The sequence below is a fragment of the Lytechinus variegatus genome, chromosome 6 (genome assembly GCF_018143015.1).
Source record: "Lytechinus variegatus isolate NC3 chromosome 6, Lvar_3.0, whole genome shotgun sequence".
NCBI lineage: Eukaryota > Metazoa > Echinodermata > Echinoidea > Temnopleuroida > Toxopneustidae > Lytechinus > Lytechinus variegatus.
Genome location: NC_054745.1, coordinates 16636036 through 16708124, shown reverse-complemented (window position 1 = coordinate 16708124; position 72089 = coordinate 16636036). Strand labels below are relative to the sequence as shown.

The following is a 72089-nucleotide window of genomic DNA, read 5'->3' as shown; positions in this document are numbered from 1 at the left end:
CAAACTCAGGAAAGAAATATTTTCCCAACATGACAGAGGTTAAACAATGTTTTAAACATTATTTTTTACATGTGGAATAGAATGTAGAATCTTCCATTCAGTATATTGACCTGCGAGTAAATAGTTATATCATTTTCAAATAAATAAATAAATAATAATTTTTGCTCAATGTGTAAAGTTCGTGAGTTAGCATGAATATAATAACAAGAATTTTTTTTATCAGCACAAGATCAAGGACAAAGTTTACTCTTATTTTTAAAGCCTTGATTAGACTGGATTTGAAGTCCCACCAGGTCATCTCCAACCAACCTATAGAGAAGACAGAATATGGATCGTAAATGAATAGAGGCTTAGAGGGGAAGTTCACCCTGAGGAACAGTTTGCGTTAAAATAGCAGAAAAGATTGTAAAACATTGGTGAATGCTTGAGGATAATACATTAATTATTGAAATACATTTAAAGATTTAAAAAGTTAATAGAATTTCAAGTTTGAGATTTGTGACGTCTTAAACGGGCAGCCGCTCCATATGTTATGTATTATAAAATGCATGAAATCTCGGGGTTTTTTTAGGTTTGTGATGACTTTTTTTTTTATTTGCGTTTAGGAGCGGGTGTGATTAATGTTTTGTGTATTGATATACTCAAGGTACAAGAAAAAACTTTCTATTTTTGAGAAAATGACATTTCATTGACTTTTTAGCATGTTCCAAAGCTGCTCGCATATGACGTCACAAATCAAATACTTTTTTTTATTCTTTGATGGATTTTTTCAAACCTTAAGCAATATTTTTCATCTTTCTGCTATTTTACAATTAACTTTTTGTCAAGGTTAACTTGACCATTGAGCCCGTGTTCAAAAGCTGCTTCAATAAGTATCCGAAAGTCTCCCAGGACAAAATTCTATGAAACCCATTGAACATCCCCTAAATTTTCAATTGCTTTCAAATTGGATTCAATTGGTATCAACGGGTCTCAATAGGTCCAATGAGTCCGTAATTAGATACCAGTTGAGTTCCTGTTGTAGGGTCAATTGGTCTCAATTGGGCAAACTGGCCACATTAGAATTCAATGATGGTCCAATTGATGTCTAATTGGACCAATTGGTCCAATAGGTCTTCAATTGGTCCCCAATAGAATTATAATGGGACCCCTGCAAATGGCCAATTGGTTTCAGACTCATTTTAATTGGACCCACTGGCCACTTGGTCCCCGAATTAGTTTTATTTGGGACCAAGAGTCGATTTGGTCCAACTGGGACAAACAGTCAATTGGTTTCAAAATTAAGGGGACAACGTAACCAATTGGTTTGAATGGGGATCATGACTTTATGATCAGTTTATTTCCATAATACATGCATAAATACAATTTATTTTATTGTTTTGCAATTTACTTTTTTATCATTTACCATTTTCCAGTTAAAACATTAGTTTGAGAAACATGTAAAGAATCAGTAACAAACAATGAAATACCCATAAATGTTGAATGGCTCAATTGCCATAGATTAAAAGTTTATTAGTAGAACACTAACCATAACCAAACCACACTAAATAAGGTACATGTGTACACATGCTTTAAACAAATGCTCAAAAAACTCATATAAATTTACATAATGACATACCTGTAATCTTGGCAGTAGTAAGTCAAAAGTCAACATCGATGCAATCGATGGGTTAGGTTCACCATGGGTTCACATAGTTACAGCTAACGACAGAGTTCTGGCTTCTGGGGATAGGCCTGCTGGTAAGAGTACTACCCCGGGGTACTGCCATCATTCAGTCACATCATGAAAACAATACATTGAATCAAGACCGAGTAATGATGATTTTGATGTAAGAAAATCTCTAGCCTCTTATCGTGACACGAGTATCGTGACAAGAATAGCATTGAAGTTTGAGGAAAGTCCTTGACACAGCTCGGCCCTTTCTGCTCTGGGATTCGCGTTTCTTGTGCTTTTGCGTATGGTTATGGGCGTGTACATAAGGGGTATTCCCCGTTACGTGTAAAATGCAGTCGCCGTACGTGAATTCTAAGTTACGATCTCCAAGTTCTTGGCGTTCTAAAGTTGTCTCGTTTGACTACTCGCTCTCTATAAAATCATTAAAATTAAGTTGTTATTGTGGTGGGTGGCGTCAGAATTGGCTGCTTTGGGGACTCAACTTCGCGGGTGTAATTCTACGAAAGTAAAAATATACTCTAAAGTTTGTATAGATTAGAACTGCACCAAACTATAGCCCTGAGTCTGACGCCATTCGGGCCGCACGCAGTAAGCACCAACCAAAATAACATGAAACTTTTTATTTGTCCCTAATTTACATAACACACATTAATAAAATGATATCATCAGTGACCAATCAGCGACGAATGTATCATCATAGACACTGACTGTGTATCCTCATTACTTATGATTCATACACATCCATGTACTAGGCTACGTGTAAATGTATGTATATCAGTGCATGACTACACTTTGAGTGCAACGAGTGGGGCAAATGTTGAACTATTACGTCCAACTTGAATGCTGATCGTCTGACTCTGGGAAATGAATGGCATTAGAAAATTGCCGGGAAAATGCATTTGTTGTTGATCAGCGTGCGTATAACAGATAATACAAAGTTCTGTGACCTGAAGTTGTATGCACTCTAAGAATAACAATGCAAAGGGAATTTCAACATTTACACAAATCGTTGCAATTTTTGAACAAATAAAACATTAAAAAACAATGCAATGTCACTGCTATCAAGAATTTCTTTCGTTTCCTTCCATATATACACATCTGTGAATGGTTTTATAACGATAAAAAAAAAAAAATGAGCGAATTTATATCAAGATCTCATATTATATATCAAGGGTATCGGCTGGTTTGAGAATGGGGAGGTGCACATCCTAAGGAGAGGATCTATATAGAAATGGTATTTGGGTGCACATCTTAGAGAGGTGGAATAAAGATTTGGAATATAAGATGTTTCTGTTTCTGGTAACTCCCTCAAGAACTCGGCAGGACAACGTATTTGCTGGTAAACGCCAAGCTGGTATTTAACCAATTACCTGGGAACAATCTTACGTCTAGCTTAATCAGTCATAGGCACTGGCCTTATCGACGACAGATATTGCTCTCGGGCTTTTTGTGTGGGTTCGAACTCACAACCTTGCGATTATGAGTCCAATGCTCTAACCACTGGCCCACATGACCTCTCTAGAAAGCAGAAGTGCTACAAATTTCTTTGTTGCTTGCCAGGGTCGGAACTCCTCTGCCTCAATGGGAGGGTGCACATGCACCCCTGCCTACGCACCGTTGATAACATGCAATGAAACATCTATGTAATTTTACAGCATACACACATCGTAGACCTTAACATTTCCCTTCAAACCACACCCAATACAAACGTACCCCCTGACACACACACAAACACCTTTCACCTTTAAGTATTGGGTTTGACTGTGATGGTTTCTTGTCAATTTGAGTGAGCTGATTCCGAATCTGAATGATGCCACTCGTGTAACCTTGGGAATTTTCTGCAGATTGGCAAAATCCAATATGGCCGCCAAAATATTAAAATTGCCCATGAACATCATGAACTTGCCCACACATTTGCTTTAAAGTACATGCAATTGAGCTGCCGGAGTGAAATACAAAGAAATGATTTTTGACAAAATATTTATTTTCTCGATATTTAAAATGGCCGCCATAATGAGTTTATACAACATTTTGCACTTACTTTACTCTTAAACTTATGCAATTTTAAGAGTCAAATGTAAATTTCTTTCAAAATTATCTGTCCCCAGTAACAATGTATCTAATACATTGGGGCCTTGTCGGCCATTTTGAAAGGCATTTATCACCTTCTCGACCAATATGATATGTATTTAGTTAAAATCACATTCAAGACAATATTTTACTTATACATAACAGTTACGTGCATTTTGGGTTCTCATTCTTGTGAAAATTAGTTTACCTATCCGCTTAATAGTACATAATTTAGTTAGGGCTTGTAGCGGCCATTTTGAAAGTCAACGTCGGAGAGAAAATTATATATTTCATAAAAATCACGTTTTCAAACAATATTGGCATACAGCAGCTTCTTTTTGCCAATATTGGCATACAACAGAATTATTTGGATTCCATAGTCAGGCAAAACCGAATTTTTATGAAATTGTTTGTCCCCATTTACATTGCAGACTGTGTATGGATTCCAAGCCTCACAGCCATACTCTAGTTGGGGGCGCACTAAGGATGGGCGGGCCCTTGTCTTCACATCTGTTGTACAAGAGGACAGGAGCCGATTACACGAAAGGGTCTTTCCAAGGACTGTCTTTCGTGTCGCCCATCTTTTATGAAACGCTATAAGCGGGGTGTTTCTGAAATTTATGATAAAGAATAAGATTCGTTATCTTGCTTTTAAATCAAATTTTATACAATTTCATGATATATCACATCATTTTATAAACAAATATTTTGTTTATTTTATTGGACGAATGAAATATGTTTGCAAATGATTTATTTAAAATGCGTTTCACATGGCGCATCATAAAAGATGCGAGACACGAAAGACGGTCCTTGCAAAGACCCTTTCGTGCAATCGGCCCCAGAGTCCTACGCAGGAGACCAAAAGTACGACTTGCTTTCTGCCGGACGAGTTGGCAATGTTTGTTCCATCGCAGATCAGAAGAAACGGTATCACCCAAGTACTTGTAGTTGCTAACCATGCTAACACTCGGGATTACACTATTTGTCAGATGATACTCCTGGAAGTTGGGAGTGCATGTGAGTGTAATAGTTGACACTGCACACTTTTTGATGTTGAAGTCCATCATCCATTTTGTAACGCGCAAAGTTCATAAAGAGTAGCGAGCGCAAAAAAATAGCATGTTAATTAAAACGATTTTAATTTTGTGAAAGATTTTGACTTGATATACAGAAGATGTCATTCCCAATAAACTTCCTGAAATTTCTCACTGCACTTTCTGAAGCAATCCTGGGAAAGAGCAAACTTCCAGGAAATTCATTAAGAGTAGAATGGAAGTACTGCATTGATGTAACACTTAAAGCAGAAGTAAGGTTTCTCCTCCTACAAAAACATGCATATTTTACTAACCGCATCGTTTCAGGAAACTTTTTTTTATCATATTTTATTATTTTAAAATATTCAAAACGGTATAAATAATTTTTTCCTTTTAATTGTAACAAGGAAGTTTAATTTTTTCATTCGAACATTTTTTTTTGTTTGAAAAAAGTATCAAAACATTGCATTTTTTATATAATCAAATGGAGTTAAAAGATTGACAGGCAAAATATTCACCAAGAAAAATTAAGATATTTATAATCGATTACAATGCGATCAGAAATAGCTACAACGGGTGTGATAAATGTTATGTGTATTGATATACTCAAGGTACAATGATAAAAAAAAAATTCTGTTTTCTCAGAAAGTGACATTTCATTTATTTTTTTTAGCACGAACCAAAGCCGCTCGCAAAGGACGTCACAAATCAAATACTTTTTTTATTCTTTGATGGAATTTTTTCAAACCTTAAGCATACTTTTTTTTACTCTTTTCTGCTGTTTTTACAGTGAACTTATTGTCAGGTTGAACTTTCCCTTTAAGCCTGCGTTCAGAATCAGCTTCAGTAATGATATGTAAGTCTGCTACAATACAATACAAATAGATCTACTAAAGTATGGCTTTACAAAAGTAAAGTTATAAGCTCAGTCTCCCTCTCACGTCCTTGGTGGGTGTTTCATAAAGCTGTTCGTAAAGTTACGAACGACTTTATGCACGACTGGAACATGTTCTTAGGTCATAATTCAGTGCATACAGTCATTCATATCTTACGAACAGCATCATGAAACACCCACCAGGGGGGTGCTTCACAAGGATTTAAGTATGACTTAAGTCACACTTAATGCCGACGCGTACATGATATGCAACGCGCGATCTTATTGAGAGATACGCAGTAGTGCGCGTCCTCATGGCACGATCTGACCAATGTGGTCAAGCCTTTCATACCGTACGCAACTCGGCATTTAAGTGCGACTCTAAGTCATACTTAAATCTTTGTGAAACACCCCCAGGTTTCATTCATATTTACTGCATGGGCATGGCAAAATGTATACCTTTAAGAGTCTACACATCTATTAAATCTAGTAGAAAGGGCTATTATTAAAACTACGACGCACAAAACTCATACACAATTACATAATGGCGTACCTGTAATCTTGGCAATAGTAAGTCAAAACTCAGCATCGATGCAGTCGCGGTTCACTTACAGCTAACGACAGAGTTCTGGCTTCTGGGGGATACTGAGGCTAGCTGTTGAAGTACTATCCAAAAAAATGATGTAACATGACATGGTAATCCATTCTCAGTCATATCATGAAAACAATACATTGGATCAAGATCCAGTAACGATGAATAAGATGCAAGAAAATCTCTAGCCTCTTATTGTAGCAAGAATAGCATTAAAGATTTAGGAAAGTCCTTGACCCAGGTCCTATGCTGCGAGATTCGCGATCGTTTTTGCGTATGATTATGAAATGCAGCCGCCGTGCTTGAATTCCACCGATCTCCAAGTTCTTGGCGTTAAACTGAGTTGTCTCGCTTGACTACTAGCTTGATTTTTATAAAATCATTAAAATTGAGTTGTTATCTTGGTGGATGGCGTCAGAATTGGCTGCTTTGCTTGCTCAACTACGCGAATGTAATCCTACGAAAGCAAAAATATACTCTAATTGAAATTAGATTTAATTGCACTAACTTAGCCCCGAGTCTGACGCCCATAGGCGGCGGACGCTGGGGTGACAAAGGGGGGGGGGGGGGGGACGGTCCCCCCCCCTAAATTTTTTTTGATTTTTTTTTTGCTTGTCAACTTTTTCTCCTGCGTCCCCCCCCCCCCTAAGTTCACGTGGACCCCCCTAAAAACTTGTGTTTCCCGCTGTCAGAAAACTACCCTTCTTTGTAACCAAATACTTTTTCTTCATTTCAGATATACAGGAGCTGCAATTCGCTTTTCTTTGTAATGCAAATAAGTTGCTAGAGCAGGAGTGTGAGTGGTAGTGAGAGTGACTCTAGGATGGTTGAGCGGATTTGAATGAGTGTGTACAAGTGAATGGGTTGTATGTGAGGGGTTTCTCAGTTTGTCTCACTGCTAATTGAGGAAGCCATTTAGGTGGTCATAGAGGAAAGACTTCTAGCATGTCCATTCCTTATCAGCCATGTTACTGAATTTATTTTGAAGCCAAGCACTACCAAAGCTGAATTGTAAGTTATAAATTGTCTTGTTTTCACACTTATAAAGTGATGTGTTATTCTCTGATGAATTTGATATTGAATTTTAAGGATGTTTTAGTATAAAGACTGGAGTTGTATCAGGCATAATGTGTGAAGATAGATCGATGATTGATTAATAATTGCCGCTCAGGATTAATCCTGATTTATAGTGGTCTCGTTACTGCATGTAAATTAGTTAACATTTCATTCAGTAAAACAAGTATTTACCTTAATCTTTAACTTCACTTAGATATTTCTAAATGATGATTTGCTTGTGATTTTATTGTTATTTGATCTAAAGTAATTGTGGGTGTCAAACAGAAATAAACTGTTACAATTGTATTATATAGAGGTAAGGTATTATTTGCATATCGCTATCTATGGAAGTTTGGATTGTAATTACAGGTGGCTCCTCCCTTTGGGGACTAGGACAGAGTATAAAGCCAACTGAAGGGTTGGACAGCGTGTGACAGAACTTCCCCCTCCTGTGTGATGAATTTATAACTTCGTGAATCTCGCAATACTGAGTGAGAGATGATGGCGTCAAGCCTCTGTGTGGTGGGGAACTGTTATGGAATCTTCGTGCTGTACCCATTTGCAACTCGCTAATCTTCAAAAGGAAAGTAAGAACAGTACCATCTGGCTATTACATGTCCGCACTACTTGCTTTGCCTAAAGCAAGGAACATTTACTTCAAAATCTCCGGACCTTGAACTCTAGCCAGCTTCCATAGAAGTCACACACAATTTTATTTAAACGATTTGATTTATGCAAGACTGGTTACTGAACATAATTTCCTGGTTATATATTTGTAGTATTTAATTATATTCTGATTGACATCCAATTTTAAGTAACTGTGATTTCATTAATTGCATCATAAGTACTCTGGTAATAAACGGAGTCTAAACTTAACCTCCTCGACTCTGTACTCTGTTTGTGTCCAAGCATTTTCCTGACATTTTGGTGCCTAGACCCGGGAAATTTAACTCAACAGGAAGTTTTGCTTGGACTAGATATTTGTATTTGTGAATGATCTTTTAATTCATTATCAGTCAATTATGCTATATTTTTATGTAACCTATAATTATTATCATATGAATGTTATCCATGTTTCTTTGACTGTTACGTAAGCTTTGGATCATAGCCACCTCACCTTAATTGAAGGTATTTGATGTAAATAGCTAAAACTAAATGAAATGGAAAAGTGGGCAGAGATTGGAAAAGCAGAAGGCTTAGAAGGTGAGAGCTTATTGCAGTTTGTTAGAGAAAGAGAGTCTGCAGCTAGAGAAGAGCGAGTGCAGTTACTTGAATTGAAAAGAAATGAAATAGCTATTTTGGAACTCAAAACAAAACTCTCTGAATCGAGAATTGAAAATGAGGAAACACTCTCTAAACCAAAAGTAAAAGTGCCTAAACTCCCCATTTTTAATGAGGAAAAGGATGATCTTGATAGCTATCTTCTCAGGTTTGAAAAATATGCCGTGGTGCACGGGTGGCCTAGGGACACCTGGGCATTGAATCTTAGTGCCCTGCTCTCTGGCAAGGCCTTGCAGGTATATGCTAGGTTGCCTGCAAGGAGTTCCCAAGACTATGATCAATTGAGAGAAGCCCTCTTTAAACGTTTTAACTTGACAGAGGAAGGCTTCCGTAAAAAATTCCGCAATGCTAGACCAGAAAAAGATGAAAATTCACACGAATTCATTCTCAGATTAGATAATTTGTTTGATAGATGGTTACAACTTGCAAATATTGGTAATAACTTCTACGAACTGAAAAAGCTAATGGTACGGGAACAATTTTTAAGTAAATGTTCTCCAGATTTGTTGATTTTCTTAAAGGAACACGGCGTTTCAACTCTTGAAGAACTTGGACAGTTAGCTGAGGATTTTGTAGAAGCCAGAAGATCCACGTTCTCCCAATTCTGTCAACCTGATAGGAAGCCCAGCTCGGCAACTTCTAATCGTCCTTCGACTAGTCAACCTCAGAAGATGAACCAGTCAACCCGCCCTATGGGACCACCGAATCGTCTGCGTCCTCCTAGGACCTGTTACATCTGTAAGAGACCAGGTCATCTTGCTAATGACTGCCGTTTCCGTTCAACACCAGTTCATGCGTCCTTTCTTCAAGAAACTGGAAACGATGTTGAAGAGTTAGCTGATGATGAAACAGGTAACTATCTTAATGATATTTCCCCAGATGCACAATTGGAAGATAATGATCACTCTAACCATGATCCTAATGATAACCTGACACATCCTGAACAGGATGTTGTTGCCTTTTGTGCCTTTCCTGAACAGCTAGAAGAATGCTGTGTTGACTCAGACCGGGTAACACTGAAATGCGGTCACCAAATCCCTATACTATCTGCTGCCTGTGGAGAGAGGAACTCCGAGGACATGCCAGTAGTTGCAGGATTCGTTGGTAAACATCAAGTTAAAGTCCTTAGGGATAGTGGATGTAGCGGAGTTATCATCCGAAGGGGCCTAGTCCACGAGGATCAATTGACCGGTGAGATCAGGGTTTGTGTGTTGATTGATCACACAGTCAGAAAGATGCCAGTAGCACGTGTTCACATTGATACCCCATTTTATAAGGGTGATGTTACTGCTCTATGTGTTAAAAACCCAATTTATGATCTTGTTTTAGGAAACATATCAGGTGTCCGCTGTCCATCAGACCCAGACCCAGAGTGGAAGCCAGACTACTCACCATCAGAGAAAGAGCAACCAAGCACTGATGGAATACTCGACCAGGCTCAAGCTGTTCAGACCCGAGCACAGAAAGCAAGAACTGACAAACCAGCTCAACCTTTGAGAGTACCTCCTCCCATCACCGATGTTGTGACAGCAAAGTCCCTACTAAAGGAGCAACAGTCTGATTCATCCCTTAGTCGTTGCTTCCAGCTAGCACAAGACAGTGATCCAAAGGTTAGTAAAGATGGATCTGTATCACGGTTTCTTGTGGAAAAGGGGATCCTTTATAGGGAAAACAAAGACCCTAAGACCGATGTAACTGATTTGCAGGTAGTTCTTCCAACATCACTTCGCCAGCAAGTAATGAAGATTGCCCATGAATCACTCCTTGGTGGTCACCAAGGAATCAAGAAGACCTCTGACCGGATATTGAGAAACTTCTATTGGCCGGGTATAATTGGAGATATATCCCGTTTTGTCCAATCTTGTGACATTTGCCAAAGAACCTTCCCGAAAGGAAGAGTTCAGAAAGTTCCCTTGGGTGACATGCCCATCATCGACACGCCATTCAAACGTGTGGCTGTTGACATTGTGGGTCCTATAGAACCAAGGACATCTCGGGGTAATAAGTACATACTTACCTTAGTAGATTTTGCCACCCGGTACCCCGAAGCTATTGCTATGAAAAATATTGAAGCAGTAACCATTGTTGATGCTCTTGTCGATATTTTTTCTCGTATTGGTGTGCCACAGGAAATTCTTAGTGACAGAGGATCTCAGTTTACTTCGGGTTTGTTCGCAGAAGTGACTAAACTGCTGTCGTTGCGCCAACTGTTCACCACTCCTTATCATCCTGCTGGGAACGGTTTGGTGGAAAGATTCAACGGAACCCTGAAGTTGATGCTCCGCCGAATGTGTGCAGAGAAACCAACTGATTGGGATAGATATCTTGGAGCACTGCTGTTCGCCTATCGTGAAGCCCCTCAGGCAAGCTTAGGCTTCTCTCCATTTGAGTTGATTTATGGCAGGCGGGTCCGTGGGCCTCTAACCCTGCTTAAGGAGCTGTGGACAGGTGAATCCCCACATGATGAGACCCGCAGTACCTACGAATACGTCTTTGATTTGCAGAACAAACTACAAGACACATGTAAGTTAGCCCACGAACACCTGAAGAAGGCAAAAGAGTCACAACAAGCCTACTACAACAAGAAAAGCCGCAATCGCTCCTTTGCTATTGGGGATAAGGTGTTGCTGTTACTCCCTACTGCAAACAACAAGTTACTTCTCCACTGGAAGGGACCATTCCCCGTAGTTGGTCGTCAAGGTCAATGTGATTATAAGATAGACCTCAACGGTCAAATCAAGACCTTTCATGCGAACTTACTTAAAGCCTATCATGAACGAAATGAGGCCGCTGCCATGATAACACAAGACTTTGACATCCCGTTGCCAAACAAGTCGGTCTGTTGTCAAACTCCTGCACTGACTGCAAAAGAGGGGCCTTCCCAAGTACATGTCAATGAGGAGTTGTCAGAAACTCAAAAGACCCAACTTCGTGAAGTCCTTGGAGAATATGCTGACGTTCTCACTGACTTGCCAGGGAAAACCGATGTTATGACACATGACATCCAGCTTACATCGAGCGAGCCTTTTCGGAAGAAGCAGTATCCAATTCCCCATGCCTTACAGACGACAGTGAGGAAAGAAGTGGAAGACATGCTTACCATGGAGATTATTGAGCCGTCCCAGTCACCTTACGCTTCTCCCATTGTGCTAATTGACAAAAAGGATGGTAGTAAACGATTCTGCATCGACTTTCGGACCTTGAATCGGATGACGGTGTTTGATGCAGAGCCACTCCCTGATCCAGAACACATCTTTGCGTCAATATCTCAAGATTGTTATTTCAGCAAGTTGGACCTCACCAAAGGTTATTGGCAGGTACCAGTTGCTGAAAGTGCCAAGCCCTACACTGCATTCCTTACACCAGCTGGCTTGTTCCAATTCAGAATGATGCCCTTTGGCCTCGTCAACGCGCCAGCCACGTTCACCAGGATGATGCGACAGGTACTACAAGGCTTGGAGAAGACCGATAATTTCATTGACGACATATTGATCCATACCAAGACATGGGAGGATCACATCGAGGTTCTCACAGCACTCCTTGAGAGGTTGCGATCGGTTCACCTGACTGCTAAACCGAGCAAGTGCGAAGTTGGTTGTCAATCACTAGAGTTTCTTGGCCATGTAGTGGGTAAAGGGACCTTACGACCTCAGAGTGACAAGCTCCTCAAGATCCAGGATGCCAAGCCTCCTCGCACCAAGAAAGAGCTGCGTTCTTTCCTGGGCTTCGTGGGTTATTACCGCCGATTTATTCCCAACTTTGCGGCAGTGGCATCTCCACTAACTGATCTCACGAAGGCTAAGCTGCCCAATCGCATCGAATGGGGGGATAGCCAGGAAGGCGCTTTCAATGCATTGAAAGCGCATCTCGCCTCTTCGCCAATCCTTCAGTTGCCTAACAGTGATAAGCCATACTTTCTTCGCACGGATGCGTCGAATAACGGTATAGGTGCCGTCCTACTTCAGGAGAATGAAGAGACAAAGGAGAAGTTTCCTGTGAGCTATTCAAGTAAGAAGTTACTGCCTCGTGAGAAATCATACGCCACAGTTGACAAAAAGGCCATTGTATGGGGAATACAGAAGTATGAACCATACCTGTATGGTAGAGAGTTCGTACTTCAGACTGACCATCAAGCCCTGACGTATCTTCATCGCGCAAAACAGACAAACGCGCGGATCATGCGCTGGGCACTCACTCTTCAGCCCTATCGCTTCAGAGTTGAGAGTCTTAAAAGTTCTCAGAATGTGGGCGCTGACTTCCTAAGTCGAGCTGAGTTCAACGAATAAACCCCTGCATCGCTTGAGTCCATATTTGAAATTGTTCAGAATGTTTAAGAATGTTTTCTCATTCCAAAAAAAATTATGCTTACACAATTTTTTTTTTATCTAAGGAGGGAGGAAATTGTCAGAAAACTACCCTTCTTTGTAACCAAATACTTTTTCTTCATTTCAGATATACAGGAGCTGCAATTCGCTTTTCTTTGTAATGCAAATAAGTTGCTAGAGCAGGAGTGTGAGTGGTAGTGAGAGTGACTCTAGGATGGTTGAGCGGATTTGAATGAGTGTGTACAAGTGAATGGGTTGTATGTGAGGGGTTTCTCAGTTTGTCTCACTGCTAATTGAGGAAGCCATTTAGGTGGTCATAGAGGAAAGACTTCTAGCATGTCCATTCCTTATCAGCCATGTTACTGAATTTATTTTGAAGCCAAGCACTACCAAAGCTGAATTGTAAGTTATAAATTGTCTTGTTTTCACACTTATATAGTGATGTGTTATTCTCTGATGAATTTGATATTGAATTTTAAGGATGTTTTAGTATAAAGACTGGAGTTGTATCAGGCATAATGTGTGAAGATAGATCGATGATTGATTAATAATTGCCGCTCAGGATTAATCCTGATTTATAGTGGTCTCGTTACTGCATGTAAATTAGTTAACATTTCATTCAGTAAAACAAGTATTTACCTTAATCTTTAACTTCACTTAGATATTTCTAAATGATGATTTGCTTGTGATTTTATTGTTATTTGATCTAAAGTAATTGTGGGTGTCAAACAGAAATAAACTGTTACAATTGTATTATATAGAGGTAAGGTATTATTTGCATATCGCTATCTATGGAAGTTTGGATTGTAATTACAGGTGGCTCCTCCCTTTGGGGACTAGGACAGAGTATAAAGCCAACTGAAGGGTTGGACAGCGTGTGACAGAACTTCCCCCTCCTGTGTGATGAATTTATAACTTCGTGAATCTCGCAATACTGAGTGAGAGATGATGGCGTCAAGCCTCTGTGTGGTGGGGAACTGTTATGGAATCTTCGTGCTGTACCCATTTGCAACTCGCTAATCTTCAAAAGGAAAGTAAGAACAGTACCATCTGGCTATTACATGTCCGCACTACTTGCTTTGCCTAAAGCAAGGAACATTTACTTCAAAATCTCCGGACCTTGAACTCTAGCCAGCTTCCATAGAAGTCACACACAATTTTATTTAAACGATTTGATTTATGCAAGACTGGTTACTGAACATAATTTCCTGGTTATATATTTGTAGTATTTAATTATATTCTGATTGACATCCAATTTTAAGTAACTGATTTCATTAATTGCATCATGAGTACTCTGATAATAAACGGAGTCTAAACTTAACCTCCTCGACTCTGTACTCTGTTTGTGTCCAAGCATTTTCCTGACACCCCCCCCCTGAAATTTAGGTTGGTGAACTTTTTTTTCTTCTATTTTTTTTGCTTGTCAAAAATTTTTTGGTTAGCACCTCATAAAATTTAGGTTCAAATCCTTTTTGGGGGGCGCTTGTCAAATTTTTTACCTGTGTCCATCCAAAAATTTCAGGTGGACACCCCCTAAATTTTCTGGCTTCCGCTGCCAATGCTGACGCCAATCGGGCCGCGCGCAGTAAGCACCAACCGAAGTAGCATGAAACTTTACATTTGTCCCTAATTTACATAGCGGACATTAATAGAATGATATCATCAATGACCAATCAACGACGAATGTATTACCACAGACACTGACGGTGTATCCTCATCATTTATGATTCATAAACATTCATGTACTAGGCTACGTGTAAATGTGTATATATCAGTGCATGACTCCACTTTGAGCGCAAGGGGCGGGACAAATGATCAAATTTGCATCGAACTTGAATACTGATCGTCTCGCTCTGGAAAATGAATGGCATTAGAAAAATGACAACTTCTTCAGAAGCATACACTTGAAGTTAGAGTTTATCCAGCTCCGTCAACACTCTTATTTTGTGATGGAATTCATTTCACTTTTGTTATGAAATCTTGAAATTTTGTAGTCTCAATTGTACTCTCCCATTTCAAAACCTGGCAACCTTTAATTCATGACAAAGTGCAGGGGTTATACAGATCGACTGATAAATACCCTCATCTTTACTGGTCTCTCCATGCAGGGAAGGGCTGATGAAGATGATTTCGTCACAGCTTTTTTCTTTGAAGTACTCCCTTATAGGCCCAGTATGAAAGTCTGCAAAGATGAACTAGAATAAGTTAAGGTAATACATTTACTTTCTGTATTTTGTTTCTTTATGATATTGAGATGGAGTACAACCATGAGAACAGATGCCACTATTGGTACTACTTTAGCTGTAATACACGCCTCAATGAAGGTTGAAAAATAAGTAATCAGCACTCAATGCCAAGCTCAAAACAATAAAATTGTGTGGGTGGGCTTATTATTTCCATTATTGAGATTAAATACCGGTTTCATACAAGTTTCAGTATTTCCAATTTGAGTTTTGCGACTTCAGGTAGTTACTGTTCTGAAAAGTCTAAAATACAGTGGCTACGACCTAGTAGGGTCAGTTACACTGCTGTGGAATCGAACAGGTGCCATTCTCTTAATCCTAGCTCTCGCTCTCTTTCTCTTTGCTGTTTCCCAATTATTTTCCAGGTAACGCTGATGGTCCCCGTTACGGTACATTCTGGTAAATTACCAAAATGTGGCAGAGTGTTGTTGATCTTCGTGTCTGTGTTTCTAACAACAAGACTTTCTTGACATCAGAGCATTTAGTGTTTACTAGGTCATACAATCAAGGTGATCGCTGGATCGCTGCTGAGGTAATCTTGGAATAGAATTCGCTTAGATTTTGTTGTGAGTCTATTCGTTCAGGAAACACATCACACTCATTTAATTGCTTTAAACGCTGTTGCCCCCCCCCCCTCTTGTCATAAATTGACATAACAAGGAAATATTACACTGCAAAAGCACCGGTGTTGATTTCACACCAGCCCGAAATCTATTCATGTCCACACCAGAGAAGCGTAAACCAGTTTGGTTTCGGCCTAACACCAGTAGGTGCTTATACAACACCAATTACACTCTAAAAAAGGTTTACCCAATATTGAGTAAAATGGGAACATGCATGATGGTTGGGTAAGAAGATACTCAATATGTTGTCAATTTTACGCAATGTTGCGTTGAAATAGCCCAATATGGGGTCAAAAGATATCCAGCAAACATGCATGTTCCCTTTCTACCCAATATTGGGAAAAGTTTTACTCAGTGTTATAAAACAGCATGGGTTTGATTCCAAACTGGTGCTGTTTCAATACGTCTCTGGTGTGGACATATATAGATTCCGGGCTGGTGTTAAATCAACGCATAAGTTTTTGCAGTGTACAACATCACAAAAACATGCTATGACACAGGAATATATTGAGTTGTATAATGCGTTTATTTCCAAATGTATAATAGAAGTTTATTATCAAGAAACAGAGATCAAACCTTTTCAAAGAATGCAATACACCAAGTAATATAAAGTACGATGTTGACACTTACATTATTGTTTTCATCTCCATTCTCAAGATGTGAGATTATGATAAAATTCCAAATCTTGAGAAAGGTTTTTGTAGACACGTTTAGTCTAATCACATTGTTGTTGACTTTGTTTGATCCTTAACCCTATATAGCCCGGGGAGGGGGGCCTTTTAGGCCTTACCTCGACATTTTTCGCGATAATTTCTAAATGCAAGAAAATAATACGCTGAAATTTATGACTTTTTTTTCACATCTCCCGCACATTTTGAGACCCTGTTTGCGAAAATCGGGGGTACACTTGCGGAGATATAGCACATATTCGTGACCAATGTCACCGAAAATGACAATTTCCATTGACTTTTGTGTGTACAATGTATGGGTTTTACAAGAAGTGTTGTCAGATGAATGTTTTTTTTTCGTTTTTCCTCACACAACTTTCTTTTCGGCTATCACCAACTATTCTAGATTTAAAAAAACAATAAGAAATAGAGATTTCAAAACAAAGAAATACATAATAAATAAAAAACTAAGAAATACAAGAATTTGGAAACACAGAAGGAAACAAGAATATTATCGAGAAAAATTAGCATATGCGCATAATTACTATCATAATCTAATAATTATACAATTTCAATACAGTTGAGTGAGCTGTCTTTTAGATTACATGATTGGCTATTAACATGCTTGATTACATTGCATTTTCTCAAAAAATGGGGAGAAAACTACAAAAATGAAAATTCCTTGAAAAAACTTGAATATTTGCATAATTAATTAGATAGATAATAAATATCACAGGGATCACAAATTTGACAACGCATTCTTGTAAAATACATAATGAGACACCCACACACCAAATTTGGTCGCTATCGGTCGATAAATGGCCGAGATCTGAGGGGGGGGGGCTAATAGGCCCCCGGGCTATGCAATTTCAAAATAGCCTGGGCTATATAGGGTTAATGGCTGCTTCACAAATATTCCTACTCCTTTAGCATCACAATTACACTAAGAAAAAAACATGAGTACAATTCTAAACTACTTCAAACAAGTCAAACGAATCGTAAAGTTAAACAAAATAATAATCAGATATAAGCGTCTGACTCACCTCAAACTTGTGTAACATACGCAAAATTATAAAAGATTCTCAAATCAATTTATATGTACTTGAAAACGATATGGAATAGCATTGATATGAAAACATTATTATTATATATATATACAGCTTGTTTAGAAAATACTATCGAACCATCGTCGCAGAAGCTTTGTCACCATCATAATAATAATTTTATGAACATCATAATGCATGATCATTGCATATAAAGCGATCATTTCAGCTGCAGTACACATTTCTACATAGCTTGTCTCTACAACATCACGAAGCGTATATCGAATACCAATATTATATTTACAAGTAATTTTGAATACGTAGCTGTATTTGATTTTGATTGTTGATCGACTGTCAATTTTATAAAATCAAGGATAACCATGGAAAACATTACGGTATACTTTTTAATGTGAAGTATGAATGATAGAGAGCAAATAAATTGCACGAGACATCCTTTGTTTTGGAAATCCACTCATTGTTTCTTTTGTCAGCTATTCTTGTTCATGCTATATGAACGTTGTATGTCTTGTGACTTGTGTGGATAGTACAGAATAAAGACGCGTTCCAGTGGATGTATATTTCTATGAAATGTTTTCATCACGTTCAAAATGATTTTTTTTCTTGACTTGTTGATATAAAATGACTCAGCAAGTGTGGAATAACCTGAAGATGAAATGAAATAATCTTTGCTTATATCTTTCTGATAGGCTACCACTAGTAAGTCGTAAGAATATTTTATTTGACATTGAAAACGTGAATAACCAAGAGTGTGTGATAACTATTTACAAAAGCAGCATCGAAATATTTAAAAAGAAACAATATAATCTTTTTGTCTAAGATTTGTATGCTCGCTTGTAATTTTAGTCAAGTTCAAGTTTTAATTCTATTTTCCTTTCCATTATCAACATTATAAGCAAATACAAATCAAACATACATTATAAATATAAACAAATACAAATGAAATATGATAACAATGATTACAAATCAATTACAAGTTCCAAAATATTAGTAAAAATAGTTTTAACAGAATCTGATATGAAAATGAGTCACATTGTGAAACGTTTACCAAAAACTTTTACACGTTAGATGGCCTTCAGATCTAAATTTAATGGAATGATAAATAAAATTGTAGTTAGGTCAAATGAATCAGATGATATGACTATAACATTAATGAACATTATTTGTCCACCAGGTGGTACCTTTCATAAAATAAACGACAACTTGAAACTTGCAATCCGAACTGAGAATATCGGAGTTGGTTGTAACATAGGTCGATCGACGTTAAACATCTCGGTAAAAGGCTAATGAGGATTACACAAACAGGATATATAAGCAATAAAATGTAACAAACGAGATTAAAAACATCGAACAAATATATTTAAGCAAATCTGCAAATATCTTAGACTTGAAATTAGTAAATCTTTAATTCATACTACCTTACCCAATGACCGGGCCCAATTATGAATGAAGTAGGAAGCTAAAATTTGATACAGTATGTATCATAATGACAAATCTGCCTTTTATATAATTATATTTCCATCTTTCATAAAATGGTGTATACTCAAGCAGAAAATAACTATTTTCACTAAGAGATTTCACGCAATATGTTAGCTATGTAAGTATACACGTCATTTACAAGAAATAATTATATTTTAATCATTTTACACAAAGCTCCTATACTCTGTGCACTTAATTTCTATATTTTACTTTGCAAAATTCAAGAAAAAATAACAAAACCACGAAAGAGTCAGAATTTTATCAAATATCACTAGTAGTACTGCACACACTCACACACACACACACACACAAATCATATAATGCATTCTTGCAGAACTTCAGGGCCTACATTATAACTTATGACAAATGACTTCAGACAAAACATTTTAAGTAATGCAACATAAATGATATTTATAAAGTCTAGAAAGTGGTAAGTCAGATTGTGGGATACTAATGCTATACCACTTTCTTAGATTTAGAAAGAGTTACCTTAATTAGGAGCTCTGTATCTACTTTAGATATAAAACATTACGACTAGTAAGGCGTTGACTATACTATACACTTCGTGATAAATAGCTGCATGCATACACAGGGGGGGGGGGGGGGCATTCAAACTTCCATTCATACATTCTGGTAATATTGATCATTTTACAATTATTTTCATTTTCTGTCATCTCAAAATCAGTTGTTCATTTTTTTTGTTAATTTTAGCATTTTATTGTCTCATATCGTAACCAGTATTACAAGTAGTACAAACCACTGATTTCCTTTTTACTATCATTCCTGTTATACGCATTGTTGGACTACGTGTATGTTTGGCTCCCCTGATAAGCCCTATGCTTTTTAGGGGCTCACATTTTATGGGTAAATGCTTAATTAAATAATATATATATATATATGTGTGTGTGTGTGTGTGTTATGTGTCTTTGCACACATGAAGGTGGAGTAAATGAAATGAATGTGTAATTCTAACTTAATGTACAAATAATTCTCTGCATAATTTGAGTTTTCCCAGTTGGAGATAATGTCTGTTAAGGATAACAATTTTTGGCACAGACAATATAATTAATAATCATATTAAATATCATTTATAATTGCAGCTACAAAATAATTCTTTCGCAACCTTTGCCAATCACAAGCGAATGATTAAATGAAGCTACTTGTTGCTATAACACTTTATAGATTAGGTCATGAACATCGACGTATCACCAGCATGAACCCTCTCTATACACATACATGGTAGTATCTGTCATGTTGTAATTGAAATATACTATGTATTTTCTTTCAATTCGAAAGTCAAATATTCCTAAATTCTTGAAATATGGTTTATGTGCATTTGATATGAATAATATTTATTACACAGAGTAAAACTAAATATAGTTCCTTAAACCTTACAAGAACAATAACATTTAATTATGACATTACTGTCATGCACATTTTCCAAAGTTTGAAAGACGCACTCTGTATGCTTTGATAGTACAGAGTTAGCATAACTTTCATTTTACTGGAAAAGATCACAAAATGCGCTCCTTTAACAGTCATGAAAATGCGTACCTGACATGCAGTAACGAAACAAGCTGAATTAAAGTGTTGACTAAACTTTCCCCTCCAGTTCCTACTTTAGAAGACTATGAGGATCGACTATGCTAACATGTCTAATAATAATAATAATATGCAACATTTATATAGCGCTTAATACAAATGTCTCTAAGCGCTGCATACTATTACCCCGGCTTTAGCACGGCTACCCTGATCGGGCGCATCGAGCATTCTAAGGAATTTCTTATTCACTGAGCCACAACAACTCTACATGTCTAAGTGTCGTGAAATATGAATTCAGCTTCATTTCTTAACCCAACGGTCTCTAAAGCAAGTTGAAGTTTCTTAACCTGTTCACTAGGTCGGACGCGCTTTCTCCAGTCTTGAAGCATCTCTTTAAGACCTGCATTTGAGGCAATACTTGCGGAAGAGTCTGCTCTGGAAAGATACTTGCTGACCATCGAGTGGGAGAAACCTAGCTGGTAACCAAGCTCACTTGCATTCTTTATTCCAGAGACTAAACCAGTCAACACCTGTATCACGTCGTTCGAAACGAACCTCAATCGGCCTCTTCTGAATGTGGATTAAACGAAGTGCAGTCTGAGTTCAGTCAAGTTAGAGTAGACACTTCAAATCACTAATTTCATTAAAACTACTTTGGATTCAAGGTCAATTTTCATCAAAGATCTTGATCTGATATGTTCAGTTCAACTTTTCAAACCAATGCAAAAAGCGAACACGCTTAGAATTGTCAACATATGATAGAAAAGTCATGTGGGACTGTTTTATTGTTTGGCGAAATGCATAATTACCCAGCAGCAACAATAAAATTCTTCATTTGCTAATTGGTAAGCAATAACTCATCTACTACCAGAGTCAATTTGCACATGATTATGTTTCGTTTATTGGTGGTTATTTCCTTGCATTCTTTCTCGTCATCACAACTGGGGTTTATTTTTTATCCACACAATCTGCATCGTTATGTAAAAATTTGGAGCTACTATACTGTATAATTGAAATACGGACAAAATTCACCATCCAATTCTATTTGAAAAATAAAAAGCAATCATAAATGAATGGTTCAAAATTTTCCATATATTTTCCATCTAATAAGAAAGAAAAAAAATAAACGTAGGTGATCATAAAATTGGATTTGTGAAATGTCTTTTTTTATTTGAATAACAATTTTCTTTCAGATTATTCTGAAAAAAAATACGCAATCATTCTAAAAGATGATTCATTGGTCGCTTTTTTCCCCAAAATTTTCGCATTCTAACTACTTTTTTCTGATAACTTTCTAAAATTCTAACCTCATACGTGTTAAAAGATTTACATTCTCTTACCTTTGTATTATTTCGTAATCAGGTTCCACTGTAAAGGAAAAAGAAAGCCAACATAGCTCTTCTGGATTTAAGTACTCCACAAGGGTTATAAATGCACCATAAAATATTAATTTATCTTAATTGAATGATGTATGCCAAAGTTTATTTCATGATGGATTTTTTTTGCTAGGTCAAGAACATGATGCCTGATACATCATTAGCATTCTTTTTGACGTGATATCATGCAAATAGGATGGAAATCAATATGATTGTTTCAGTACTCTTATATTTAAAGTGCAATTAGCAAAATTTCCTTCTTCCGAATACCTACATAATATATCTATGTACATAAATGTATACATAACTACATGTATTATACACACACACACACATACATATATATTTATATATATATATATATATATGTATGTACACACTATATGAATATTTCTTATCTATGTTAAATTTGGAAGTCTGACTTTGAACGATAATTCCTCCAAGGTTTTAGTAAATATTAAAATTAATGTGTGATTGATACCAGTAAATAATTCTCTTTAAAATGGTAATGTACATGATATGATTACATTTCACATGGAGGTGCACTGCCTTGGTTTCGATGGTCTTTTTATTTATAAAAAATCATCCGTGTTCATTCACATATGATCTATTTTTTCACATACCTTCTTTACGGATATTAATTTCTTGTTCTGCAAGTGTGACCAGGCCTTGCTCAATGGAAACACGAACAATCTTATCATCGGTTGAGGACGGTAGATTGATGTTGATAGTATTACAACCTCCAGATAGTAGGGAACACGCATTAACCTTTATAAGTAAAGATATTGACAGTGGAATCTGATAATTGACATGATTTGCTTTCAATATAAGACATTGTTTACAATCATCATTTTATCTTTGTCGAACATTTTTGGCTCGTGATTTTTTTTTCTGCATCATTCTGTAGAGACCACATTATATACTTTCCTTAAAAAATGGAACAAGTTTTTCGAAGATAATAGTGATTATTAACAAGCGATTCTAGTGTAGATAGTAAGAACATTTTCTTAGTAATAATAGATGGGATTTATAAAGCGTCAAATCCACTCTTCAGCAGTAAGTGTTCAAGGTGCCTATTAAATTTAGGCGCTAAGTGCTTAGTAAATTTGCTTCACAGTAATATAATGTAGATATAGATTATATGCTACATGAAATCAAAGAGGGGTGACAGAAAAGTTTTTCAGAGCTTACAGTTTCCTGGGTCTTCTCTGAGCCAGTTAGACATGAAATCTTGATGTCATCTTCAGCAGATTCCAGATTGAATTTGATAGCAGTCGTGACTTCATGGAATAATTCCGACAATCTGCAATTCTGTCCTCTTACACCCTGGAGAAACGTTAAAAATCTAGATATTATGTGTGATTCACTGTTCTGATAAAATGTTTGCATTTTCTTTATCAAGGAAGATGCATTTATTGTATAATCAATAAATAAACGCAACCGTCTCACACATACACACACACACCCTCACCCACCCACACACATATATACAGTGCGTCCCAGAAAAAATGAAACCGAGATTAAGCGATGATTTATCATAACTTGATCACAAATAGAATAGACAAATGGCCTACAATTGTAAAGGTTAGAATCTTCTCTTTCATATGAAATTACTTAGAATTTTTCTCATTCACACATGAGTGAGCAAAAACAATTTGAAGAGGGTATACCAAAAAGTCATTTGGCGGGCTGTATCTGGGTTTCAAAAAGAAAACCACATTGTTAAAATGTTCAATATCTGCTCTTTAATTTGATACCTCAATTACAGAAAATGGTCGAGTAATAAAGTTCTGGTTATTTGAAACAAGGCTTGAATTTCAATAATTTCATAAAATCAACAGGTTCTACAGGCAAGCGTTAAAACTCACTTGACACTTCGTTTTGTTGACGATCAACCATAATAGCTTCTGTGGGAAACCGGCGAAACACGTTTATTCATTTCATTAATAATGCAATTATGGAAATACAAGCATTGTTTCGAGGGAACATAACTTTTTAACTTCTTGACCATTTTTCGTGATTAAGGTATCAAACAAAAGAGCAGGTATTGAACTTTTTAGGCATGTGATTTTCTTTTTGAAATTCAGATTCCCCCGCAAAATGAGTTTTTGGTATCCTTTTTGTTCAAATTGTTTTCCTCACTCATACGTGAATTAGGAATAATCTAAGTAATATCAGATGAAAGAGCAGATTCTAAGCTTTACATTGGTATGTCATTTGTCTATTGTATTTGTGATTAAGTTATGATAATCATCGCTTAATCTCGGTTTCGTTTTTTTCTGGGACGCACTGTATATATTACTGCTACACGCGATCAAATTTGCATGTACTTGAGAGCATCTCTTAGAGATGCGACAAGTTCTGCTTCTATTATGTTTAAAACATGTAAAAGGTCAGATTTTGCTATCGTGTAATTATTTTTCATGCATTGAATGCAATTCTTGATAATCAATTTAGGGTCTGTACATACTGTAGTGTTGCAAGGATGTGCTATGCAGATTCGCAGAGTGGGGTGTGAGGAGTTGCTGATGAAAAGAGGCTGTGATACTTCACAAATGAATTGAACTCCATGGATGTCGTTTGAAGACAAAGCGAAGTATTGAAGATGACGTGTTGAGAAGGTAACCCTGTCTTCTGAGATCTCAAAATCTCTTGTCGAGCAAGGAAACAAAGTCCTGTATCCATATTCTCCTAGAATATGCAACGATAGACGAGAAAAATACTTTCATGTTAAAGCCAGTTTATCGTGTTTACAGCTTTGTTAAGTAATAAAAATGACTTATGTTATTGACCTTATATACATTATACACGTTACCTTGCTATACATTCAACCATACCATAAAGCTTCACTACATTCGTATGTTTTATTTCTGGGGTACAAAAGAAAAGCAAAAATGCGACTGAATATGAATTTGAAAAGTTACACATCGACTCCCCAAATTTGACATCACACAATACAACCCATTCCGATTACAAAAAAGTATACTATATAAACATTACCTGGTCCTATTTTGCTATATAGCTTCACACACAAGTCTTGCTTCTTCTCCTGGTATTGATCTGGATCAATGCAGTGTGGAAGCGCTATAGTTGCAGATTTTAGAAGATCATGGTTGGAGGAACATCGGATGGTCGGTGTTACAAGAACCTCCCCAGGATCCAAGGGAAACTTTGACAAACTTCCTTTTAGGATAGTGAGAGTAACGACTGATCTCATTCCTTTGGGGATTGCTCCTGATGGAATAGATACCCGGATATCAGGTTCGTCTAGCTTCAGGTCTCCACCATCATGATCAATGATGCCATGTGTGAGATGATCCAAGAAACCTGGGTGGCTTGGTATTGCTGTTATTGTGAAGTACATGTTGGGTCAGCAAGCAGATGTGCATATATATTTCAAGAGCCGAGTTTTCAATGTGTTACATTTGATTATTAAAACTAAAAATAGCGTGATTGAGATAAAATGAGACATCAATCCATATGCTATCTCCTAATTGAATTACAATAGTCCAATAATTACATGTGGCACTTTTCCTAACCTTAAAATGTCCATTCAAGAAATAAACCTGCGCAATCTTCCAGATGTTCAACTTGATGTTGATGGTACACTCATAAGACCATCAGAAAAAATACGAAATCTTGGTGTCATATTTGATTTCCGCATGTCAATGTCGTACCATATCTCTCATATCTGTAGCACAGTCACTTTTTATTTAAGGAAAATTTCTAGAATCAGAAGGTTTATTGACCAGTCTGCCTGTCACAATGCTGTTCGTTCATTGGTTCTGTCTCGTAATGATTATTGCAATGGGCTCCTTTCTACAATTCCCTCTAATCAATTAGTTCATGTTCAACGACTACAAAATTGGGTAGCACAATTAATTTACAGGTTTCCCGGGATCATCCCCACTCTAATTCTCCTCACTGGCTTCCTTTTAAACAGAGAATTACATTCAAATTACTCTTGATTGTCTACAAAGCACTGAATAAACAGGCTCCACAGTATTTAAGTAACTGCTTGAATCTGTATACACCAACTAGAGCTCTTAGATCGGCCAATGATCACCTTCGCCTCACATATTCATTAACTCGTACATTAGCTGGTGACAGAACTTTTACGGTGCCGGCTTCAAAATCCTGGAACGACCTGCCACTAAATTACACAGTCTCCATCATTAGCAATCTTCAAAAAGTCATTAAAAACTCATCTCTTTCATACTTTGTAGTTTTTAAAATATCACATCTTATTAATTCATTGTAAGCGCTTTGGGCCTAATGGGAAAAGCGCAGTACAAATAATAATAATAATGAAGACACATGTTGCATTTGATTTTGACATGTTCGAATTTTATAGTTGAGTGCGCTGGTATGAATAACGAACAAAAAATGTTGTACGTCTTTGCTACAAGGAGCATACACATGATTCTTAAAGTACACTTTTGACTAATATTTTTGTCCCTTGACTGCTTAAACCTACCTCTGGCTATGTGTACTGCAGCATCGTTGAAATTAAAAGCTTGGACCACTTCAAGCAACCTCAGCCTCGTTCCTCCTTGTTTGACCCATCTCTGAAGCATTTGTAGTACCACCCGTCGTATCGATGCAGGTTCAAAGGTCAAAGATGAAGCCATCACCTGAAGAATTTCAGAAGCTGGCAGATCCAACCTTTGAGAGAGGTCGATGAGGTCTGGAGTAGTCCGAATTTTGGCACAGATTTCACCAATACCTGTTTTATAGGGAACGTAATGACATTGTAGGTTCATAGTGAATGACGACTTCTGTTTCCATTTTGCCGAAACACACAGTTTTAAAATTACATTTAAGAAATACATATAGTTTTCTATTCCATCCAACTTTCTACAAAACGTGTTAAAAGCAATACCAAAAGCGAGTTCAATAAAATTCAAGCTGTGATCATACCTGTTTGGGCATTTTCGATGTTGTATCCTTGAAGAAGCGTAGACACCTTCTCTTCATTTTCCTGTCTTCCAAGACGTCTAGACCATTGATGAAGGAGTTGCCATGCTAGTCTCTCCATTAATGCAGGGTCACGAGGAGCAATGAGAACTATGATGTCATTAACGTCCAAACGAAGAGCTTTGGCTAGTTCTAAGGCCCACGTGACGTTCGCCACCGGACGAACGACTGTACACAGTTCTGAATTACTAGGTGAACCTCCATGCCCGTCGATGTCGACAATAGTTTCATCTTTGTCTACGATATAATAATATATGGTTTGGTGAATGTTATTAGAAATTTCAATAAAGATTTGCCAGTACTATATCGATACAACGTGGTGCAATTTTTGTCTCTCAGTTTTCGTTCTATCGAAAATGCGTCTGATACTTACATACCTTTTGATTCGTTACTATGACTTTTTCCCTCTTTTTTGTTCTATTACCACCCCCCCCCTCTCTCTGTCTCCATCTCCCTTGATCCACACCCTCGCTTATTATTCATTCCTACCTGACTCTAAGTATTCGATGATCTTCCAGTCTTCATTCTCTTCATCTTCATCCTCTTCTGTTTCTTGAGGTGATGGGTCAGAATTCACATCCGGGTCAAGAGGAGTCACGTCATCACTATTCGCATCATCTGCATGATATGATTTAGAGCCAGAGGGTTTTGTTGCATCAAATAAAAAGCTTACCTAATAATAACCATTGATAACTCACCATTTGTACCGTAAATGGGTAATAGTTCGTTGTGTTTAACTGCACAACCCCTCCCATTTAGTTTCAAATTTTCATCCAATGTGCAGGTAATATAATTTTTTATAACCCTGATTTTTGACGAGGGCAATTTCGATCAATTAAACCTTTTTGGTCAAGACTTCCTGTCGACGAGAACGAAATATATGAAAAGTTAACAACAAAATTAAAGCCCAAACCAACCTTCAAAGTTTTTTACCAGCTTGCCTTCCATTTATGATGCGTGTTATTTTTTCTTAAAAGCACCAAGCAACAATTAAATAGTATGAATTGGGATGCTATATTATTAAATTATGCTGTAAAAAAGGATCTTGTAAATGAACCTTTTGATTAAAAATAAATCTAGTTTAGCTGTCGATTTCAGTTCGCTAATGTATTAAAATGCGTTACTGAATTGAAATTGACTTCTGAACTAGAACTTGCCGCCACATTTATCGTTTTGTGTGCATTTCCTTTTCGTTAAATAATTTCAAATACCATTCATGTCCGTCACGTTTGAAGCCTCATTTAAAGATTCCCAGACCATCTTCAGTTTTTCATCCGATTTATCTGATGATATTTGAGATGCTTTCCACATCGAGAGCATTTGGATATTAGCATCCTTCCTATTGTACAAGGAACGATGCTCGATGTGATGTAACTCTATGTCATCAAATCCCAGTTGCTTGCCAATCTCATAGAATTTCTCTTTGTTAATGTGACGGGAAAATTGTATTAGCTTGCAGTCCGAAATCTCTCTGTATCATTGGATTGAAATCATAAAAAACTATCAGTAATTGTTACCATCATGACATACATTTACTTAAAATAAACAAAATATTAAGAAATGTGACAAGTTTGCGTATTGTAATTTAAATAACAAATTAAAGTTTTAACTAATTTACAATAATCTTTAGTGTTTTAGTAAAGCAGTATGTCACACATATCATTTTTGAAGTTGCTGCTTTTTTCATTTGGCTATAATAAAACGCACTGCATAATGAAGACACTTACTCAGTTGGGTCAATATCTTGATGGACGTAGCCAAATCCGAGATGAGAGCAATGTTAAGAGAAGAGAAAAATAAATTTATGAAAGAAAAATTACTGATAAACTTCATTATTAGTACGCTGCCTAGATGTTAGCAAGTATGCCGTTCCTCCTACAAACCTATACGATCTTTAGATGCAAACGAGATGAAGAATTTTGGCATGTAATTATACAAGAGTTACAAAGAGTTAAAAATTGCCCAAAACCCGTACTGTCAATTTTTAACAATATTTTACAAACAAAAAGCAGTTACACCATGAATCTAGAAGCATTTTTTTCTGAAACTGGTTAAAAAAAAATAATTACCCCTTCACGGACGATGGAAAACTAGACTAAATCCATAGTTTAATCCACAAGCGAAAATAAAGGATAACGCTACTTAATTTGCATGTTATTATCAACTATTTGTTTGTGGGAAAATAAATTAATGCTTGCGAAATATATGTAGGGGAAGGCGGGGTAAGTTGTGACAGTTTTTGCTTTTTGCATGTTAGAATTGATATGATTAATAATCTTGTCGAAATAAGTACCTTGCCTTGAAATTTAATTCTTCTGAAATATTTTCCACCTATATATAACTTTCTATCCCCACACTCAAAGTCATCGTGACCTTTGACAAAAACAATGTCAAATGGCTCAACTTGCCCCATATATGGGGTAAGTTTGAGCCACCTTCTGGGGTAAGTTGAGCCACAAAAACTATGTACAAAATGTATGAGGGGAGAACCAGCATGTCAATTTTTTGTTTAAAGTCTTTTCACTTGCTAATTCTCTATAAATACTAACATCCTTTAAAAGGAAAAGAGCATTCATGTAAATTTGCTCCTTTCAGCCAGCATTTCAATCGATTTTTATGGTTTGTTTGATTTTTAAGATACATTACCATAGGAATTACCATGGCTCAACTTGCCCCATGCTGTTTGGCTCAACTTACCCCAGTCCGAACTTAGTGCGATAATTTTGTATCCACACATTTATTATGCATCCATCATATAAAAGACTATGACAAGAATGAAGATCCATACCTGGACTAATAATGTTGTTATCATGTCTTTATTATATTTAAAGACGTGTGTGTTTATAAAGCACTTATCTATTTCACACTCTTTTTTACTTTTTTGGCTGAAATTCATATTTTTCCCTCTAAAAAACTACTTTTTGTTTCAAAGTTGAAAACAATATGGTGGGGTTAGGGGTTATGCTATGGGTCATCAATACATGACACCACCACAATGTCTGACTCTTTCATTATTGGCCTGGGGCTGGTGGCTCAACTTGCCCCTATGCTCAACTTACCCCGCCTTCCCCTACTGTTATTGTAAGAAATTGTCAGATATCCGTACTCTCCATTTTATAGCAATATTTCCGATTTCTGACAAACGAAGATGCAATTACATCATGCAGCTGAGAGTATTTATTCTGAAACAAGTAACACAAATAATTATTATCGATCTCTTTAGGTACGACAGGCATTACAAAAACCAAAACTGAAACCAAAGTAAAATCAATAAACACTAACTCAAACCTGGGAAGGTTGTATCATTTGAAGATGAGTTGAATGATTCTATAATTGTGATGAGAGTATTCTTCGCTGCTTGGGTAGATGCTTGTCTCCCTCTCCATGCCAGTAGCATGTCAAAGGTAGCTTGCTGCCTATCTCTGAATCTCCTATACTCTACCCGATCCAACTCAGCTATGGTGAAACCAAGAGCTATGCCCAAATCATAGAACTGATTTACATCCATTGTCTGGGCTATTGTTAGGACGTCTACGTCCGATTGTAGGTCACTGTTCTTTACTTCTTCTAGTGTCCTAGAAGATGGATTAACATAAAAGGCATGGCTGAAATATCAAAGAACTGCTATTCAATATTAATAAATCTAAATTACTCCATTTTAAAACCGTTTTCCTTCGTATATCGCATATACAAATGGCGTGGCAATGTAATTTCAAAAGCCTTCGTCGAAACGTTGCCGATATGCGAACCTGACTGAAAGTTCACGATCATACTTATTATTGATGTCTTCATTATTCTATCGATTTAACAAACATATTACCTGAAATGAAATAAATCTTTATTTTTGTTTTCTAAACAAACATTTTGAGCTTCCTCGAAAAAGAAAACATGTTAACCGACATGACCGATGGAAACTTACCTAGTGATGTCTGTCTGTTCGGAGGGAAATTGGCACACAGGTTCATCTATTACAGAAAGAAAATGGAGAGAGAATCGGACATTACATGAACATTCCTCTGTGTTTTCTGTGTACATCAATAATACTTCTCTTATTTCATAATTCAAAAAATTACCTTCAGCAATAACAGATCATATAAAGTATGCTTATGCTGTCAGCGATAGTGTCAAAGGATGTATATGTACACCTTGTTATGATAAATGGTTTAATACCGTTCATTTAGTTCATGGAGCTGAATGACATCATGGACATGGTGGGTAATTCTTGAATCCATACCCTTATCCAAGTCTTTGGTGATTAAAATAAGAAACAACATTTTATCATTGAATTATGAAACATGAAATTTTACCTGTATATCTGATGACAAAGGCAATAGATCGTGATATCCCAAGCTTCCCAGCCTGTGTAATCGTTATGGTAATCACTGCGAAGTTTAGATCGTCTTCACTGGGTGGAACGTATATCGATATACACTGGCTTATCTTGGCTAGAAGGTCCTTAAGAGAAACGATCTGTTGGGAAAAAAATACAGCAGCAGAATTGAAATGCATAAACCACCAAAAGGTTGTGCCGTTTGGGCAGAGAGTAAAAATAATTTACTAACGTACATTTTTACTCTCCACGGAGCCAGGAATTCCTTCCCATTCATGTACGTGTACCGCCCAAAAAACAGAAACTTTCGCACCCGAGATTTTTACCTTCTAAAAACACTAAACCTAAATCTTGAAAGTGGGATATAACTTCATTTCCTACGCTATCGATTTCATTTTTAAACAAAAATTCATTTAAAAAACGAGAAAAATATTATGAAAAGAGGGGGGGGGGGAACTTGACGCTGCCATCTTGTTTCTCATTGTTCTTGGCTAACGTTACGGACGCATGCGTCCGTAACGTTATTTTAATGAATTCTTGTTTAAACATGAAATGTTTTACTTTTACTTATAGGTAAATATCATTCATTATATATGCCACAATTTATTTTGTCTGTATAAGTTCATTGTAATTATTTCTCCACATTACATTGTTCTGTTGAAAATGAAATAAATTGAAATTGAAATCGATAACGTAGAAATGTCGGAAATAAAGTTGCATCCCATTTGAATGATTTAGGGCCAGATCTTTTAAAATGAAAGTAGAAATCTCGGGGGCGAAAGTTTCTGGTTTTCTGGCGGTACGTGCAGATGAATTGAAACGAATCCCTGGCTCCGTGGAAAGTAAGCATACGTTAATAAATGATTTCTACTCTCTAGGAGTCCCCCTGGCAATTAAGGGATACTTAGAATAGATTAGGACGGGGGTGTGCGGCTGAAGGTTCAAAACCCATACCCATATTTACGGGTCATTTTAGCTAAAAGGGTACCCATTATAAGGGATTTATTAAAATTTGAAAAGCAAAAAAAATAAAATAAAAGAAGTTATCACCCCAATCTGGAGGAGAATATGGACCAATGTTTAAGGCCAGTATCTAAAAATTGGGGACATGGACCAATATTCAAGGCCAGTATCTAAAAATTGGGGAAATGTTTAGGGAATTTCCAGCATAAAACCATACCGCATGTTTAGGGATTTTTTTTCCAAAAAGCAACCCATCCTAGCGACACATCCCCGTATTCCTTATTTTGTGAGTAATTTAAATCGCTTTGGGATTAGTTTCATGCTAACAAGGAGCCTGATTGCTAAGAGCACCTTATTTGTTTTACGATTATCAAATAATTTCTGAAGCTTAATTACCTGGCTCTCAATTTCTCCTCCTTCACGATGGCACGTGATTGTGACGTCACCAGCCTTTGTTTCAACATTGAAAGGGACCGAGCGATGACATCTGTGGTAAGATTGTTGTCTCGACTCCTCTTGTGTTGTCTACAAAGATGATTACGATTGTATTTTATTTCAATTATTGAAAAATGAGAAAAAATATAAAAATCCATATTTTTAATTCTAACTAGAAATCTGAAGTACAAAAACTCCGAAGACTCATTTTGCCTGTCCAATTGACCTTCAAATGATTGATATGGTGTATTGATGTTATTACCAACATGCAATTACAGATGTGAAAAGTTTACTTTACTTGAGGTAATTGTAAAAAAATCCTGGTTTTTATTTACAACGGTGCTAATATCTTTAAGCAGAATTATCTTAAATAATTTTGATAAGAGCAATACTGATTATAAGAGTGATAATTATATTAAAAATGATGATAACAATAATAATAAATATTATCAATAATGGTAAAATGGTTTAGAGCGCTTCAATCATCACGTCAACCAATAGCATTCAAATAATTTTGTTCTGCAAACATTCACCTCATCTGACTGGAAGGTGGAAAATTTTCAATCAACAATTTCTCAAATGATAAAGGTCTTCGGGTTTTCAGAGCTGTTTTTATTTAGCGAATGAATGATAATTCTGAACTTATATGGAGCGATGATGTTTAATACTGACCGCTTCGTTTCCAGGTAGGTCGTTACACAACTGAAGATTAACTGCAAACTCTTGTCCTCTTTCGATCCTGTCTGGGACGTATGGAGTACAAATAAGTTGCTGTCGGATCACCTGTTGTTCGAGTGGAATCAGAACCCACCACTCTGCACAGTGGCCAATGTACAGCTCAAGATGTCTTTCGTAAAGTCTGCAGTATGGTGATGTGTCTGGTGAGCTGGATGATTGCTTCCTTAGAGTTTTCGGTAGATCTTGTTTTACCAATACCGAAGAGAGAAAAGATCAATGAAATGCACTTTATCACGACTTTCAGAAAGTCATAATGGTTATAAACTGTATAAATATCAGGAGCAGTAGTGTAAGTGAAATATTTACCTGCTTAAGGAAGCTGATATATTGAATGATGACAATGCGGTGTTAATTTGTTTCTAATACAAAAAAGTGTACAAATTATCAATAATGCACAAAGCATTTTCATTCCTTTGATGCAAGATACTAAGAAATGCAAAGAAATACACCTTTGTCAATTAAGGGCCGTGCCAGGAATCGAGCCCCGGACTTTCAATGTGTAGTCGGGCGGCTTAGACCACTCGGCCGGCACCACGCCGTTAATAGTGAGAATGATTACGATCGCTACCACTTGTAATTTTCCTGATTGTAGTGATGATCTTAAAAATGTCAAATTTGATATTTGGTGTATATATATAACGTGATTTATACGTCGAAGAAGGACTTAGGCAACTCAGCGACACTACTTTCTATGATGAGGTAGATCACGATCCTACAGATGACCATCAGCTAGATGTGAAGGAAACTGTTACATCTCTCATTGACAGCCAGAAGCTACCCAAGGAAGCCAAGCATCTCCTTCAGAGGAATCCCAAATCCGCCATTTTTTATATGCTTCCTAAAATACATAAGGTGGGAAATCCTGGGCGCCCGATTGTTTCTACGATAAACTGTCCCACTGAGCTCATCAGTGAGTATTTGGATAGTATCTTCTCTCCTATTGTGAAGGGCCTTCCGACCTACGTAAGAGACTCGTCAGAGATGATCCGGACTCTTGAGACTATCACACTCCCAGAGCATGGAGAGAAGTTTCTTTTCACTTTAGATGTCAAGTCTCTCTATACCATCATTCCCCGATCAGATGGCCTCAATGCTATTCGTTTCTTTCTACGGAGTCATCAATCAGCTAACAGACCTGACGAGGACACTATAGTGCGCTTGACTGACCTCGTTCTCACACGTTCATCATTCAGCTTCAATGGTAAATACTACAAACAGAAGAAGGGCGTGAAGATGGGTACTAAGATGGGACCTTCTTATGCTTGCCTGTTCATGGGATACATCGAAAGCAGGTTCTTGTCCAATTACGAAGGGCCCAAACCTCTGCTTCTGCGAAGATATATTGATGATTATCTTGGAATCGCAGTGTCATCCAAGGATGAAGTTATGGAATTCATTGACAGACTTGGCAACATGCATCCTTCAGTTCAACTTACCAACGAAGTGTCAAACGCCAGTGTGGCTTTCTTGGACCTCAAAGTCACTATCGAAGGCTCGGGTATCACCACGTCAGTGCATTACAAGCCCACTGATTCCCATGCTTACCTGAACTACGCATCTTCACATCCTCCTGCATGCAAGAATTCCATTCCCTTCTCTCAACTTTCTCGTATCCGTCGTATTTGTTCAGAGGAAGATGACTACAACCAACGAGCAGATGAAATGCAACATTTCTTCAAGCAACGAGGTTACCCGGATGAGATCCTGACTAAGGCAGCTAAGAGAGTTGATACATCAACACGTGCGGATTTCCTTCGGCCCAAGCAGCAGAAGCAGGTTTCAGGAAGGATTCCGTTAGTCGTCACTTACCATCCCACTAGTGAACGCCTTGCCAAGTCCGTGAGGGATAACTTTCACATCTTAACTGAGCACCCTGCCACTACAGAAATTTTCTCCGAACCCCCTCTGACTTCGTTCCGGAAGGACAAGAACCTACGCCAGCTCCTCGTAAAATCCGAGCTCATTCCAATCAATGCTACATGTGGTGTCGGAAGCAAACCATGCAGTAGACCTCGCTGCAACACGTGTGGGGTCATTTCTTCAGTGACAGAGATATCCGGACCAAAGGGTACTTGGCATATCCACGGCTCTTTTACATGTGTCACCAAGGATTGCATATATTGCATCTACTGCTCGAAGTGCAAGGAGATCTACATCGGAGAAACGAAGAGGAGGCTAGCTGACAGAGTGACCGAACATCTTCGCTCCATCAGGATCAAGTCAGCAGGGTTGCCGGTAGCGCATCATTTCAACCAACCAGACCATAACATCGGGTACTTCAAGGTGTGCGTTCTTCTGGCTGGTTTTCGTTCAGATGGGATAAGGAAAGAGAAGGAGGAACGCCTCATCCACTCACTCGGCTCTCTCCAACCTGATGGAATGAATGCGTCTTTCCATTCTTTTCCCGTGATGTGATATTCTTTTCTCCCTCTCTCTCTCTCTCTCTCTCTCTTGCTTCCCTTTCTTGTTTTCTTCCTTTCTTTCTGTTGTCCTTCCCTTTCTTTTTCTTCTCTTTCTTTCTCCCCAGCTGTCCTCTATTTCTGCCCCTTCTCTCCCTCTCTCTCTTTTTTCTTCTAGTCGGTTTTCTTTTTCAGTTTTCTCTCTTCCTTTTGTCTCCCCGGCTTTCTTCTTTTTCTTCCCTTCCCCTTTCTTTCTTTTTTCTTTTTTCTTTGTTTTCTCTCTTTCTCTCTTTTCTTTTGTACTGTTGCGCTTCGCGTCTTACCTCTTAGCGCGTTGTTTTTTACGCTTTGCGTTTTGCGCACTGCGTTTCTTGGTGTTGTTGACTAATAAATTCATCATTTCCTGATGAAGCCCTATGGGCGAAAATTTGATCAACTTTTCTATCTACGGTTGTTTTTATTCACATTGTATTTTGCTATATATATATATATATATATATATATATATATATATATATATATATATATATATATATATAGGTTAGCATCAAAGTCATTTCAAGAAGAAAAAAAAGCCTAAATGATTTACTGTACAGTTACCAATAATACGTATATTGTTTTACTCCAATCTCAATCTTCACGGACTTACCCTTGATAGAGTCCCACACGCGACAAACGATGTCTGGTTTTACTTGCTCTGGATTGACGACCAAGGAAGAGTGTGGTATAGTGATCTTAACAGGTTGGTTGAAGATCAAGGGTTGAGGGTCACACTTGATCCCATAGCAGACCATTGGTTCACCTTCAGTGATATCTACACATGTATTTTCTGTACAGATGGTTAGGGTTATCTGACAAGAAACATCAGGTGGAACCGCTCCAGGAGGAAGGTACATTGATATTCCATGGTCTTCTAGATTGATTTCTTGACTGGAATTTCTGATGACTTTGACAGAGGCAACGTTAGAGTTCGATGGCCGACCTGTGATATATGCACGTATACACGTAAACAAAAAGGTCACGGTACACAAAATGTAGAGGAACAAACCTGTATTTCAGCCAATGAAATGGAATAATAAACAATTTTACAATGCATACAAGCCTATCAAAAGTTAACTAAGCCTTGCGTTGTGATCTCGGTTATTCAAATTCAGTTAAAAATGGTTTCTTTTTAGATTAAAGAATCAATCGAGGCATAAGGACGAATGACAAACGTTTTGACATCAATAAGGCATAGCATATTGTACATTAAATCCCAACACAAAAGCAACGATTATCATATAGCATAAGATGAACGATTACAGAACATTGACCATACGACACGACGTCATCGACCACAATCAAAGAAAATAGCATTTAAAAATCCGCTAATATACAGTGCGTATCAAAAAATGTTTACATTTTGAAAAAGCCTGGGAATTAAAAAATATACAACATGTGGGTAATTTTTGCACATATAATCTTGGGTTTTGGTCTCATCTATCCAATGAAAGTAAAAGTTTTGTCAGAATGTTACTCTTTAGTGAGCACTGTCCATTTCTGTAAAGCTCGCAGAAATCTGTTTGCGCAGAAATGCTCGTTTTCATGCTGTGTCAAGGGGAAAGGGCGAAATCAAACTTACCCTACGAAAGATTTATCATACATTTCCCTTGCACTTTTAGTCAATTGAAATAAAACGGATACATTCCAGCATTTTGTAACAATTTTGCCACCCATAGTGAAATTTCAATTCTTATCAAGCACAGACTTTACCCTATTTGTGCCAGCTGGATCTGAAGAAAAGTTTATATCAGACATCTCCAGCATTTTTTCACTAAGTTTTTATCATTGAAAGTGGGTTTACATTTCATTTTTCATTTAATACTTGTTTCTCCAAACTTTTCTCAAGTTTAGCAATGATAAACATAATGAAAATCAAGCTTAAGCCATTCCATGTAAATCACACCTCAGTGTAAAGCAAATATCGTCACGATGGGCTCGGTGTGTGGGGGAGTGGGGTGGGGTGAAATGCACTCTTCGAAGTGTTTTGGGCAAGGAAACAAGTCTAACAAGGTAGAAGATATCTTCAAATTAATTTTACTAGCTCAATTCCATGCGTTCTACATGATTACAGTCTACTTTTACTCGCATAACCATTTCAATGTTCTGCGTAAATCATTTTACACTAACTTTTCAAAATTAAGTGGTGCTCACTCAAGCGGAAATATTTTTCGACAGTTCATTATTTGCTTTAATGGAGCTGTACCAATGTTAAAATGTGGCAAAACCTTCAAGATATTACTAATGCATAATTTTACAGGATTTTTTCAAAGTGTAAACTTTTTTTTGATACGCACTGTATAAACGACAAAGTTTTAGAATCAATATGATTCATAAGTAGTCAGATATATGAATTATGCAAAAATTCAATGTTTAAATCAGAACATTGATTTCCAGATCGTAAAAAAAGTATTAAGAATGGGAATGAATAGGAATGAGAGACAGAATATGGAGTTGATGGGAATATGGGGAAAAGATAAAGAAAATGCATTAAGAGATTTGTTACAAAATTACAGAGGTAAAGAATTATGATGAATGTATAGGAAGAATAACGAGAGCGAGAAGAATAAGAACGAACAGAGAATAAGTGGAAGGGTAAGAAGGATAAAAGGTGGAAGAACAATACCATAATAAACGAGAGGAAAAGAGAGCTATAATGGGAAAAATAAATACAAAATAAATGTACATAATTAGTCAGAGTAAAACAGCAACCCTCTTGTTTCTAAAGTAGACAAATGGAATGTTTTTCCATGAACGATCAGTCGGTCAACAAGATATATATTAACGTGCAGTCATCCGCGACGAATTCGGTGACGATTTCTTGTTTCATATTTCAGGGATGCTCTTACCTCTAGCAGACTGTACATCATCCAATGAAGGTGATCTGCAGTAGGCAATTAATACAAAATCATTCAACTTCTAATATCTTGAATTATATTTACTACATAAACTGCATTAAAATCATTTAGAACATTTACAAAAAAAACGTTTGTTTTCGATGGACTTCTGATAATAATACATCAGTGAAAAGTATTCACATATTGTGTGCCATTTTAAATTGCAAACCATGTTTTTTAAAGCTACACGAACTAATTAAACCAATAGAGTATTGAAAGGACAATTCCATCCCAACAGAAAGTCGGTTTTAATGATAAGATAAACTCCACACGAGCATAACACTGAATATTTAATCAAAATGGGTTTGAAATAAAGTTTTATCTATTAAAGTTTCGCTCGATTAAAAATTAGCATTTGTACAATATGCACATTCTGGTCGGTATGCAAAAGAGGGGACTGATGATGTCACCCACTTGCTATTTCCTCTGTATTTCATTATATAAGATATGCTAGATTTCCCCTTCATTCTCATATGAAGCAAGGTTTCATTCCACCTTGAGCGTGTGGTATTACCATTGCTTTAACGATTTTATGGTTCAGTCAAGATGGTCCTCTTTGTTAAATCTGTAAAATTGAAATATTACACATTTCAAACAATAGAAATATAAAAAGAAGCGTTAGGAACATCGCCGACTCTTTCATACATGTCACTGATTAGTGCATATAACTTTTTTAGGAAAAATAAGCGAAACTTCAAAATATCATATAATTTTACATTCGATTTAGATGAAATTTCCAATGTTGTGCATGTTTGATTTTCCTCTATTGAAAATACATGTACATCAAAACCCGTTTGTACCGGAAATTTAGTTTCAAGTAATTGTTCACCTTGCCAATATCATCTGTCTGATCATTTCATCATTTGCATAGTGGATTGGTAGGCAACCTGCTTCATCCTTAATATCAATCCTGGCTCCATTTTCTAAGAGATAGAACACCAATGCCTTTTCAGGAGATAACCTGCCACTGTAGTATTCTTTGGATACCTGCAACGGATGATTAACTTAGTTTATGTGATAATTATACATACAACCTTCAAATTCCGCGTAGGTCTTTTTTTTATTTTAAACCTTATTAGTCATTAAAGTGTTTGATGTCATGAAGATTTTTGAAAGGCTCAACGAAAAAAAATGTATGAATTAAATATTTACTTTCTCACAAATTAAACAAAGTGAATATAGTCTTATATGATTTTTTTCATTATATCTTAATTGAATGTTATGCATCGTATTGTACCTCAGTAAGAATGTGACTGAGATGCTCATTCATGCTTTTATATCTTCCCTTCTTGATAACTGTAACAGTCTTTTGTACGGAACCTCGGACAAAGATATAGCAAAGTTCCAAAGAATCCAAAATTCAGCCGCAAGACTTTTCTCCAGATCCAAGAAACATAACCACATCACCCCAATCCTCAAAGAACTTCACTGGCTACCTATCAAATCACGAATTCGCTTCAAAGTCCTTCTAATAACATTTAATGCTGTTCATGGTTTTGCCCCTCAATAAATTTCTGAACTTGTTTCTCCATACACCCCCTCTAGGACACTTAGATCATCAACTCAACTACTCCTTCAAGTACCCAGACTAAGAACTAAGACGCATGGCGAAAGGTCCTTCTCCTACAGTGCCCCAACCCGTTGGAATTCCCTCCCCAGTACTCTCCAATCACAAAATAATCCTGGACTTTTCAAACCACAACTTAAAACATGTCTTTTTAATGAAGCATTCAACTAGGCCTATCCAAATACTTATGCCATACATGTATGTAACTGATTAATGTTGATGTTGCCAATTGTTATTCTAAGAAATTCCTTATATTGTATAATTTTTATGTTTGTAAAGTGCATTGAGAGTCCATTCAGGTCTGAAATGCGCTATATAAAGAACTACATTATTATTATTATTGCAATTAGCAGTGGATGCCGAAAATGCCATGATGATCATGATGATGATCAGTTGACTTAAATGTTTTAAAATCCAAGTGTACACTGAAAACTGAGGCAAAGGTCTTTTCCAAGACTAACCTTTCTGAGTGTTTCGGTGTCTCCAACATTCCTTTTCTTTTGGTAGCATAATTTGATAGCTTTATGAAGACATGTCTGACCGTCATTAGACTGTACATTGATATCAGATCCTTTAGCAATCAGCTTTTCAATGATGGATGTATGTCCGTGCATCACAGCTAGATGGATGGCCACTGAATCACTCTGGATTTACAAAGTTATATAAACGTAGTAGAGGAAAATTAGCATTCCTGTAAATGGTATTAGAAGCAGCATCAGTAAAATCTTCGTCGTATATCAGATTGTATTAAACTTAAATTGTGAACTCTATATAGATGATAATCAATTAACTTTGTTTTAGTTCAAGAGTTTTACTGCTTTTGATATATTTAATCAGCTGAGGGACATGCATGTATGCAGGTATTATTTGGTAATAAAGTTTAAAGCCAGGCCCCAGAGGCCAGGCTTTTAAAGTTGTAATATGAAAGAGAGTAGAAGAATGATTAAACTTTTTTTTCAAATTTATATCAGTACTTTTGTTAAAATTTCCATGGGCGGTAATCTGAAAATAGTGTTAATTGTGGTGTGTTTGCGCTAACACGGTTTTCAGAATACCGCCCGAGGGCGTATGCATGACCTACCTTAGCATTCAACTTGTCGATAAGCAGAGCAGCAATGTCTCTGTGCCCAATGGCTAACGATTGACGTAAGGGTGTTTGGCCGCGAATGTCTTCTGTGTCACTTCGTGCTCCACTTGTAAGCAGGAATTTAACAACGTCAATGTAACCATGGTGAACGGCGATGTGTAATGCTGTTCTCCCTTCATTGTCTGCTTTATTCACCTCTAGAGGGTCACCTTTAAGGAGCAATGCGTGTTGATCTTCTGCGTTTCGATTCGCCTCACCTGCAACACTGAGAAGATATTCGATGACGCCAAAACTGCAATTTGCTGCAGCACAGTGCAACACTGTCCAGCCATTGGCTGTTGTTTTATTCACATCTGCTCCTTGGCTGATAAGGTATTTGATGACGTCATAATGAGCATTCTCAGCAGCAAAGTGTAATGCAGTCCGACTATCTTTATCCCCCTTATTGAACTCAATTCCTTGGCTTATCAGATATTTTATGACGTCAATACGACCTTTCCACGCAGCACAGTGTAATGCAGTCCCACCACCATTATCCTCCTCATTGACCTCAGCTCCCTCACTGATCAGATATTTGATGACGTCAATATGACTGTTCCAAGCAGCACGGTGTAATGCAGTCCCACCACCATTATCCTCCTTATTGACCTCGGCTCCCTCACTGATCAGATATTTAATGACGTCGATATGACCATTCTCAGCAGCACGGTGTAATGCAGCCCCACCACCATTATCCTCCTTATTGACCTCAGCTCCCTCAGTGATCAGATATTTGATGACGTCAATATGACCACTCCAAGCAGCACGGTGTAATGCAGTCACACCACCATTATCCCCCTTATTGACCTCAGTTCCCTTACTGATCAGATATTTGATGACGTCAATATGACTGTTCCAAGAAGCACGGTGAAATGCAATCCCACCAGCATTATCCTCCTTATTGACCTTCGCTCCCTCACTGATCAGATATTTTATGACGTCAATACAACCTTTCCACGCAGCATAGTGTAATGCAGTCCCACCACCATTATCCTCCTTATTGACCTCAGCTCCCTTACTGATCAGATATTTGATGACGTCAATGTGACTGTTCCAAGCAGCACGGTGTAATGCAGTCAAACCATCATTATCCTCCTTATTGACCTCAGCTCCCTCATTGATTAGATATTTGGTGACGTCAATATGACCGCTCCAAGCAGCATGGTGTAATGCAGTTACACCACAATTACCTTCCTTATTGGCCTCAGCTCCCTCACTGATCAGATATTTGATGATGTCAATATGACCATTCTCAGCAGCACGGTGTAATAAAATCTGACATTCATTATCCTCCTTATTGACCTCAGCTCCCTCACTGATCAGATATTTGATGATGTCAATATGACCATTGTTAGCAGCACCGTGTAATGCAGTCAAACCATTGTTATCCTCCTTATTGACCTCAGCTCCCTCAGTGATCAGATATTTTATGATGTCAATATGACCGCTCCAAGCAGCATGGTGTAATGCAGTTACACCACGATTACCTTCCTTATTGGCCTCAGCTCCCTCACTGATCAGATATTTGATGATGTCAATATGACCATTGTCAGCAGCACGGTGTAATGCAGTCAAACCATTGTTATCCTCCTTATTGACCTCAGCTCCCTCAGCGATCAGATATTTGATGACGTCAATATGACCGCTCCAAGCAGCATGGTGCAATGCAGTCACACCACAATTACCTTCCTTCTTGACCTCAGCTCCCTCACTGATCAAATATTTTATGACGTCAATATGACCGCTCCAAGCAGCATGGTGTAATGCAGTCACACCACAATTACCTTCCTTGTTGACCTCAGCTCCCTCACTCATCAGATATTTGATGACGTCAATATGACCACTGTTTGCAGCACGGTGTAATGCAGTCCCACCACGATTATCCTCCTTATTGACCTCAGCTCCCTTACTGATAAGATATTTGATGACGTCAATATGACCACTGTTTGCAGCACGGTGTAATGCAGTCCCACCACGATTATCCTCCTTATTAACCTCAGCTCCCTTGCTCATCAGATATTTGATGACGCTTATATGACCGTTGCAAGCAGCAGAGTGTAACGCATTCCAACCATCATTATCCTTCTTATTGACCTCAGCTCCCTCACTGATCAGGTATTTGATGACGTCAATATGACCGGGCCAATCCGCACGGTGTAATGCAGTCTGGCCTTCATTATCCTCCTTATTGACCTCAGCTCCCTCACTGATCAGATATTTAATGACATCAATATGACCGTTCCAAGCAGCACGGTGTAATGCAGTCCCACCACCATTATCCTTCTTATTGATTTTAGCTCCCTTACTGATCAGATATTTGATGACGTCAATATGACCATTCTCAGCAGCACGGTGTAATGCAGTCCCACCACCATCATCCTCATTATTGACCTCAGCTCTCTCACTGATCAGATATTTAATGACGTCAGTATGACCGTTCCAAGCAGCACGGTGTAATGCAGTCCCACCACCATCATCCTCCTTATTGACCTCAGCTCCCTCACTGATCAGATATTTGATGACGTCAATATGATCATTGTTAGCAGCACGGTGTAATGCAATCCCACAACCATTATCCTCTTTATTGACTTCACCTCCCTCATTGATCAGATATTTTATGACATCAATATGACCATTCTCAGCAGCACGGTGTAACGCATTCCCACCACCATTATCCTCCTTATTGACCTCAGCTCCCTCACTGATCAGATATTTGATGACGTCAATATGACCATTCTGAGCAGCACGGTGTAATGCATTCCCACCACCATTATCCTCCTTATTGACCTCAGCTCTCTCACTGATCAGATATTTGATGACGTCAATATGACCATTCTGAGCAGCACGGTGTAATGCATTCCAACCACCATTATCCTCCTTATTGACTTCAGCTCCCTCACTGATCAGATATTTGATGACGTCAATATGACCATTCTGAGCAGCACGGTGTAATGCATTCCAACCACCATTATCCTCCTTATTGACCTCAGCTCCCTCACTGACCAGATATTTGATGAGGTCAGTATTACCATTGTTAGCAGCACGGTGTAATGCAGTCCAACCACAATCATCCTCCCTATTGACCTCGGCTCCCTCACTGATCAGATATTTTATGACGTCAATATGACCATTCTCAGCAGCACGGTGTAATGCAGTCCCACCACCATCATCCTCCTTATTGACCTCAGCTCTCTCACTGATCAGATATTCGATGACGTCAATATGACCATTCTGAGCAGCACGGTGTAATGCAGTCCAACCACCATTATCCTCCTTATTGACTTCAGCTCCCTCACTGATCAGATATTTGATGACGTCAATATGACCATTCTCAGCAGCATGGTGTAATGCAGTCCCACCACCATTATCCTCCTTATTGACCTCAGCTCCCTCACTGATCAGATATTTGATGACGTCAATATGACCATTGTTAGCAGCACGGTGTAATGCATTCCCACCACCATTATCCTCCTTATTGACCTCAGCTCCCTCACTGATCAGATATTTGATGACGTCAATATGACCATTCTCAGCAGCACGGTGTAATGCAGTCCCACCACCATTATCCTTCTTATTGACCTCAGCTCCCTCACTGATCAGATATTTGATGACGTCAATATGACCATTCTGAGCAGCACGGTGTAATGCAGTCCCACCACCATTATCCTCCTTATTGACCTCAGCTCCCTCACTGATCAGATATTTGATGACGTCAATATGACCATTCTGAGCAGCACGGTGTAATGCAGTCCCGCCATCATTTTCCTCCTTATTGACTTCAACTCCCTCACTGATCAGATATTTGATGACGTCAATATGACCATTCTGAGCAGCACGGTGTAACGCAGTCCCACCACCATTGTCCTCCTTATTGACTTCAGCTCCCTCACTGATCAGATATTTGATGACGTCAATATGACCATTCTCAGCAGCACGGTGTAATGCAGTCCCACCACCATTGTCCTCCTTATTGACCTCAGCTCCCTCACTGATCAGATATTTGATGACGTCAATATGACCATTCTGAGCAGCACGGTGTAATGCATTCCCACCACCATTATCCTCCTTATTGACCTCAGCTCCCTCACTGATCAGATATTTGATGACGTCAATATGACCTTTCTCAGCAGCATGGTGTAATGCAGTCTCGCCTTCATTATCCTCCTTGTCTACCTCAGCTCCTTCACTGATCAGATATTTGATGACGTCAATATGACCCTTCCAAGCAGCAAGGTATAATGCAGTCTCGCCTTTATTATCCTCCTTATTTACCTCAGCTCCCTCACTGATCAGATATTTGATGAGGTCGATATGACCCTTCTCAGCAGCTTGGTGTAATGCAGTCTCGCCTTCATTATCCTCCTTGTTTACCTCAGCTCCTTCACTGATCAGATATTTGATGACGTCAATATGACCATTCTCAGCAGCACGGTATAATGCAGTCCCGCCATCATTTTCCTCCTGATTGAAATCAACTCCCTCACTGATCAAATATTTGATGACGGCAATATTACCATTCTCAGCAGCACGGTGTAATGCAGTCCCACTACCATTATCCTCCTTATTAACCTCAGCCCCCTCACTGATCAGATATTTGATGACGTCGATATGACCCTTCTCAGCAGCATGGTGTAATGCAGTCTCGCCTTTATTATCCTCCTTGTTTACCTCAGCTCCCTCACTGATCAGATATTTGATGACGTCGATATGACCCTTCTCAGCAGCACGGTATAATGCAGTCCCACCACCATCATCCTCCTTATTGACCTCAGCTCCCTCACTGATCAAATATTTGATGACGGCAATATTACCATTCTCAGCAGCACGGTGCAATGCAGTCCAACTACGTTTACCCTCCTTATTTACTTCGACTCCCTTACTGATCAGATATTTAAAGTAGTCAATATGAATGTTCCAAGCAGCAGGGTATGATGCAGTCACACGACCATTAGCCTCCTTATTGACCTCAGCTCCCTTACTCACCAGATATTTGATGACGTCAATATGACTGTTCCAAGCAGCATTGTGTAATGCAGTTATACCGACATTATCCTCCTGGTTTACCTCAGCTCCCTCACTGATCAGATATTTGATAACGTCAATGTGACCTTTGTAAGCAGCACGGTGTAATGCAGTCCCACCAACATTATACTCCTTGTTCACCTCAGCTCCCTCACTGATCAGATATTTGATAACGTCAGTATGACTGTTCCAAGCAGCACGGTGTAATGCAGTCTCACCAACATTATTCTCCTTGTTTACCTCAGCTCCCTCACTGATCAGATATTTGGTGACGTCGATATGTCTGTTCCAAGCAGCACGGTGTAATGCAGTCCCACCACCATTATCCTCCTTGTTTACCTCAGCTCCCTCACTGATCAGATATTTGATAACGTCAGTATGACTCTTGCAAGCAGCACGGTGTAATGCAGTCTCACCATCATTATTCTCCTTGTTTACCTCAGCTCCCTCACTGATCAGATATTTGGTGACGTCGATATGACTGTTCCAAGCAGCACGGTGTAATGCAGTCCCACCACCATTATCCTCCTTGTTTACCTCAGCTCCCTCACTGATCAGATATTTGATAACGTCAGTATGACTGTTGCAAGCAGCACGGTGTAATGCAGTCTCACCACCATTATCCTCCTTATTAACCTCAGCTCCCTCACTGATCAGATATTTGATAACGTCAGTATGACTGTTCCAAGCAGCACGGTGTAATGCAGTCTCACCAACATTATTCTCCTTGTTTACCTCAGCTCCCTCACTGATCAGATATTTGGTGACGTCGATATGTCTGTTCCAAGCAGCACGGTGTAATGCAGTCCCACCACCATTATCCTCCTTGTTTACCTCAGCTCCCTCACTGATCAGATATTTGATAACGTCAGTATGACTCTTGCAAGCAGCACGGTGTAATGCAGTCTCACCATCATTATTCTCCTTGTTTACCTCAGCTCCCTCACTGATCAGATATTTGGTGACGTCGATATGACTGTTCCAAGCAGCACGGTGTAATGCAGTCTCACCACCATTATTCTCCTTGTTTACCTCAGCTCCCTCACTGATCAGATATTTGATGACGTCAATATGACCATTCTGAGCAGCACGGTGTAATGCAGTCCCACCACCATTATCCTCCTTATTGACCTCAGCTCCCTCACTGATCAGATATTTGATGACGTCAATATGACCATTCTGAGCAGCACGATGTAATGCAGTCCCGCCATCATTTTCCTCCTGATTGAAATCAACTCCCTCACTGATCAGATATTTGATGACGTCAATATGACCATTCTGAGCAGCACGGTGTAATGCATTCCCACCACCATTATCCTCCTTATTGACCTCAGCTCCCTCACTGATCAGATATTTGATGAGGTCAATATGACCATTCTCAGCAGCACGGTGTAACGCATTCCCACCATCATTGTCCTCCTTATTGACTTCAACTCCCTCACTGATCAGATATTTGATGACGTCAATATGACCATTCTGAGCAGCACGGTGTAATGCATTCCCACCACCATTATCCTCCTTATTGACCTCAGCTCCCTCACTGATCAGATATTTGATGAGGTCAATATGACCATTCTCAGCAGCACGATGTAACGCAGTCCCGCCATCATTTTCCTCCTGATTGAAATCAACTCCCTCACTGATCAGATATTTGATGACGTCAATATGACCATTCTGAGCAGCACGGTGTAATGCAGTCCTACCACCATTATCCTCCTTATTGACGTCACCTCCCTCACTGATCAGATATTTGATGAGGTCAACGTGACCACTCCAAGCAGCACGATGTAATGCAGTCGAACCTAGATTATCCTCTTTATTGACCTCAGCTCCCTCACTGATCAAGTATTTGATGACGTCAATCTGAGTGTATGAACAGGAACGTGGTAATGAAGTCCTACCACCAATTTCCTCTTTACTGACCTCAGCTCTCTTCCTGGTCAGATTTTTCATGAAGTCAATAGGACTGTACGAATAAAAACGGGGTAATGCAGTCCTAGTACCATTGCCCTCCTTTTTGATCTCAGCTCCCTCACTGGTCAGATGTTTGAAGTCAATAGGAATGTACCAATAAGAATGGTGTAATGCAGTATTACCACGATTATCCTCCTTATTAACCTCAGCTCCCTCACTTATCAGATATTTCATGACATCAATATGACCGTTCTCAGCAGCACGGTGTAATGCAGTCTCGCCTTTATTATCCTCCTTGTTTACCTCAGCTCCCTCACTGATCAAATATTTGATGACTTTAATATGACCCTTCCGAGCAGCACGATGTAATGCAGTCCCACCACCATTATCCTCCATTTTAACCTCAGCTCCTTCACTGATCAGATATTTGATGATTTCAATATGACCATTTTTAGCAGCACGGTGTAATGCAGTCCCGCCATCATTTCCCTCCTGATTGAAATCAACTCCCTCACTGATCAGATATTTGATGACGTCAATATGACCATTCTCAGCAGCACGGTGTAATGCAGTCCCACCACCATTATCCTCCTTATTGACCTCAGCTCCCTCAATGATCAGATATTTGATGACATCAATATGACCATTCTGAGCAGCACAGTGTAATACAGTCCGACCACGATTATCCTCCTTATTGACCTCAGCTCCCTCACTGATCAGATATTTCATGGCGTCAATATGACCATTCACAGCAGCACAGTGTAATGCAGTCCCACCACCATTATCCTCCTTATTGACCTCAGCTCCCTCACTGATCAGATATTTGATGACGTCAATATGACCATTCTGAGCAGCACGGTGTAATGCATTCCCACCACCATTATCCTCCTTATTGACCTCAGCTCCCTCACTGATCAGATATTTGATGACGTCAATATGACCATTCTGAGCAGCACGGTGTAATGCATTCCCACCACCATTATCCTCCTTATTGACCTCAGCTCCCTCACTGATCAGATATTTGATGAGGTCAACGTGACCACTCCAAGCAGCACGATGTAATGCAGTCGAACCTAGATTATCCTCTTTATTGACCTCAGCTCCCTCACTGATCAAGTATTTGATGACGTCAATATGACCATGGAAAGCAGCCTTTCCTAATAGAGTCCAATAGGCCATACCTGCAGCTCCGAGTAAAAGAATGTTTAAACGTTTGACTGTCATAGCTATACAGTGAGTCCCAGAAAAAACGAAACCGAGATTTAGCGATCATTTATCATAACTTTATCATAAATAGAATAGACAAATGACCTACCAATTTAAAGCTTGTGTATAGTTTCGGTAAATCCAACAAAATGCACCTATCACTATTCCAATTCATTGCTAGCTAATATGAATGGATATGCCCTATAACAGTTATGATGTGGAGGATATAAAATGAAAATGTGTTTTACATGATAAATTTTGCGATTTTACATGGAAATTTAACTTGATCGGGTCACCCGATCAAATTAAAATATCTGTGTGTATTTGTCTTTCAATTAAATCCTATTCCAAATCATGGAATGGGCTGAAACTTTCAAGATATGTTCTTTGTCTGTAACTTTTGGATATCTAATCACTAAATTTATAAGATAAGTGCTTGAATGCCCATTTTTTAAATTTAAAACTAGCATCGCCGAGAGAGGGCGCTATATATCCAAGATTTGAATATTTGAAATTTTCTCAGAGAAGTGCAGTTGGAAAAATATCTAACGGTCTCTACGCTTCAGTAAGACTGTCATATTAGATGATATTCGATTATCAATCACATTATTGACCCTTTACCAAAGCTATACACAGGCTTTAAAGCTTAGAATCTCTTCTTTCATCTGATATTACCTTGGTTATTTCTTATTCACGCATGAGTGAGTAAAAACAATTTGAAAAAAGTTTACCAAAAATTCATTTGGCGGGGGGTTTCTGGGTTTCAAAAAGAAAATCATATTTCTGAAAAGTTCAATATCTGCTCTTTAATTTGGTACCTCAATTACAGAAAATGGTTGAGAAATAAAAAAGTTCTGGTCATTTTTGAAATAAGGCTTGTATTTCCATAATTTCATGAGATAAACGTGTTTTCACCGGTTTCCCACAGAAGCTATCGCATGGTGAACAAAAGGTTTAATGCATGGCAGATCGTCAACAAAACGGAGTGTCGAGTGAGTTTGAACGCCAGCCTGGAGAACCTCTTCATTTTATGAAATTATTGAAATTCAAGCCTTATTTCAAATGACCAGAACTTTGTTATATCTTGATCATTTTCTGTAATCCAGGTATCAAATTAAAGAGCAGATATTGAACTTTTCAGAAATATGGTTTTCTTTTAGAAACCCAGATAACCCCCGCCAAATGCTTTTTTGATATCCTTTCTTCAAATTGTCTTTGCTCACTCATGCGTAAATGAAAAATAGTCTAAGTAATATCAGATGAAAGAGGAGATTCTAAGCTTTAAATTGGTAGGTCATCTGTCTGTTTTATTTATGATTAAGTAATGATAAATGATCGCTAAATCTCGGTTTCGTTTTTTCTGGGACGCACTGTATAGCTAGCTGTGTGAAACTTTCACAAGTTGTTTTTCTTTGGTGCTCACTGGCGTAAATCAGGGTTGATGGGTGGGGGGATGAATGAAATATTTTGGCATTTTTTTTCAATCACGTTTCTAGATATACAAGTAATTGTCATTGATATGTCCACAGTGGCGTACCGTGGGTCGCGGCAGGGGGGGGGGGGCACCAGCGTTTTTTTTTAATCACTGAGTGAGCGCGCTCAGTTGCCAGTTATACTGACCTAATAGAGACATTTTAAGGACAATGCCATGAAACGGATATGTATCTCACTGATTAAATAATGCGAGCGTGAAGCGCGAGCTAAAAAATGTTTATATTCACACCTAAAAAGGAACATTATATCAAATTTGTGTAATCATGATAAATGCCTCTCTCGCTAAACAATGCGAGCGCGAAGCACGAGCTGAAGTTCTTGTATATTTTGACCCCAAACAGCAGGATTTTAAGGAATATATTTTAGGAATCTAGAGTATGCGTATCTCACCAGTCATCTTACGCGAGTGCGAAGCCATTGCTGATTTTACTAGAATTTCGTCTGAACACATGAAACACTTTTTGTAGTCATTGCAATCATGATTATCATACGCATCTCACTAATCAAATATTGCGAGCGCGTAGCGCGAGCTGAAAATTAAGATAATTCAGGCCTGAAGTGGGGCATTCTAAGGTTTCTTTGTAGGAATTAACTAGGACCATGCGTATTTCATTAACCAAATGATGCGAGCGCGCAGCGCGAGCTGAAAATTTTTTGATATTTAGATCAGAAGAAGGGACATTTTCAGGACTGATTTTAGGAATTCATGAAGAGCAGACATATCTCACCAGTCCACTAATGCGAACGTAATCACGAACAAGAAATGTTTTTTTTTATGTATATACGAAGTTAGACCTTAACATGGGGCAATCACTTCTTGAGTCATGAAAAAGAAGCATATGTCACGACATAAAACAGTGATAACTCAAGTGCTAGGAAATATTTTGTTTATATTGACTCGAAAACGGGATGTTTTAGTACAACATGGTTTTATATCTCGTTAAACAGACAATGCGAGCACCAGGAACAATGAAGACGTAGGCCCTGGGCAAATTATGTTTCCTAAAGTTATGATAAAAATGTTTCTTATGAAACATAATATAATTATAATATTACAGTAATATCCTGTCTAAATTTTTACTTTCATTTGATAAATGAGACCCAAACCCAAGAATAAATGGAAAAAAATATCCCCATTTTGTATACATTTTTCATTCTCAGGACTTTTTAAAAGTGTATTTTTTTATTAATAGACACTGTAAAACATTGATGCACACACACCTTCACCTGAAACTCCTTAGGTAACTCAGAACCCACTATGATTCTTTGTTTTGGCTCCTTTACACAAACTCATAACCGATAACCGTTACCTCTGGTATACCACTGTTCTTCATCGCCCCGCCAACTCCATTACCATCCTTAGGACTATATCAAGATTAGTGCTTTAGCCAAAGCCATACTGTTTCTTCCCTTCAGCCCCATATTTCTCTTGCAACCTTCTCAAATTAATACTGCATAATTATCCACCGGCCTTTCTCTGGCATAAAACCAAAGTACATCTCATCCACTTCCACCATTCTCCGAATTGTATTGGACCCTCTCCACACTTATTAATTGCATGATCGAATAACTTCACATCCCTCTACTACTAGTAGTAATACTACTATTACTACTATTGCTGCTACTACTACTACTACTGCTACTACTACTATCACTACCACAACTACTACTACTACTAATTCTGCTACTACTTCTACTACTACTACTACTACCACTACTACTACTACTACTACTATTACTACTACTGCTTCTACTACTACTACTAATAATAATCATAATGTTAATCATTATAATAATAATATAGTTATATTTACCCAGGGAATCCACTTCAGTTCTGAAAACTGTTCTTGCGGACCCTGCTATTATTATTACCCCGGATTTAGCTGGGTTGGCTAGGCGCTCAAGCATTCAATGGAACATTGTTTCTTTTTTGGGCGTTTCAAATTTAAGTCAACCATCATTTAGCACCCGGAACAGCAAAAGAAACAATCGTTCCCTGTTGGGCCCTGCTAAACATACTCATGTCCTGTGTTTGGTACAGTTAATATTGGGAGATTCGAACCCTGACCGCCTTAACGTAGAAGTTGGTGAAAATTGCAACTATATTCGGGTTGTAGGCCATTGTGATTTAGAAGGCTTTTTTCTCATTTCGGGCGTTTTTTGACACTGTATGCGCATTCCGCTCCTACCCACAAAAAACACCGCCTTTCCCTCGTTTTCTTTGTCGCGAATGCTGCCCAGTAGCAGTGATCCCCCCATCCTCGCCCGGGTACACGGGAGAAGAAATCTTTAAAAATCAAGAGGTAAACCCCTCCGTTTCTAGACCCTATGGTCGCGCATGGCATCCACTCGTCAATGGAAGTGGCCCCTCTGGACAGAGGCTTATACAAAACAGGTACAATAAATGTAAAGATTCATCTCTATCATGTCTATTATCAATGTCATATCGCTTTCCTTTCATCGCGAGGTATGACGTATTACACACATAACGACTGATGTTCAACTGAACAATAAGATTTTGCACAAACTTATCACTCGACAATCAATGGAATACATACCCACCCTATCTCTCTCACTTAACCGTTTCATGTTATAAAACTTCACGCCAATTTAACGCGTGATTGGTACAATGAATTTAATATTTATATAGCAAACTACTTTGAAAGTTTTCCCAACGTAACCGAGGTAAAACAATGTAACCAAGTAATGAACAAAAAAGGCGTACAAATGTTGGTTACACTTCGTAATTCCGAAGGTTCTTAATTCCGAAGGTTCGTAATTCCGAAACACGTAAACTGCCTATACCTCGATGTTCGTTAATCCGAAAACGAAAAAAAGGTTCGTTAATCAGAACATTTGTGGCGTTATTCCGACGGTTCGTTATTCCGAAGGTTCGATAATCCGAAAACGAAATAAGTTTCGTTGTTCCGAAGGTTCGACAATCCGAAAACGAAATAAGGTTCGTTGTTCCGAAGGTTCGTTAATCCGAAAACGAAATAAGGTTCGTTGTTCCGAAGGTTCGTTAATCCGAAAACGAAATAAGGTTCGTTTTTCCGAAGGCTCGTTAATCCGAAAACGAAATAAGGATCGTTTTTCCGAAGGTTCGTTAATCCGAAAACGAAATAAGGTTCGTTAATCCGAAAACAAAATAAGGTTCGTTAATCCGAAAAATGAAAACCGGGAAAGCAGAGGCAGAGGCAAGCCGGGGGGGGGGGGGGGGGGCGAGGGTAAAGCCAAAAAATGAAACTCATACATCAAAATGGGCACTTTGGTTATATTTTCACCTAAGATTATCATCTGCTTGAAGTCATTGTCTGTTTGATAGTGATTATGGCAAAATGTATATTTGGGCTTTATTTTGGGGAGAGAGTATAATGAGCGAGCGGCTTGGTAAAACAAATTCAAAGGTGAAGTTGTAAAATGTTTTGGGGGTCAATTATTCTTAAAATGGCATTATTGCGAGGTGTTGCGAGCGTGAAACCACAAGCTGAAGATTTAGGGTATTTCAATAAAAAATGAAAATAAGTTTTTAAAATTCCGAGCAGATTTCTAATGTCATTAAAAAGATGTGCATCTAACTATAGAATTAACACGAGCGCAAATCGCGACCCTAGACATACTGACCAGAAAAACAACCTGTTAAAGACAGCATATAGTGACCTCTTTAGGACGCATATTTCACCAATCGAATGAGAGTGCGAAGCGGAAGCTGAAAATTTGCAATATTCCAGCCTGAAAACTTATCTTAACTTGTATACTTTAAAAAGAGTATTTTATTTCGAAAAAAAAACATGAAAAAAGGCATATTTATCTTTGAAAAAGGAACTTTCCCATTTTGGAAAATATTCATTTCCCTGTTTCTTATTTCATTTTTCGGGTGCAAGTGCCCCCTGGCTCCCTCCCGGCGGATCCAACTTTCGTCAAATGGGGGGGGGGGGCATTTTTTCAGCCATATTTTCCTCGATCGGCAGCTTAAAGTTGATTTTTGTTTCTTTGAAAGGGTAGTCCTAACAGTCATTCATTAACTTGAACTGTAGAATGTCCAGTTTTCAGGTTGGAAAATCGGAAAATTTTGGCTCACGTTTCTCGCTTGCAACAAGTATTGTTTATTGAGGAACTCATTCTATTCCTGGTTACAAAAAAAGTATAAATGTCCAGTTTTCAGGTTGGAATATCACAAATTTTAAGCTTGCGGGTTGGGCTCTCATTATTTAGTTCGTGAGATATATATTCTAATCATGAGTCACTAAATGCAGTCCTTAAAAGCAGGGGCGGATCCAGTTTTCGCCAATAGGGGGGCCGAAAAATATTTTCAGCAACATTTTTCTCGATTGGCCGCCATAATTTTTTTTTTGTTGGTTTTTCAGGGGGTAGTACTAACTACAGACTGAAGTTTTAAGTATATGTTACTTTTTATTGTTATAAACAAGATAAGGTATCTCATGTGGTCTTAATATATAATGCGAGCGCGAAGTGCGAGCAATTTTTTTTTTTATATTTTGTCCTTAGAACTGAAGATTCTGAGCAGTTTTTATAATCATGAAAAAAGATAAGTATCCAACTAAACAATGCGAGCGCGAAGCGCGAGCCGAAATTTTATTTCAGTAACGTGAAAATTAAGGGAATCAATTAGGACTGTTTTTAGTGAATAATGAAGAGGATACACAGGGGCGGATCCATTTTTCGCCAATAGGGGGGGGGGCGAAAATATTTTCATCAACATTTTTTCTCGATTGGCCGCTATAAACTGATTTTTTTCGGTTTTTCAGGGGGTAGTCCTAATTAACTAAAGACTGAAGTTTTAAGAACATGTTAATGTTTATTGTAAAAAAAAAAATAAGGTACATGTATCTCATGTGGTCTTAATATATAAAGCGAGCGCAAAGCTCGAGCTCAAATTCTTTGACATTTTATGTCCTTAGACCGGAAGATTCTGAGGAAATTTTATAATTATGAAAAAAGACAAGTATCCAACTAAACAATGCGAGCGCGTAGCGCCAGCCGAAATTTTATTATAGTAATGTGAAAACGGACTCAATTAGGACTGTTCTTTGGTGATTAATGAAGAGGATAAAGTATCACCAATTAAATAATGAGAGTGCGAAGCACGAGCTCAAAATTTTTGATATCCGACCTGAGAACTGGACAGTCTAAGCGCGTTTTTATTTGAATAAAAAAACAAGCTGTGTGTTTACAAACATTAAAACAATGCGAGCGCGAAGCACGAGCTTGATTTTTTTATATACTGACATAATAAAGAAGCATTTTGACAAATTTTGGTTAAGAATTTCCAAAGAGGATAGGTTACTCACAAATCACACAATGCGAGCGCGCAGCGCGAGCTGAAAATTTTGATATATATAAATAATTTGTGCAAATCAAGCAAAACAATGAAAGCTTGATGTGCGAGCTAAAATATTGAGTGCAAATTGATTTCAGAACTGGATATATAAGTGCAATTAATCCTCTTGAATGGAATTCATTACACAGGCAATGTGAGCGCGAAGCGCGAGCGAAAATTTTAATATAAAGCAAAGTCTATTTTCCAATTTTTCCCCTAACCTCTTTCTTGTTTCCTTTGGGGTCGGGTCGGCCGTTACGAGGCTGTAAATTACACATCATGGGTATGATATCTCTTTTTTTTTTACTTTTCTTTCTCTTTTTCATAGTTTCTATCAAGTTAAAAAGTACAATTTTTCTGCAGGTTGTCAAAAATAGGGGGGCCGGCACGGCCCCCTGCTGGATCCGCGCCTGTTAAAAGATAACCTTCTGAAGCCTGTTGCATAAAGCTTTTTACCTGAGAAAACTCTGGTAAAAACTGAAAACTAAGGTTAGTCTGATTTCCGCCATTGACTTTAGCACAGGGCAAAAACTTCGGTTAAATGTTTTATGCAACCGGCCCCAGGTCAGTATATAAACAAATTACAGCTCGCCCTCGAGTTAATTCTTTAGAAAGATACACATCTTTCTCACGATTACAAAAAATGCTCAGAATGTTTAAGTTCACTTCTTGTTACTTGAAATATCTATTAGTTTGAGCTTGCGATTCGCGCTTTCAACATCTCACAAGGATCATTATTAGTGTTATTTTTATTTTATTAACAGCAGAAGCTGTTATTAAAATGACATCCCCTCCAATACAAATCCTATTATCTAGAGGTTACTCGCATGCGACCAACACACTTGATCCCCTGCATCTTTAAACCATTTGCTTAGGCAGCAATTGCTCAGATAAAATCGGAATTCGACTATGCTTGATTAGGGCGCCTATTCTTAATGAAATACATGTACATGCTTTTTGCCACAACACACGCATGTATCATCGATCGTTATTACTATCATTGCATAATATCGTGTATTTTTGTCATGACAACACCGTTTTTGTTACCAAAATGAATAATTTTCATTTTCGGAAATACGAACCTTATTTAATTTTCGGATTAACGAACCTTATTTCGTTTTCGGATTGACGAACCTTCGGAATTACGAACCTCTTTTCTTTTCGGATTAACGAACCTTCGGAATTACGAACCTTATTTCGTTTCCGGATTGACGAACCTTCGGAATTACGAACCTTCGGAAATACGAACCTTCGAAATAACCGAACCTTCGGAATTCCGAAGCTTCGGAATTACGAATGTATGCGCAAATGATGATATGAGTATTGAACACAATGGTAAAATTTTTACGGAAAAACAAGATATTGTTAATATTTTTAATGATTATTGTGTTAGTATTGGGAAAAATATTCAAGACAGCATAGAAGGTGGACCTTCAGATCCTAAACTAGACAAAAGTCACTGGTTAAAGGGAAATTACATTCGTCTATTTTTTTTGTCCAGTTAAAACTTGTGATGTTATTAAAATTATTAAAGGACTGGATGCTAATAAAAGTCAAGGTTATGATGGTATCCATCCGAAAGTAAATATTAAAGCATTCTGCCTTTGCAATAGGCCTATCACTGTGCTATATCATTAATCTCTCAATTGAACAAGGTACTTTCCCAGATTTTTTGAAACTTGCCAAAGTTTACCCGTCTTTAAAAAGGCAGATAAAACTCATTTGAATAATTACAGACCGGTTTCTGTTTGAACTGTTTTTAGCAAGATTTTTGAAAATATACTTTGTAATCAAATGATGACATACCTTGAAGATAATAATAAACTATATGAAAGACAGTATGGGTTTAGAAAGAGACACAGTACTCATCATGCCCTTTTAGATCTTACAGAAAAAAATTGCCAACGCTTTTGAAAATAAAGAAAAAATGATTTGACTTTTTTAGACCTTTCGAAAGCCTTTGATTGTATGGATCACCATATTTTATTGACGAAATTATATTTTATTATCTTCTTCTGGCAATGCTATTTCCACAGGCATTCCCCAAGGTTCAAACTTGGCCCTTCTCTCTTTCGGTTATATGTGAAAGATTTACCGAATTCTAGCAATATATTATCTTTAATTTTATTTTATTCGCAGACGACACAAGTCTTTTTGTTTCTGATGATAATCTAGCAAGAGCATCAAATTGCATTAATATGCAGCTACAAAAAGTTCAACCTTGGTTTTTTGCAAACAAATTGGTACTAAATTTTGATAAAACAAAAAATAAATGTCTGGATTTAAGTCAAATTAAAATATATATTGATGATAATGAAATACAAATGACAGAATCTGTAAAAAATTTTGTGTGAAATTGGACATTAAATTAATTTGGAAAGATCATGTAGATGAAATTCCTTGTAAGATATCCTGTGTCATAGGAATATTGAGTAGAATCAAACATATTTTACCAATGTCATTTCTCCTGAAATTATATAATGCTATGATCTTGCCACAGTTGAGTTATTGTAACATCATATGGGAAATTGTCCAAAATACTTATTACAGAGGTAATACTTGTTGCAGAAACGTGCTATTAGAATAATAACGAAAGTCATCATACCTTGCCCATACAAACGTAATTTTTAAAAATCTCAATATTTTAACAATATTTGACCTGAATGTTTACTGCGTTGCCATATTTATGGATCGGTATTTTAATTTTATTTTTGCCTGAATGTTTTAATGAGTCATTTATTATTCAAAGTGCTGTAAAAAATATGCAACAATACACTATGATGATCTACACTTGCCAAAGAAACGATATGATTTTTCTCGTTCCATTATTAATTACAGAGGACCTATGATTTGGAATAATTTGAAATTAGAACAAAAATCCTACCAGTCAATATCTCTGTTTAAAAGACAATACAAATCATCTCTTATTAAAAAATCGTTCATTCAATAGACTTTCAGTTGCCTGTTTTTTGCCTTTTTCATTTTGTATTGGTGTATACTTAATTAATTTGTATGTTACGTTCGGGGACTAGCCTTGATAGGCCTCTGGCCTTTGCTGGTCCCCTGCATCCGGTACATGTATGTTGTGCTTTCATTTGTTGTAATATTGTTTTACCATATTAAATGTATGATTTTATCTTGGGTGCGAATAAGAGGCCATATCGGCCAATAAATCAATCAATAAATGTTGAAGGGAACTTCCGGGTCACTTCATGGTCACGTTTCGCTTATGCGTAGCTCTAGAAAGATAGATAAAATTCTGCTTTTTTGAATCATATAAGGAATTAAAAGTACAGTGGACTTATCAGCTGAAGATTGTTGAAGACGTCGACACTATTATTTTGGATATTAGTGAAAGTGAAACTCTACAAAAAGGGACTTCATATCGTCATCAACGTGTGGGAAAGATGGATTACGGAAAGCGCGATGATTACGCCAGAGCCGCGGCGCCACAAGACACCAATCGAGGTAAGCCCGTGTTCATAAAGCATGACGATATAAAATGGGCGGGGCGCCTTGAACCTGAAGACATGTTCAAATCCTTGTGTACAGCTATACCGGGAAAGGACATAGCAGATATCCAAAAAATTGGAGGGCTATGGAGACTTTATGTTGATAATCAAGCTAATAGGATCAAACTTATAACCCAAGGCCTCGAAGTTCGAGGATCGGTAGTGCAGGTGTTTGATAGGAACCCATTCTTAGCTTACGATAATGAGACTGCAACTCGGGTACTTATCAAAGATATCCCATTATCAGTACACGAAAGTGTTATTCTTGGAGAGCTAGAAAATAGAAAATGCAAAATACATGGCCCGGTTCAATATCAGAGGTTGAGAGTGGATGGAAAGCAAAACACAGTGCCTAACAGGGGATAGAGTAGTGTATGTAGATCTTCCAAATCAACATCTCCCAAGATTCATGAATTCCATCCCAGGACCAAAATCCAATTGAAACCAGTTGGATTTCCAACTGGTTTCAATTGGTTTCAACTGGTTTCAATTGGTTTTAACTGGAATTTAACAATTTCCAGTTGAAACCAGTTGGGCAACTGGAAATCCTTACTGGAACCAGTTGGGTAACTGGAAATCCTAACTGGAACCAGTTGGGAAACTGGAAATCCTAACTGGAACCAGTTGGGCAACTGGAAATCCTAAACCAGTTGGGTAACTGGAAATCCTAACTGGAACCAGTTGGGCAACTGGAAATCCTAACTGGAACCAGTTGGGCAACTGGAAATCCTAACTGGAACCAGTTGGGCAACTGGAAATCCTAACTGGAACCAGTTGGGTAACTGGAAATCCTAACTGGAACCAGTTGGGCAACTGGAAATCCTAACTGGAACCAGTTGGGCAACTGGAAATCCTAACTGGAACCAGTTGGGTAACTGGAAATCCTAACTGGAACCAGTTGGGCTACTGGAAATCCTAACTGGAACCAGTTGGGCAACTGGAATTTCTAACTGGAACCAGTTGGGTAACTGGAAATCCTAACTGGAACCAGTTGGGCAACTGGAACTTCTCCTAACTGGAACCAGTTGGGTAACTGGAAATGACTTCCAACTGGAAATGATTTCTAACTGGAATCAGTTGGGTAACTGGAAATCCTAAATGGAACCAATCGGGTAACTGGAGATGACTTCTAACTGGAAAGATGGGTAACTGGAAATGAATTCTAATTGGAACCAGTTGGGTAACTGTAAATAAAACTGGAACCAGTTTGGTAACTGGAAATCCTAACTGGATCCAGTTGGGTAACTGGAAATGATTTCCAATTGGTTTCCAATTGGAAATTTTCCAGTTACCCAACTGGATCCAATTGAAACCAGTTAATTTGCATATTTTCTGCCAGTGTGCACAAATTAATGTTTTTATGAGATTCATCATAATTTACAATATATCTGTTAATTTTTGTTAATTTGAAGTACCACACTTTTTTAAGATAAGTGTTTGGAATACTTAGCAGTGAAAACCATGTTCATAAATGTTATAGATTATAATTAGAATAGATTAAAAGATAATTAGTACACCACTAACTGTTACCAAATTGCATCAAATAAAAATACATATATTTGAAGATCTTCCATATAAATATGTACATATGAAAGTCTGCATTTTATCAATGCCCTTTACATTGGTATATACAGGCATAACACTGCTTCTGTGTTGACATGAGCAATAGTTAGTGCAAGTGTTAATTAATTTGTAACTAATTAAGTTCATTCCAACTGGAAGTTCCAATTGGATCCAGTTGGAAATCAATTGGTTTCAACTGGTTCCAGTTGAAACCAGTTGCCTCCAATTGGTTTCAACTGGAACCAATTGAAACCAGTTACCTCCAATTGGATTCAACTGGTTTCAATAGGGAAATTGGAACAACTGGAACCAATTGGAAACCAATTGAAACCAGTTGCCAACTGGTTCCAGTTGCCCAATTGGTTTTAACTGGAACCAATTGGCAACTGGTTTTCAATTGGAACCAGTTGTTCCAATTTCCCTATTGAAACCAGTTGGCCAACTGGTTTCAATTGGTTTTGCTCTAATTGGTTTTAACTGGATTTTGGTCCTGGGATTCGTTTAGAGCGAGAGTTTTTCACTTTGGGCAGGAGAATACGTCACAGGGTCCTGTTTGCTCAAATTGCCTCCAAGATGGCCACCATAAATCGCATTGTACCAATGAAAAAGTATGCCGAGTTTGTCGACAATCAGGGCATATGCAAAACACATGCCCCACCACCAACCCCACCATAGCTGAAGACGAGGTAGCTAAGCGACCAAGCATTCAGGGTGAACCAGCTGTACGACGCAAAGTGAAGGCCGCAGACCAATCGAAAAGCGTATCAGGCAGGCGAGTCGTAACAGAGGATCGTCGCACCAACCTTCCCAATGTCGAGCACGATAGCATGAAATCGCAATCCAAAATCACAGGGTTCTTCGAGAAAGCCGTAAATTCTGAAGGAGAAGAAACATCCGAAGAAGAGAGAGAAAGCGGAAACGACTGTTCAGAGGAGAGAGATATCAGCAAAAGTAGTGATAGCGAATTAGAAGTTATGCCGGAATCCCCGGAAATCGCAGCATCTTCTATCGCTAATGAAAGCAGAAAAAGGAAACAGAAAGTAAAGAACAAGCAGAAAAAGAAAAAGTAAATATTCAGGACTATCTGGACTAGAAGTTGATGAATTAAACCCGCATCCATGACTAAGAACATTAGACTACTGAGTTTAAATGTACGTGGAATTAGAGAGTATACTAAAAGGACAAAGGTTTTCAAGTTTTTGCAGGATAAGAATGTCGATATTATATATTTACAAGAGACACATAGCACATCTAATATAGAAGTGTTTTGGAAACAGCAAGTAAAAGGCAATCTCTTTTTTAGTCACGGAACGAATAACAGCCGTGGAGTACTGATATATTTCAGGGAAGGATTAGAGTATACAATTCAGAAAGAAATAATCGACAAAGATGGTAGATATATCATGATGATAGTAGAAATAAATGGTAAGATGTTTTTATTAACGAATGTTTATGCTCCAAACAACTTTCAGGAACAATTAACTTTTTGGTTAGAATTAAGAAATATCTGGGAAAATAATGCCGAACCCCAATATACATTAATAGGAGGGGATTTTAACGTGGTTATGAATCCTAAATTAGATAGGATGAATCAGTCAAAAAGTATATCCTACTCATATGTAAGTCATGTAAGCAGAGATAGTCTGGTATCGTTACTAAATGATTTCAACTTGTGTGATATATGGCGTTTAATAAACCCAGATGAAAAGCAATACTCTTGGAGGAAATTAGATTGTTCTTCTCAGAGTAGATTAGATCATTGGTTTGTTCCTTTTGACCTTCAAGATAATGTATCTAAGATAGCTTATGTACCATCAGTAGCAACTGATCATTCAGCGCTTTTATTAGAGTTAAAGTTCACTGAGTTAATTCCAGGAAAAGGTTATTGGAAATTCAATGCATCTTTGTGTCAAGATGACGAATACTGTACAAGTATCCGTACAGAGTTCAAAGTATGGTTGGAAGATTCTAAGGAATTTTCAGATCCCAGAGTTAGGTGGGATTATATTAAATACCAAATTCGAAGATATACACAAAAGTATAGTAAAAATAAAGTTAGAGAATTAAAAGAAGAAAGAATACAATTGGAAAAAAAGGTACAAATGTTGCAATCGAAGTTATATTTGAATTCTGAACACGTTATTAATTATCAACAAGCTAAACAGGAATTAGAAAAGTATTATGATAAAATTACACAAGGTATTATTATTCGCTCCAAGGCAAATTGGATCGAATACGGAGAAAAAAGTAATAAATATTTTCTTACACTAGAAAAACAACGTAAAGTTAATTCCACTATCCGAAAACTTTTAAAAGAAGATGATATTATTGAAGACGAAAAAGAAATTTTACAAAATATTAAACACTTTTACAGGCAGCTGTATACAAAACAAAACGTTAACATAACAGATGAGAATGCAAATATTTTTTTGAAACTAAGAGGACACAAACTCTCTGAATTTTCATCCAAATCATGTGAAGGACTCCTCACTGAACATGAGTGTAAGAAAGTATTGACGGATATGAAATGTGGAAAGTCCCCGGGGAATGATGGACTCTCCAAGGAATTTTATATTACTTTTTGGGACATTGTCAAGGATCCCTTACTTGTTTCTTTGAATTTTTCTTTTCAAGAAAATGAATTATCAGCAAGTCAAAAGCAAAGTGTCATATCTTTAATTTGTAAACCAAATAAAGACAAACGTCTACTAGAGAGTTACAGACCTATATCGTTGATAAATGTGGACGCAAAAATATGTTCAAAAGCATTAGCCAATAGGATAATCGATGTTTTAGATGAAATAATTGACAAAGACCAATTTGCATTCCTCCGCGGAAGAGCAATAGGGGAAGCTATCCGAAAGGTACGTGACGTATATCATTTTCTTAGGGCGGAACAGAAAGCAGGATTCATTGCTTCAGTAGATTTTAAGAAAGCGTTTGACTCGCTAGACCACGACTATTTATTTGAATGTTTAGATTCGTTTGGTTTCGGTGCATCGTTTATTAAGTGGGTTAAAACCCTTTATAAAAAATTGAAGGTTGTGTTCTGAATAATGGTAAATCTACTGGATACTTTCAAATTACGAGAGGGGTAAGACAGGGGGATCCCCTCTCCCCTTATTTATTTATAATATCTCTAGAAACACTTGCTATACGTAGTAGAAATTCAATTGATATACAAGGTATATCAGTTGGTACCAGTGAATTAAAACTGTCTTTATACGCAGACGATTTTTGCTCATTTTGTTCAGATGTAAATTCTCTTAACTCATTATTTGATATTATGCAACAGTTTGAGAAGTGTTCAAGTTTAACAATTAATTTAAATAAGACAGAAATTTTAAAGATTGGTAATGTGTCGAATGCAGTTTTCAGACATAATTTCAATTTTGTAGATACTATAAATGTGCTTGGTACTTTTGTGGGTACTGGATCAGATACTGCGCAAGTTAAAAAAGCAGAAGAAATACTATCATCAATACAAGTTACTTTAAACATGTGGAAAATGAGAAGCCTAACTTTATTCGGTAAAATTCAAATAATTAAATCATTTGGAATATCCATATTTATTAATTTATTTTCATCCACTCTTTTACCCGATTGGTTTCTTCAAAAGTTAGAGAGAGTGTTTTTCAGTTTTATTTGGAATGGACCCGACAAAATTAAAAGAAACGTCATGATCCAGGATCTATCAAACGGAGGAATTAAGATGGTAGATGCGTATTCGGCTGTTAAAGCCCAGAAGTTATTTTGGATAGAGAGAATTAAACATGCAGATAAACAAGGATTGTTTCAAATACTTCAATATTACCTTAAAAAGAACGGGGGATTGTTTGTATTCAACTGTAACTATGGTCTTAAAATGTTGAACTTTGATATTCCTCAGTTTTATAAAAATATTTTACAATGTTGGGATTCTCTTAATGTGAGAAACAGAGAAGATAATACGAAGTTCCAAATCATCTGGAACAATAAACAACTGAAAGTTACTCGAGATATAATCTTCTTTCGAAAATTGTTTTTAAAAGAATTGTGTTTTTTATGACATCCTTACTGAAGGATGTACTTTAAGACGATTGGATGAAATGAAAAGGTTATTTGATTTAAATGCCAACGATTACTTTCGATTACAAGGAGTGTATTCTGCTCTTTTAAAGACAAAATTTTCTAAAATATCATATACGGACTCATTTAAGAATGCTGCTATATCAAATATTATCCTTCCTGTTGAGTTGGTATAGCTAAACAAAATAAAAAGTAAACATTTTCATGATCTGTTAGTAGCAGAAAAATATGAGCGTCTTGTAAGTACGTTTAGACTTCAAAACAGATATCATGTTTCAGATAAAGAATTGGTATTGGCTCGTTCATCTATTCTATTGAACACTATTGATGTAAAATACAGAGAATTTCAGTTCAAAGTATTGAACGATATTTTAAACTTGAACTATAAGTTGTATAAAATGAAAGTCATTACTTCACCTTTATGTTCTTTCTGTAATGCAGAAATTGAAACGATCGAACATTTATTTTGGAATTGCCCATTTACACAGTTATTTTGGAATCAGCTAGGAAAAGAACTCACTATGTTTGATTTTTCATTATTAACCGAAAAAAGTGTAATACTCGGTATTTTGTCAATAAAATGTCTTCTTTTTAATCATGTTTTAGTTATTGCAAAGAAATCAATTTATCTAAGTAGATGTAAATCATGTAAACCAACAGTTTCTGATTGTGTTGATTTGTTAACTCGATCGTATAAAATGGAAAAGAATATAGCAATTCGAAATAACAAAAGGAGTGTCCACGAACGCAGGTGGCGAGACATGGTACAGTGGTTATCCACTTATGTTATGTAACTGTTATGTAATTTCTTATAATGTATCATTCGTATTTGTTCAACTGTATTGAATGAATGTACCTTGAAGTGACCAATAAAACATCATTTAAATACAAAAAAAAAAGTAATAAATGTTTAAAATTTATGTGGAATAGAATGTTGAGATCCACACCTTTCATTCAGTGTAATTATTGACCTATGAGTCAACAGTTATATCATTTTCAAATAAATGAATAAGTAATAATTATTATTTTTCTCAATGTGTAATAGTTCATGAATTACCATGAATATAATAACAAGAACATGTTTTATCTGCACAAGATCAAGGATTTTTTTTACTCCTATATATCAAGCCTTGATTATAACGGATTTGTAGTCCCCACTAGGTCACCATTTAGCCAACCTAAAGAAAAGACAGAATATGGATCCGAAATGAACACTGATGAATGCAGAGGGGTAATTCACCTGAGGAACAGTTTTTTGTTAAAATAGCAGAAAAGATTATAAAACATAGGTAAATGTATGAGGAAAAAACATAAATACATACAAAGAGTAGAAAGGTTAATTGAATTTTAAGTTTGTGATTTGTGACATCTTAAACGGGCAGCTGCCACATAGGTTATGTGATGTAAGATGCATAGATTTCATTTTAATGGTTTGTGATGACTTATTTTTTTTTTCTATTTTCTTTTAAAAGGGGGTGCGAAATGTTTTGTGTATTGATAAACTCAAGGTAGATTTTAGAAAAGCATTTTCTATTTTCTGATAAAATGACATTGCATAGACTTTTGTATTCTTTGATGGACTTTTCTCAAACCTTCAGCAATATTTTTATAATTTTTTCTGCTATTTTTGTCAGGGTGACCTTCCCCCTTATGCCTGCGTTCAGAAGCAGCTTCAGTAAGTATATGTAAGTCTGCTACAATACAATACATATAGATCTACTAAAGTATGGCTTTACTAAAGTAAAGTTGTATCCTTCTGGCTCAGTTTCATTCACATTTACTGCATGGGCATGGCAAAATATATACCCTTAAGAGTCGACATTTCTATTAAATCTAATAGAAAGGATTATTATACTACAACGCACAAAAATCATATACAATTACATAATGACATACCTGTAATCTTGACAATAGTAAGTAAAAGGTCGATGAGTAAGGTTTACATAGTTACAGCTTACGACAGAGTTCTGGCTTTTTGGGGGTAACCGGTTGGAGTACTATCCCATCATCATGTAACATGACATGGTAATCCATTCAGTGATATCATCAAAACAATACATTGAGTCAAAATCGAGTAACGATGAACAAGATGTAAGAAAATCTCTAGCCTCTTCTTGTAGCAAGAATAGCACTAAAGTTTGAGGAAAGTCCTTGACACATGTCCCATGCTGCGAGATTCGCGATCGTTTCATGTGCTTTTGCGTATGATTATTAAATGCAGCCGCCGTGCTTGAATTCCACCGTTCTCCAAGTTCTTGACGTTCTAAAGTTACTTCGCTTGACCATTTGCTCTTTATAAAATCATTGAAATAGAGTTGTTATTGTGGCGGATGGCGTCAGGATTTAGATGGTTGTACTCTAAAGTTTGTATAGATTAGAACTGCACCAAATTACACCTTAGTCTGACGCCATTCGGGCCGCAAGCAGTCAGCACCAACCGAAATGACATGAAACTTGTTATTTGTCCCTAATTAATTTACATAACACACATTTATAGAATGATATCATCAATGGCCAATCAGCGACGAATGTATCATTATAGACACTGACTGTGTATCCTCATTACTTATGATTTATACACATCCATGTACCAGGCTACGTGTAAATGTATGTATATCAGTGCATGACTACACTTTGAGTGCAAAGAGCGGGGCAAATGTTGAAAAATTACGTCGAACTTGAATGCTGATCGTCTGACACTGGGAAATGAATGGCATTAGAAGAATGCAGGGAATATGCATTTGTTGTTGATCAGCGTGCGTATTACAGATAATACAAAGTTCTGTGACCTGAAGTTGTATGCACTCTGAGAATAACAATGCAAAGGGAATTTCAACATTTACATAAATCGTTGCAATTTTTGAACAAATAAAACATTAAAAACAACAATGCAATGTCACCGTTATCAAGAATTTCTTTCGTTTCCTTCCATATAATACACATCTGTGAATGGGTTTATAACGATATGTAAAAAAAAAATGAGCGAATTCATATCAAGATCGCATATTATATATCAATGGTATCGGCTGGTTTGAGAATGGGGAGGTGCACATCCTAAGGAGAGGATCTACATGTATATAGAAATGGTATTTAGGTGCACATCTTAGGAAGGTGGAATTTAGATTTGGAAAATCAGATGTTTCTGGTAACTCCCGCAGGAACTCGGCAAGACAACATTTGCTGGTAAACGCCAAGCTAGTATATAACCAATTACCTAGGAAACATTTTACGTTTAGCTTATTCAGTCATAGGGACTGCCCTTATCGACGACAGATATTGCTCTCGGGCTTTTTGTGTGGGTTCGAACTCACAACCTTGCGATTATGAGTCCAATGCTCTAACCACTGGCCCACACGACCCCTCTAGAAAGCAGAAGAAGCGCTACAAATTTAGTTGTTGCTTGCCAGGGTCGGAACTCCTCTGCCTCAATGGGAAGGTGCACATGCACCCCTGCCTACGCACCGTTGATTACATGCAATGAAACATCTATGCAATTTTATAGGATACACACATCGTAGACCTTAACATTTCCCTTCAAACCAAACTCAATACAAACTTACCCCCTGACACACACACACAAACACCTTTCACCATTAAGTATTGGGTTTGACTGTGATGGTGAGCTGATTCCGAATCTGAATGATGCCACTCGTGTAACCTTGAGCATTTTCTGCAAATTGGCAAAATCCAATATGGCCGCCAAAATATTAAAATTGCCAATGAAAATCATGAACTTGCCCACACATTTGCTTTAAAGTACATGCAATTGTGCTGCCGGAGTGAAATACTCACTAAGAAATGAAATATTTATTTTCTCGATATTCAAAGTGGCCGCCATAATGAGTTTATACAATATTTTGCACTTACTTCACCCTTAAACTTAGGCAATTTCAAGAGTCAAAGTAAATTTCTTTCAAAATTATCTGTCCCCAGTTACAATGTACCTAATACCTTGGGGACTTGGCGGCCATTTTGAATTTCAAAGTAAGGCATTTATCACCTTCTCGACCAATATGATATGTATTTAGTTAGAAATCACATTGAAGACAATATTTTGCTTATACATATTAAACAGTTACGTGCATTTGGGTTCTCATTCTTGTGAAAATTAGTTTACCTATCCGCTTAATAGTACATAATTTAGTTAGGGCTTGTGGCGGCCATTTTGAAAGTCAACATGGGAGAGGAAATGATGTATTTCATAAAAAATCACGTTTTCAAACAATATTGGCATACAACAGAATTATATGGATTCCATAGTCAGGCAAATCCGATTTTTTTTAATAAAATTGTCTGTCCCCATTTACACTGCAGACTGTGTATGGATTCCAAGCCTCACAGCCATACTCTAGTTGGGGGTGCACTAAGGATGGGTAGGCCCTCGACTTCACATCTGGGGCCCGTTGTAGAAAGAGTTGCATTTAAACGCAAGTCAAATAATCAATCGCAAGTCAAAAATGCACGCTGTTGATTGGTTGAAAATCAAGTTGCGCATGACTTTTAGAGTTGCGTTTGATTGCAACTCTTTCTGCAACGGGCCCCTGTTGTACAAGAGGACAGAATCCTACGAAGGAGACCAAAAGTACGGCTTGCTATCTGCCAACGAGTTGGCAATGTTTGTTCCATCGCAGATCAGAAGAAACGGTAACACCCAAGTACTTGTAGTTGCTAACTCTCGGGATTACACTATTTGTCAGATGATACTGCTTGATGTTGGGAGTGGGTTTGCATGTAATAGTTAACACTGCACACTTTTTGATGTTGAAGTCCATCATTCATTTGGTAGACCAACTAGACAGTTGTTGGAGATCATTTTGGAGAATATGGTGGTCGTCACAATGCTTGATCTCGTGGTAAATGACGCCGTCATCTGCGAAGAGACGCATCGTTGATTTTACGTTATCTAGGATGTCATTGGTGTACAGCAAAAACAGGGTTGGCCCGACTCTAACGGATCCCTGCGGGCGAAACATGACGAAACGGGCATAGTTTATAAAGAGTAGCGAGCGAGAAAAAAAAATGGCATTTTAATTAAAACGATTCAATTTCGTGAAAGATTTTGACATAATATTCAGAAGATATCATTCCCGATAAACTTCCTGGAATTTCTCACTGCACTTTCTGAAGCAATCCTGGGAAAGGGGCAAACTTCCTGGAATTTCAGGAAGAGTAGAATGGAAGTACTGCATTGATGTAACACTTGAAGTAGACATAAGGTTTCTCCTACAAAAACATGCATATTTGACGAACCTTATCATGTCAGGATTTTTTAAAATTATATTTTATTATTTTAAAATATTCAAAACAGTATAAATATTTTTTTCCTTTTAATTGTAACATGGAAGTTTTATTTTGTTATTTGATTTTTTTTTGTTTAGAAAAAGTATCAAAACATTGTATTTTTATATAATCAAATGGAGTTAAAAGATTGACAGGCAAAATATTCACCAAGAAAAATTAAGATATTTATAATCGATTACAATGTGATCAGAAATAGCTACAACGGGTGTGATAAATGTTATGAGTATTGATATACTCAAGGTACAATAATAAAAAAAATCTGTTTTCTCAGAAAGTGACATTTCATTGATTTATTTTTAGCACGAACCAAAGCCGCTCGCAAAGGACATCACAAATCAAATACTTTTATTCTTTGATGGAATTTTTTCAAACCTTAAGCATACTTTTTTACTCTTTTCTGCTGTTTTTATAGTGAACTTATTGTCAGGTTGAACTTTCCCTTTAAGCCTGCGTTCAGAATCAGCTTCAGTAAATATATGTAAGTCTGCTGCAATACAATACAAATAGATGTACTAATGTATGGCTTTACAAAAGTAAAGTTATAAGCTCAGTCTCCCTCTCACGTCCTTGGTGGGTGTTTCATAAAGCTGTTCGTAAAGTTACGAACGACTTTATGCACGACTGGAACATGTTCTTAGGTCATAATTCAGTGCATACTGTCATTCGTATCTTACGAACGGCATCATGAAACACCCACCCACCAGGGGGGTGTTTCACAAGGATTTAAGTATGACTTAAGTCACACTTAATGCCGACGCGTACATGATATGCAACGCGCGATCTTATTGAGAGATACGCAGTAGTGCGCGTCCTCATGGCACGATCTGACCAATGTGGTCAAGCCTTTCATACCGTACGCAACTCGGCATTTAAGTGCGACTCTAAGTCATACTTAAATCTTTGTGAAACACCCCCAGGTTTCATTCATATTTACTGCATGGGCATGGCAAAATGTATACCTTTAAGAGTCTACACATCTATTAAATCTAGTAGAAAGGGCTATTATTAAAACTACGACGCACAAAACTCATACACAATTACATAATGGCGTACCTGTAATCTTGGCAATAGTAAGTCAAAAGTCAACATCGATGCAGTCGATGAGTTAGGTTCACTTACAGCTAACGACAGAGTTCTGGTTTCTGGGGGATACTGAGGCTAGCTGTTGAAGTACTATCCCAAAAAATGATGTAACATGACATGGTAATCCATTCTCAGTCATATCATGAAAACAATACATTGGATCAAGATCCAGTAACGATGAATAAGATGCAAGAAAATCTCTAGCCTCTTATTGT

At 37.5% G+C, this 72089-nt stretch overlaps 3 protein-coding genes and 2 long non-coding RNA genes across 5 annotated transcripts in view; 2 read left to right on the top strand and 3 right to left on the bottom strand.

Moving 5' to 3' along the window:
• Positions 1 to 2319, bottom strand: part of LOC121416540 (ankyrin repeat domain-containing protein 29-like) — a 9683-nt gene extending 7364 nt beyond the window's left edge. The window contains exon 1 of the mRNA XM_041610032.1: positions 1619 to 2319. The gene's annotated coding sequence lies outside the window, so the exon portion shown is untranslated. The remainder of the gene's footprint in view (positions 1 to 1618) is intronic.
• Positions 2320 to 6929: 4610 nt separating this feature from the next.
• LOC121416539 lies at positions 6930 to 7701 on the top strand. Its single transcript, XR_005970195.1, has 2 exons — positions 6930 to 7256; positions 7671 to 7701. It is a non-coding gene; the product is annotated as an uncharacterized LOC121416539 (long non-coding RNA).
• A 4944-nt stretch (positions 7702 to 12645) lies between these two features.
• LOC121417100 lies at positions 12646 to 13754 on the top strand. Its single transcript, XR_005970310.1, has 2 exons — positions 12646 to 13309; positions 13724 to 13754. It is a non-coding gene; the product is annotated as an uncharacterized LOC121417100 (long non-coding RNA).
• Positions 13755 to 20708: 6954 nt separating this feature from the next.
• On the bottom strand, positions 20709 to 34068 carry LOC121417590. The gene is made up of 17 exons (XM_041611327.1): positions 34029 to 34068; positions 33277 to 33524; positions 32566 to 32694; positions 31184 to 31346; positions 30796 to 30841; positions 30165 to 30451; positions 28604 to 28619; positions 28088 to 28347; positions 27366 to 27494; positions 26820 to 27113; positions 26377 to 26625; positions 24900 to 25244; positions 24370 to 24590; positions 23091 to 23225; positions 22523 to 22667; positions 21864 to 21891; positions 20709 to 21093 (listed from the first exon to the last, which is right to left on the bottom strand). The coding sequence occupies exons 1-17, from the start codon at positions 34066 to 34068 to the stop codon at positions 20796 to 20798; spliced, it is 3033 nt and encodes a 1010-aa protein (XP_041467261.1). The 3' UTR covers positions 20709 to 20795.
• Positions 34069 to 36337: 2269 nt separating this feature from the next.
• Positions 36338 to 48702, bottom strand: LOC121417589 (serine/threonine-protein phosphatase 6 regulatory ankyrin repeat subunit B-like). The gene is made up of 9 exons (XM_041611325.1): positions 48096 to 48702; positions 46138 to 47429; positions 45489 to 46083; positions 43965 to 44162; positions 41326 to 42083; positions 40706 to 40888; positions 39507 to 39664; positions 38630 to 38664; positions 36338 to 36723 (listed from the first exon to the last, which is right to left on the bottom strand). Exons 1-9 carry the CDS (start codon positions 48700 to 48702, stop codon positions 36338 to 36340), a joined length of 4212 nt encoding a protein of 1403 aa, XP_041467259.1.
• Between the last annotated feature and the right edge of the window lie 23387 nt (positions 48703 to 72089).

Bases quoted from the DNA above. Each gene is read 5' to 3' on its own strand.
- LOC121417590 (XM_041611327.1), bottom strand. From the start codon at position 34,068: ATGGTCATCTGTAGGATCGTGATCTACCTCATCATAGAAA. The intron at 25,245-26,376 runs GTAGGTTTAAGC...TCACAATAACAG, and splicing joins TGCAGTACACATAGCCAGAG to CAATACCAAGCCACCCAGGT. The intron at 24,591-24,899 runs GTAATGTTTATA...TGCATATTCTAG, and splicing joins ATATAGCAAAATAGGACCAG to GAGAATATGGATACAGGACT.
- LOC121417589 (XM_041611325.1), bottom strand. From the start codon at position 48,702: ATGGAGGATAATGGTGGTGGGACTGCATTACATCGTGCTGCTCGGAAG. The intron at 46,084-46,137 runs GTCAATAAGGAG...GCTGCTGAGAAG, and splicing joins TGATCAGTGAGGGAGCTGAG to GGTCATATCGACGTCATCAA. The intron at 44,163-45,488 runs GTCATATTGACG...TCAGTGAGAGAG, and splicing joins ACACCATGCTGCTGAGAAAG to CTGAGGTCAATAAGGAGGAT.